The sequence below is a fragment of the Crassostrea angulata genome, chromosome 3 (genome assembly GCF_025612915.1).
Source record: "Crassostrea angulata isolate pt1a10 chromosome 3, ASM2561291v2, whole genome shotgun sequence".
Lineage (NCBI taxonomy): Eukaryota > Metazoa > Mollusca > Bivalvia > Ostreida > Ostreidae > Magallana > Magallana angulata.
In genome coordinates, this window is record NC_069113.1 from 34,828,894 (window position 1) to 34,879,869 (window position 50,976).

At 32.2% G+C, this 50,976-nt stretch overlaps 4 protein-coding genes across 5 annotated transcripts; 3 read left to right on the top strand and 1 right to left on the bottom strand.

Moving 5' to 3' along the window:
- The first annotated feature begins 312 nt into the window (after window positions 1-312).
- Window positions 313-5,178, top strand: LOC128177851 (lim and transglutaminase domain protein ltd-1-like). Its single transcript, XM_052844738.1, has 6 exons — window positions 313-479; window positions 633-836; window positions 1,044-1,279; window positions 1,598-2,798; window positions 3,202-3,394; window positions 3,775-5,178. Exons 1-6 carry the CDS (start codon window positions 351-353, stop codon window positions 3,927-3,929), a joined length of 2,118 nt encoding a protein of 705 aa, XP_052700698.1. The 5' UTR covers window positions 313-350; the 3' UTR covers window positions 3,930-5,178.
- A 251-nt stretch (window positions 5,179-5,429) lies between these two features.
- Window positions 5,430-14,070, top strand: LOC128175390 (plasminogen-like). The gene is made up of 5 exons (XM_052840961.1): window positions 5,430-5,810; window positions 6,015-6,114; window positions 10,454-10,660; window positions 11,679-11,806; window positions 12,783-14,070. Exons 1-5 carry the CDS (start codon window positions 5,535-5,537, stop codon window positions 12,882-12,884), a joined length of 813 nt encoding a protein of 270 aa, XP_052696921.1. The 5' UTR covers window positions 5,430-5,534; the 3' UTR covers window positions 12,885-14,070.
- Window positions 14,071-22,250: 8,180 nt separating this feature from the next.
- LOC128175389 (hepatocyte growth factor activator-like) lies at window positions 22,251-25,573 on the top strand. The gene is made up of 5 exons (XM_052840959.1): window positions 22,251-22,590; window positions 22,807-22,906; window positions 23,804-24,010; window positions 24,216-24,343; window positions 24,896-25,573. The coding sequence occupies exons 1-5, from the start codon at window positions 22,312-22,314 to the stop codon at window positions 24,995-24,997; spliced, it is 816 nt and encodes a 271-aa protein (XP_052696919.1). The 5' UTR covers window positions 22,251-22,311; the 3' UTR covers window positions 24,998-25,573.
- A 4,475-nt stretch (window positions 25,574-30,048) lies between these two features.
- LOC128178731 (hillarin-like) lies at window positions 30,049-40,532 on the bottom strand. 2 transcript variants are annotated; one of them, XM_052846037.1, is made up of 10 exons: window positions 40,409-40,532; window positions 39,412-39,631; window positions 37,108-37,347; window positions 36,575-36,810; window positions 35,226-36,429; window positions 34,644-34,839; window positions 33,969-34,246; window positions 33,543-33,746; window positions 33,097-33,124; window positions 30,049-31,575 (listed from the first exon to the last, which is right to left on the bottom strand). In XM_052846037.1, exons 2-10 carry the CDS (start codon window positions 39,607-39,609, stop codon window positions 31,568-31,570), a joined length of 2,592 nt encoding a protein of 863 aa, XP_052701997.1. In that variant the 5' UTR covers window positions 39,610-39,631; window positions 40,409-40,532; the 3' UTR covers window positions 30,049-31,567. The 2 variants fall into 2 exon arrangements, with proteins under 2 accessions (XP_052701997.1, XP_052701996.1); XM_052846036.1 differs by lacking the exon at window positions 40,409-40,532 and adding an exon at window positions 40,129-40,282.
- Window positions 40,533-50,976: the final 10,444 nt, after the last annotated feature.

Below are 50,976 nucleotides of genomic sequence, written 5' to 3' on the forward strand. Positions count from 1 at the left end.
CAGCTAACAGACAGGAAATATTTCAAAGAAAATATTAATATTTTGAATGAATCAATTCATCATACTATGTAAACTAATGTTAAAAATTTATGCAAATTATTGATTCTTGGATAAGAAGATCCTTATAAAAAATTTTCAAGGACAGTTTATTTTAACAAATAGTTTTGGGGAATTCCTTTTTTTGCATATATTGAAGACAACATGAGTTTTGGGAATTCCTTATTCCTTCTTTAACACCTGTATATACTGTCGACAACATGTATATGTGGATTTAAAATCAACTAGACTGACGATGCGCCACATTAAGGAAGTTTACCTTTCGGTACATACATGGTGAAAATAAGCGTAGAATGGGTTGCACAAGCAGCAATATACCAATGGTATTATCGCCATCTCCTTCACCATTTGTCAAAGAAGAACCCGAGAAGTACCTAGGTTTAGATTGCATTTTTATAGGAACAGATCAGGCAAACGAAACTGTAAGTAACAATAAAAATATGATGGAAAAACTCTTGGATAATATTAACATTAATTTGTTTTTTGAAAAAATTACATTGAATATGAATTTATAGTATTTTCATTAACATATATGATGCATTCGTCACTAATACATGTTCTAATTAAAACATTAGGTAAAAATTGAAGATGAATTGGAAGAATACAAAGACTTGGAACATGAAAATGCAATAAACGTCTGTAAAGATAGAAAGAAGTATGCACATTTTTTTGATAATTGGTCTCCAGAATTCGAGGATTTTGGTGAAAAAATTCCAGGACCTAGCAAACCTGTTTCACATAAACTTACCGTGAAAGACATAGATACAAGAGCAAAAGAGGTAAATACTCTTATTGGTTATAACAAAGGATGATAAATCATTTGGTTTTCTCGTTTACATCTAGCAAGAAGTCATATAATGTATGTAAACGTCTTATCAAATCAATTGAAAAAATTGTTCACCACGTCGTAAATTTAGTATTACAAATTAATGTCTGTCAAGAGGTCTGTTTTCTGCATGAAGTTTGAGTGTTATTTATTTATTCAGGCTTCTCAAGCGTGTGCTAGCAGTTTTGAAAAATTGAAAAGTTATCTTCTCAATGGTTTAGCAGAACATGAGAATAAACAGAAGTTGACCGTCCGGGCAATTGTTGTATGGCTAGGAGAACAAAACCCTGATGACTTTGCTGATCGAACTCCATCTCGAGACACTCCTGAGGGGTTCCTTTCTTTACTTTCAAAAAAACAATCACTCTTTGTCACTTTCTTTACTGTACTTTGCAGGTAAATTAGACGTAATTCAAATTAAAGTTAAAGACATTTAAAATTCTTAAAAAGAATTTCAAATTTAAAAAAATCTTTCGTTTTTATAAAATTGGTCCAATTGCATTCCATTCATTTTCTTTCTTATCAATCATTAGCTAGAAAAGGATATTGTCATTGATTCTTTTTAATTAATTGTCTTTTTGGAAGAGTATTTTTTCTTCATAGAGACCTTATGTCAACTTAATATGAATCATGTTGTTTAAAACATCAGAAAAGAATATGTGTTTTCAACTTGTTCTTAATTGGAGAACGTTACATCCAATACTCATTTTACAGAGCGTTTGGGCTAAAATGCGTGAGGGTATCTGGAATATCAAAAGCCGGAGAATACCAACCAGGGGATGGACTAAATTTGAATGATGATGCTGGAAAATATGACACAAAGTACAGGGACACTTGGGCATCCGTATTTGTAGACAAAAGGTGGGAAATCGTGCATCCATATTGGGTCTGCAAAAGTTTAGTAGGCTATAATGCAGGGGGATGGATGAAGCTTGAGGGGAGTGGTAAATCGGTCCTTGAAAAGGTTGAAGAATCAGTTGGAGTCTTAAAAAAGGCATTCAAAGAATACTATATTTTCCCAGATCCTGAAGAATTCATATACCTATGTCACCCAAATAATGACAAATGGCAATTCGGTAAGAAACCCATCAACAGAGAATCATTCCTTGAGATGCCCTACCTATTTCCGACATTTTTTGGATTAGGTTTGAAAATGGTTTCTGAAAAATCCTGCTTATTACAAAGTACGAATGGAGAAGTGATAATAGAAATTCAAGCACCGATAAAGAACGCCAACACAATCGACTTATGGTATGAATTATATCTAAAAGAAGGCAGTGAAAACACTGATGAGGACATCAAATTTTTGCTTAAAGATAAAACCCTTCCCAAACTGGTTGCAATGGTGCGATGTGGTGACTTGTGGCGTTTTAAGATAAGCCTACCAATGAAAGGAACATTCAAATTATGTTGCTACGGTGCACCCCATAACTCAACGCTATCTAGAATTGCAGAGTTCCGCATCGACAATCGATCTCCAAAGCAACATTTCCACATTCTACCATTTGACCCTGGACGTATCGGATTTGGTCCAGGTCCAGCAACTACAGAGGCCAACTTGTTTACACCGTCGCATCCTGATGGATTTGTTCCTGTTAAACCTAAAACTAAACTTGACATTTCATTCACTACAATTCAACGTGTTTTTGAGAAAAAATCAATTATAGCAATGTTGCATCACAATGACACCGATTCCAAGGATCTGGGAAGTCACGTTCGGGTTGAAATGATAAGTAGTACATGCATGGTCGTCATTCAAACTGAGGTCCCTTTGGAAGGAGAGTATGCTTTGACAATATTTTCCTGCAAAAAACAAGAAAGCACCAACACTTCATCTCTTTCTTCCATCGCTCATCATATGCATGGAGTTAATGTTTGTAACTACCTGCTGAGCACTTACTTAAAGAAACCTGAGGTATTTACATCTACATAAATGTCTACGTACAGTCTTCACGTCGTAATTAAAACGACATGAAATAAATACTATATTTATTTCATTTATGATTTAAGGTCATTCTTCTTTGCACTAAATTATTTATATTTATCAGAATTGTAAAGTTTTTTTTTATCGACTGGTGTTTCGAACACCAAAATTAATAAAGAATTTTTCAGTTCAAATATTTAGATGAAACCAGTTTAAAGACCAAGTGCGTGTATTTTTTTGATATTTGACTACCCGAAATATAATTGTATGGTAAAAAGTTAGTTGTTTAAAAAAAGAAATGTAGGTCTAATTATTTTGAAACGACAAAAAGACAAAAAATAGTACAATCATACCTGTACAATCAAGAGCTTTGTAAGTTTGTTATCTATTTCAGAAAACCAATCAGAGAATTGCCAGACAAAAACTACAAATCGCTTTATCGCACATTGAGGTTGGACAATTGTTTAGCAAGGCCGTGGACGAGTTTCATAAAGCCGTGGAAAGATGTATCAAGCAAAACATAAGCGAAAACGACAATGACATTGTCTCCGCTAAAGCTAAAGTGGAGGTTCTCACTTTGAAAAACGGTAATTTTTGTTTTCTAAATATTTCTTAATTTCATCACCTCCTTTAATTTCTTAAGTATCATATTGTATAACCAAATACCAACGATGATCATAAAATATTGATGACAAAATGATTTATACTGAAGATTTCTTTGGTCCTTTCTCTTTACCATCCTGCATGTAAAAAGCCCTAAATGTTATAATCCCTTTTATAGAAACAAAAAAGAAAACAGAAAAAAATGATATATATAATAAATGAACATTTCTTTTAGGAATAATAATACGATGACATCCTCCTTTCAAAACAGGAAATACACTTAATGAAAAGTTGAATTTTCTAAAGAAAAATTAATCCATGCTTCTTTGATATCGGTTTAAAGATATGTTTTACTACTTTACAGACGCACGTGATGCTAGACTTCGAAACAATTATGATGTGACAGAGAGAACTCTAAAGAAAATACAGTCGTCCATCTATTCCCCTATCCTTATGAGGGAAATAAATACACTTAAGAACCTCTTCCAAAGTTTGAAAAGGGACAAAGACGAATTATAGCATATTCATTCAATTGTGTCTGATACCTGTGTTTGAATTTTATCTTTTCAATACGGACCTTTCCCTTTGCAGATGCAAAAGTTACTACTTAGATGATTAAAATAAATACATGCATCAAGTCAAATAAAAGGAATTTAAAGAGAAAGAAACTGATTAATTGAACATTTTCTTTTGTACATTCAAAGACGTAGATTAGTGTTCTAATAAGTATTAATATTTTTGTTCATTATCCCCAAATTATAGTAAGGATGCATATTTTAATTCTATTTGTTTGGTTGAATATAAAAATATCCAAACTATAATTCATTCACGTCACCTTAGTCAAGGAAAAATGAAAATGGAGTACTGGGTATCTGATGACTTTATTTGTAGAATGAAAATATAGATGCATTGACCTACAAAATAATATATTATTTGAGAAAACTGACAAAATGAAAGAGAAGACAATAGCTCTAAATTACCACAAGTACATTATACGTTCTATAAAAAAATCAATAACAGCGCAAACTGTAAAAAAATAAACTTTGAACTTTACAGACACATTTCAAGTATTGTAACTGTAATTACAAAAATACACTTTAGTATTGACAATGCAATTAAATTAAAACCAGACCCTAGCATTTACACTGAGAAGTAAAACATAAGTTAATATGAAATTTACATATCATAAGATGCAACGAATATTGGCTGGATAATATATTCTAGAAACGGTGTACTGCTCTTACTTAATAAGAACAGAAGGTAACTTATAAATACATATAGCTTCAATATAATTGGTAAATATGAACCAATGAAATTACAGATAAAAAAGAACTCGATTAACTTGCAGAGTAAAACTTTGAATGATACGAATTTAAGATTCTATTGAACAAAACGAAAGATACAAAAAATAAAAAACAAATAACTGCACATAGACATAATACTCTTACTATCACATTATCACTTTAATCAAATATAGGTAAATCTAATAAAGGTAAAATTGATTTTGTAAGGGAAAAAATTCTTTTGTAGAATTTTTTGGGGGGTTTATGTACACATTTACGGATACCTCTCGGTTCAAATTTTCGTGTTATGTTTTATGCACTCTGTTGAGGTATTATCTAAATGATTTTAATGGTAATAAATCGTTCATACAATGATGATTTAGTTCGATAGTTATAACTTTACGTCTCTTTAATTATTCATGGGTTATTATATGATACCTAGTAATATTGATAAATCAAATATGCGAATTAATGACTATTATGAATGTTTTTTTAAGTAACTACGTAAATTATTAAGTTTGAATTTGCGTTTATACACAGGGTGACCGGGTATCAAGTGCTTAGTTATTTTACGTTTATGCATTTGGTCAATTTTATGCTCCATTAACTCAAAAGAAGTAATTAATGACTTAGCAGAATACAGAGTAGAACAATCAATTTCTATTTTTCAAATCCTTTTACTGGACTCGTCACTGTAGCATTCTGACATGCTTTATAAAGATAGAATGATATCGATTGTATCTTTGGAAGCATACATATATAGTTCATTTAAAATTTCATAGGATATAGAGTGACACGGATTGAGGAAATAAGATAGAAACAAAACTAAGGTTATTAGAAAATGGATTTCAAAAAATTAATTCTAATGATTTGGATTGCATCAGTTCGATCCGGTCGTCGACTCATTGGTTATGAGTTTAGAAGAGAGAGTCCAATTGGACAGAAACAGTGTTTAAAACTGTGTTCTGTTCATACTGATTGTCTCTCGATCAATTTTAGTAAAAATCAACTATTGTGTGAGTTGAATTCACAGTCAGAGACCGCTACAGTCAAAGTTATGGAAAATACCAGCGAAACGGACGATTTTATTTATATCTCCAGGAATTCTTTTTCACAGGCACGTTTTTTTTTATAATTTAACTTTATTGTATTGAAATGCATATGAATCTGTGTTTCTTAAATTCAATTGCTTTTTTGAAATTTTGTAATATGTTTCTAATGATATACACGTAGAAAGAAAACTGCAATTTGAAAATATAAAAACAGTTGCAATGCAAAGTTTTCTTTTAATCATCTACATCAAGATCGTCTTGCTTGTTAGGAAACCATTTCTTTGGCCGGAGCTTGTGGCAATACACCGTGTCCTTTGGGTCAGAGTTGTATTTCCTCAACCACGGGAGGACATTCTTGTACTGTATCAAGTAAGTACAAAATAAAAACCAATTCCTTTCTTCCTTACTTCATGATTAATCAAAGAGGATTTTTTTTAATCTGTAAAATGATTCTAATAAACGTATAACTTTTTTGCAAAATCTCGCTCTTTGAACACTGTGCCGGATTATTATGCCAGTGCCAAAGTGGCATTTTTGCACCCGTTTAAGATACAGTTTCGGAAAAATTCATACATATCAAATGATAGAACATTTTCTAGAGAGTATATACCCACTTTTGTTTTGGTGTGTTTCACCCGACAGGTGAGATATCTACCTTTAATAATTAGTATCCCATCAGAAAATAATAATTCACATATGAGAATTGATTCTCCTACAGGAAATATTGACAATCCAATAGGATTTTTAAAAAGTCCTATGGAAGTTATATTTCCTATACTATAGGAGAATGTTATTTTTTGTAGAAATTTGGTTCAGACATGTAGTTTTCCTAAAGGATATATATTAAGTTTTCCTATCGGAATTTAAATTCCTATTAGAAATTCTTGTATTCCGATAGGAAATTTGAAATTACCTAAAGGAATATTGTGTTCCTATAGGAAAAATTATTTTCCTTTAGGAATTTATTTTTGAAAGGTAAATATCTCACCTGACAATTGAGATACAATAATAACAAAAGTGGTTGTTAACTCTTTAAGCAATGGTCTATCATAGGGTATTTTGAATTTTTCGATACATGCAGCTTAAACAGGTGCGAAAATGCCACCTTGGCACTAGCAGAAATATCCAGCACAGTGTTTTGTCACTTTTCAAAGAAATCCTGTGTGTCGCCCCCTCCCCCACCTTCCCTCTTTTAATCTTTGAGGTGACAGTATTTAGTCCATTCGTACGAGCATTGTTTATTCGCACCATAATTTTACTAACTACGTACTTCATACACATGAAATAACATTCTAAAATTATGTTTTTCCCAATCCAGTGAAACTTAGGTTTTTTAATGAAAAGTTTTTGCAACAATTAAAAACAATTGACTAGAAAGTCATCCCAGTGTATTATTTAATCAAAGTACTGAAAAGCGCTAACCTAGCTTGGTTCTAAAGGAAAGTTACTTTGTTCAAGCTTAGTTGGAAATGAGACTTATTGGCATAATGTTAATTAATATCAATTGAAAGTATCCAAGCCCAGAAGAGTCAAAATGGCATTGAAGTTGTACTCATCCAAATGTATCATTATTCAATTTAAATTAATTTTGATTAAGAAAATTTGGTCGATTTTAGGTTTCCTTTAAATATACATGTATAGTATGATTTATTATATACACTTAGGTTTATTTAAATCGAATCTAAATACGACTTGTAAACAGACACTTGTCTGAATCATGTTATATAAAAGCCCTTAATTTGTTACACTTTATTTTACATCTGGACCTTGTGTGCGACGTGTTACATGTAATATTACTTATTAGGTTAGTTACTGACTCACTACGGAAATATATTGGGTTGATCAATCTCATAAATGGCGAGGCGAAGCCGAGCCATCTATGAGATTGATCAACCCAATATATTTTCGTAGTGAGTCAGTAACTACATGTAACCTAATAAGTGTTTTGTTTTCCCTCGGACTATCAAGCGACATATTCATTCACAAATAGCGGTGATCTACGCAAAGCCATGTACAAGATGTATTACATCTCGTCCAGTTAAACTCATTTAAACTATTAAAAATTATCAATACCACCTTTCAAATACACTTAAAAAATCTTCGCTTCACCCATATTACTAACAATGTTTTGTTGCTATTCAATTTTAAACCTCCGCAGAGATTTGAGCAAATTTCGACGCTGCCATTTTGCTCTGCTCCAGACATAATAATGTGACGTCAATATTCAAAGGGCAACTACTCTAATTTAAAAATAATTCCAAAGGGTAACTACTCTAAATATCTTAAGGACTTACTGAACACGACTTCTGTGTTAAATAATATGATATATCGAGATGAGTAGGTGAGGCGGCGGCCAATGACGGCCATATTGCCTAATATAAATCCTCAAAGAACTTACATAGAGATATATGAGGCAATCGCGTGTCATGTTTAATCCAATGAAAGTATGACATTTCAGTCCGAGGGAAAACAAATACGTTTGTTTGCCTAATGTTTGCACTTTTATATTGTTGTTATAAGTTTATTATCTTTAAATATATACATTTTTTATATACATTGACCATAATAATTAATGTTCTGAATCTTCTTGTACATATGTACTGCATTTAGCTGAATTTAGCTTTTCTATATTTCAGCTTCTGTTTACGCACTATATTTTCTCACAAGATTAGCTTTTTTAAAAGCTTAGAAAGTCAGCCAGTGTAATATAAATTTTAGGTTACAAGAAACCCCCACATAAACCAGAAACCCCTCTATAAAAAACAGGATATAAATAGTTTCAATAATAATATGCCGATATACATATATTTTTATAACTGGATGTGAGGAGACAAGTGTGTAGCAGTGTACATGTATACAATGCGACGATGGACACTTTGACCTAAAAAAAAACTAACCAGTTTCATAACTTCTTCGAATTTTTTTAACACTGACTGTCTAGTAATTCCTTCCCAGAATTCCAATTTACACAAGTGCATTTGAAATTTCATCACAATTTAATCAATCAGCACTCGGTGTGACTAATCACTGCGTAGCAGCCACTGCAATGATGTTAGTAAGCCCTGAACATTAGATTCACAAAACCCCTTGCAGTTATGCGTGTAAACCATTGAAACTGGTTCCCTAACTAGTTTAAATAATTTATATTTCTGCTAAAAGGGGCAGTTATTCGATGCACCGGAAGTAGAAGTCTAATAATAACGACAATAAAGCGCTGAGTGATGCTCAGCGCTTTCAAAGGGTTAACATTGGTGATATATACCTCATATTAAGGCTTTCATTGTTGATAAGATGCAAGTGTGAAAATCTTTCATGGAATTAGATGACTTTCAACTTTACCGATGTCCAAAAAGAAAACAATTGATTTGCTAAAATCCGCTTCAGTCTGGACGATACATAATTATTAAAACATTCTTTGAATAATTTGAAAAGTATAATTATCATGATTGTTTAATTTGCTTCAATGAAGATTACAGGTTAAATAACAAAGGAAAATTTAATTAATGATCTGATATTCGACAAGCACTTACAACTAAGTAAGATTTCATTTTGATATTATATTTTGCTACAAACTCAGCTTAAATCGATTTGTAGTAAAACCCGTCAGCTTTGCTATCCTTTAAATTTTGAAACAATTGTATGTTCTTGAATAACGATTATGGAAGAAAATATTTTAGAGATATGCTGTCGACGTCTATGTCCAGGCTTTGCAATGGGTTTTTTTTTCAAATGATATACCATTAGATGGAACTATAAATATCTATTGTATAGGATAATTTAATATTTATTAGTTTCTACCGAACTTCTGACGCCATATACTGCCAGCGAGAGCAAATGAATAAAAAAGTGTGTACAAAATATATCTTGCATAGTCATCAACTCTTCTAAAAAAAACTATCGAAAGTGCCAGAAACAATTTTAAAAATGTCGAAATATATATGGGGGCCAAATTTGACCCATATCATGTATATATTTCGTTTATGAATTGAAACTAAGCCAGAACAAACACGGAATAAATACGAAGCCCTACAATCAAGAATTGTGATCCTTGAAAGTCTCATTTGAATTATTGATTTTTGTTTGCAACATTTGAATGCTTATTTTATTGGATCCCTTGTAAATGCGTAGTTGAGGACAAAAACCATTTAGAGAATGTATAATTGTATGGAAAGACTCATTGTACATGTATTTTTGGTTTGTTTTTATTTTAACATCGGAATTCCGATACAAGAAACATGAGTATATAAAGATTGTACTAACAACACCCCCCCCCCCCCCGTCAAACATGTTCTTTACATATTAAGCACTTACCTCTTTTGCTGGGACAAAGTTACTAACTTAAGATCGTCCGCACAAAGAACAAAATAGCATGACTAAACGGACATCTAATGGCTAACCATGCTTTATTTGAAAATTTCCATAAAAAATACATCGGTATAATTGACACTACATTATATATATTAATAAAATGATATTTTTACTGTCTACTGCTTTTCTAGTTCTGACTCCTCTCTGACATAAAGTACTCCTCAACATATGCACGGTCTTCTTAATTTAAATACATATGTATCTAAACTACTATCGATTGTTAACTTGCTTTTAAAATTCAGTGACACAAACCAAGTTTCTACATTAAATCAGAACAAAGGTTTTAACTTTTTTTAACGTCGCCATCACCATTGTAAAATGTACTCATGTATCACTTAAGGATGTTTTGGAGAGCCCCAACCAGTGCGTTACGGTTATAGCGCTAGTCTGCCCGGTAATCTTCACAATGGTGGATTCTTTTCTCCAGAAAGCTACGTAGGAGAGAAAAGAAATTATACATGCGCAAATGGAACAGTTCCAGTCGGCGGAAATCAGGTCACGTGTTTAGCGAATGGCCAATGGGAGAAACCACAATTCATATGCCAAGGTTTGAGTAACTTTATTTGATATTGATTTTTTTATGCAAGAACAATAATTAAACCCAACCCATTTAACGAGGCCGGGTCTAATTTGTTCTGCCCTAGATTTTTGGATGAAACTTTTTACATGAATTTCTACTGATATAATTATTATTTTAAGATTAAAAAATAAGACATTTACCACACCGTTTGTTTAGGAGGTCATCTCAAAGTGTGTTAATCTTTAACATAGGACCCTATGGGATTTTGCTTGAAATGTATCAATTTTGCATATTTTTTACATTTTTTCAAAACTTCTGCCCTAGGGATTTCTTTTTCTGTTCTACATATTAAAGTTATTGCTAAAAGGCATCTAATAGTCAAATAAAAAAAACCTTTTACCTCCTGGTTTGTTCCAGGGGTCTTATCAAAGTTGATTTTTGTATGCCCAATTTCCCAGATTCGTCAGATAATGGCTATTTTTTATTTGACAAAAGCGGAAAAGGTGATATAAATAGTATTATTAAAACATTCAGACATATTTAAGTAATAAAAAATATATAACATCACATATTAAGGGTCATTGATATAAAATACATGGTTACTGTCTGAAATATATGAATTTAGCTATATTTAGGCGGGTTAAGAAAACGTGACAGAAGGCTAGGCTTGCTGAACCCTCTTAACGTTTTCGACCCGAGCCCAAATATAGCTTATACTTCGAGACATTTATGTTTATTCCTCAATATAACATTATTTTTAAGCATCAAACGAGATGTTTTCAACAATTTTCGCTGAATATCTGTGCAGTTGAAACTATCACGCCATGGCGTCAACCAAGCAAAAAGATGACGTCACAATACAAATGAAACGCTGCGCGAAAGCGTGCGTACTCGTTCTGTACTCGGCCTCGTTAAATAAAGATTGAAGTATGACCCCCCCCCCCCCCCTAAAAAAAACCCTCCCCACCAAAAAAAATCAGCAAAATTGACTAATTCCACAGCAAACATTTCTATAGATAGTTATTTTCGTGTACATGTATTTTAGTCTGCACCGAAACAAGTGACCCTAAGGGAGAGCAATACTGGGGGACGGTGAACGTGACAGTAACCGGTAAAACTTGTCAGCGATGGGAGACTACTACTCCGCATAGCCATAGTTTCCTTACTCTCGAGGTAATCTATCAGGTCCAAGTCACAAACAAAAATGATGTATAAAACTTTCTTCTTTCCACAGTATGTTAGACATGTATGTACATAAAATACTATTGTAAAATACATGACAAAGATTAATATCTGTATTCAAAATACTTGAAACTTGAATATGACTTTTTAAAACGCGTTATGAGTTCTATTTGTGTTTTCATTGTGTTTTGTGGATTTAAACGGAGCAAATATTGATTAACTAGGCGAGAAATCAATTTATTATACTTTTTAACTCCTAAGCAGATATTATAAAGTTTTATAATTGCCGACTGCCAAAAATATATCGGTTATGTAACCTCTGCGTGTTTCTTCGGTAATTTGAACGTCTAGTTCAATCAAAATGTTTGTCTTGGTACATTGTAGCTTTGCTCAAAGGAAACGTGTAGATGAACGAGAAAATAATGAAAAATATAACAACCCGTTTTGAGAGACAGGCGGGTGGAGAAACGAACAGAGAGACGGACGTAGAGACAGACATACAGATCGATAGATAGATAGATAGATAGATAGATAGATAGATAGATAGATAGATAGATAGATAGATAGATAGATAGATAGATAGATAGATAGATAGATAGATGTAGATAGATAGATAGATAGATAGATAGATAGATAGATAGATAGATAGATATCCTTACGTATTGGAGTTTACGTACTTAAAATGACTAGCATGCATAATACTTCGTGTATGCTTTTTAATCCTTGCCTAGCAATGAACTTTGATTGGTTATCGTGTGTCATATAATGGATATACTTTTCCAAGTATTTTTAACGTATGATTTTGTCTAGTGATTTTAAAGCTTGTAGTGTCGTTTTGTTGAGGGTACAACATACATTGTTTTGTAAGAAGTTTGTGTTATGATTCTTATCAAAAACGCAGTAATGAAAAGGATTGAAGTGTAACATGCTCTTTTAATTGTGCTAAAGGTGTTTCTTTTTATGACAGGAAAATTTTTGCCGCAACCCTGACCAAACCAGTCGACCTTGGTGTTACACAGTTGATCCGAGTGTTCGATGGGAATTGTGTGAAATACCTGTTTGTACATAGATAACAAAATTCATGGTTTTGAAACATCATTATCAAAAATCCAAATGTGATCTTGACCTTCAGCAATGTTACAACAGTGCTAGCAACATAACTTGAACTTTATTAATATACATGTATTAGACTGAGTACTATCCTTTGATGCCATCTACAATAAGAATAAGGTTTGAAAGAACAAAACGACTCCTGTGATTGTCTTAATGATAGGTAACCCAATTATCCACATACTGAATTATACTAGAAGTTAACTAAAGGAAAATCGAAAATTAAACTTTATAGAGAACACTGTGCGGGATAATTAAGCCACTGCAAGGTGACATTTTTGCACTTGCTTAAGATACAGTTTCCTAAAACTTCATACACATGTTTAGGTATTCCGAACGAGGGACCTTTGTCTAGAAATTATATAAGCACTTTTGTCTTTTGTGTATTTCACCTGATAGGTGAGATAAAGATATTTACTATTCAAAATAATTAACCATAGGAGAACAAATTTTCCTATAGGAAATATTCAAACTCGAATAGGATTTTTAAAAAATCTTGTAGGACATAAATTTTCTATAAGAAAAAGGTAATTTTTAGTGGGATTTTTATTCAGACAAGCAATTTTCTTATAGGAAATTAAGATTTCCTATTGGATTTAAAACCCTTTTAGAGTTTTGTTCAAATCATATCGGAATTTTAATTCTTATAGAAAATACTCTATATTTAAATGGTTTTCTCTCTTTGAAAAGGTGTTTTCCTGTATGAATTTTTTAAAGGTAAGTATTTCACCTAACAGGTGAGATAAAATGATAAAGGTGGATAAAATATCCTTAAGCAGTGGTTTTTCATATGGCATATATTCATTTTTGAATTTTTCGATATATTAAGCTTAGACAGGTGCAATTGCTACCTTGGCATTGGCATAATTATCCAGCACAGTGTTAAAGGCAAAAAGCAAATGGCGTATTCACAAATATTTTTAATTTGTTCTAATCATCACATTAGTAATCATCTCTAAGCTTTTAAAGATGGTCCTGGAGTGGATTTAAGATTATCTGATGTAAATTTTAAATTGCACGAAGGCATAATCTTAGCGTAGACTCCATATTTGTTGAAATGGAAATGGATGTCAAAATTCAGAGAACGTTATACATATATAAGCGCTTGATTAGTTAATCATTCGTCCTAAATATCATTCCAAACGAAGAATAAATATGCTGCACTTCCATTTCTTTTAGTAGTTTCCGTAGTTGCCTACGGAGGTTGTTGTTTTACATGTATTTACAAACAAATAATACATGTAAATGTTAGTAAATATATTATTTGAGAAAGTATTCTGATAATTCAGTGCAAGAATTATCCTGAAAATACAAAGTAAAACGTACATTTTTAGATATCCCTAAGTAATATGTTTCCAGCTTAGGAGAACTCTATGAATTTGACTTCAAAAAGATAAAAAAATTAATAGAGGAGTTACGGTGTTATGTTTAACAAAGACAAACCATGTTTTTCAAGACCTAATTTAAGGACAATTACATTTCGAAATTTACTTCAAAATTCCCTGGTGGTCATTTTTTATCAAGGTATCGATCAAAAAAGCATCTTTATAAAGTACCCTGTTTTTTTTTATTTTCCATTATATATTTTCAATCAAAAATGCATTCTACAAATAAAGAGAATAGCGTGTAAAGCTTTAATTATTTATATTTACCGAGAGCGCAATTTACGAGTCTTTTGGGCCTTTTGTCAGGTCATAACAACACTGTTTTGTTTTATAGGTAGTATTGATTGCAACATTATTCAAATCCTTAATTTTGACAAGAGGTCTGTGGGCCATATCGCTCACGTAAGCAACAATAGCCAAAGCTCTGATCAAATCAGCATTGCAATATCTAATTCAAAATATCTTGATAATTTAGTAGAGTTAATCTTGCACAAAAAGTGAAAACATCTTCCTATTTTTTTCCACATATTTCTATGTTAAAATTCAAACCACTTTTCTTTTGTTTCTTCAGTATTTTTAAGAAAAATTTTCTCTATTCTTATATAAAACTCGTCACTTTTGTGGCACCACCCTTCCTCAGAGACCCTCGATTTGACAAAACTATACAACCTTTGCTACACTACCTGAGAATTTTTCCAACAAGTTTCAGTTTCTCTTGCCAAATGGTAAAATTGTCCATTGTAACTTTCTCGGCCGGTATAATTATGTAACCCAGCGACAGAAGATGAGGGATTTAAACTGATCAAACGAGCAAATGCTTAAATGAATCCATGTCAGCATTAAGGAATCACGAGACGCTCCTCAATTTTATTTAATTTTCCTTGATATTTTATTTTTTATTTTTTTTTTATTTAACCTGTTAATTTCCAAAAATTCAGGGTAGATTACAACGCTCTTTTTGGAGCTAATGTATATCGAATTTTCCTTAAAATACAGCATGCAAAATGCATTTGAATGCTTATAAATAAAGCCATGCTATACATTTTCAATTGAGCACTTTATAGGAAGATAGGTCGCATCTGACCTTAAAAAGAAAAGATCATTACGAAAGAAGAATTTGATGAAATAAAGTCATTTCTTAAAATGGATCTAAGAAACCATGTAATGTTCATGATGTGGATTGCTTTTGTACGATCTGGTCGACGACTTGCACGTTACTCTTTTAAACGTGAAAAACTAATCGGATTAAAACAGTGTTTTTAAAAAATCATGTTACGTTCACACCGATTGTCTCTCGGTCAATTTTTAGCAGAAATCGACTGTTGTGTGAGCTGAATTGACAACAGGAAACCGATTATGTCCAAGTCACTGAAAATTCCGAAGAAACGGAGAATTTTATTTACGTCTTAGGAATTTCTTTTCCACAGGTCTGTTAAATTTCAATATGTTAAGAAAAAAAATAAGTCATTAAAGGGGCATGGTGACGCACAAATGCCATGTTTCAGCAAATTTCGAATTTTTACATGATTTCAACTTATTTTATATATCATATGAAAAGGTGAACTTTTGAAAAAATACGGTGTTCCAAAGTAGATAAATCAAATAAGAAAGAGAAATGTAGAATAACGTGTTGGGCAAACACAACAATATTGAGTTTTCCATCCGCTTCATAGCAACGCAAGCGCAGGGGAATGTACATGTAAATACTGCGGCGTGGCATACATTGTGAGCCAGAAACCTTGCATTGAAACACGATCTTCAAGAACTATAAACTTTTAAAGATGCATTCTCTATGAGTGCATATTTCTTACCACAGACATCGAATAGCTTTTAATTCAAATTCTTTTATCAGTGTGTCAATCTCATTGTAACTATTTTTAGAAAGAAATTGCACTCACGTGACACTAAACCAATGTCCAAGACAACTCGATGTGTTTACATGTGCAATTTCCGGATGACCTTTAAATTAATAGGTGATGACATATGATGCGTTAAACCTTTTTTACTGTTATATATTCCTCTTCTTTTGAAATAGATATAGTGTTTTCAAAAGAATTTCTAATTTTATTGTATTAAAATATATAGATATAATAGATATATAAAAGAATATATTTTTTAATGTCATTCAATTTGTTAGGATGTTTAGGAGAGCCCTTACCAGTGCGTTACGGTTATAGAGCTAGTCTTCCAGGTAATCTTCACAATGGTTGATTCTTTTCTCTAGAAAGCTACGTAGGAGAAAAAAGAAATTATACAAGCGCAAATGGAACTATTCGGGTCGGAAGACATCAGGTGTTTGGCGACCGGCCAATGGGAGAAACCACAGTTTAAATGTCAAGGTTGATTTTTTGTCCAGATGTTACTCGTTGAAGCGTTTGCTATTTTTAAGGATTATGTGTAGTGTTGAAATAAGGAACATATATGAGAAAGATAGAAAAATAAATGTTCCCTTTTTCTCTTTTTTGTTTCAGATTTTTAATTAAAGTGATAAAATGACGAACAAGTCTATCATCGATTTTAAAACCTTGTATTTTAGTGTGTACTGCAGCAAATTATACTATGGGTGAACAATACTGGGGGGGGGGGGCTGTGAATGTCAAAATAAATAATAGATCCTGTCAGCGGTGGGATACCACTAGTCCACATAGCAATAGTTTACTTGATCTTCAGGTAATTATGTCTCCTTCCATCTAACATTATTGATCTATTTAATATTAAATGTTGAGTGTACGTTTGGATATAATGAATTAATTCTAAATAAAGCTGACAATCTTTATTGATTTAATGCAATTTTCGTTTTGTAAGTATAATGCCCAGAACGAGTCATGTTTAGGAGCCTTCAGTAAAACTGAAAGAAACACCAAAATAAGTTTTGTAAACGCAAAAACAAATTGCGTATCGAAATACTATAGGTGCATTACGAAAAGCAGTCGTACAAACAATATAGAACCATTTTAACAAGAGCTTGGACTTTGAGCTGTTGTGTAAAACAGCAATGTGACGTACGCCTATCTTTATTTATTGCTGGCCACTCAGTCATTGCTCTTTGAAATCAACAAGATTTGTCTGGCTTCTAAGTAAAGACTTTGCGATCGATGCATATTTACCTTGAAACAAGCGTCATTTCTTAACTTGTTTCGACGCAAGAAATGGATAGTTACGTCCTACCGAAAGTCCAAGATTTTGTTAAAATGGTTCTAATTGTACCCGTAAAATTGAAAAGAATTAAATTATCTTTTTATTCCATCTAACATACACTTTAATTATGGTACAAACATTTAATGTGATTGTTTTCAAGGGTGTGATTTATAAAAAATAGAACCGGTTCATTTAAAAAAAAAGAAACTCTTCACCACAGTGGATGCCAAGAATCCGTGATAAATATAATTATAGCACTTAGAAGACGGAAATGCGAATCTTAAAGGGGCATGGTCACGAAACTGGTCAAATTCTATTTTTATGTTTTTATTATTTACAATGCTTTTGAAATGCATTTTAATGATCCCATAAAATTTGAGAGTCAACAGTATCTAACGTTTAACACATTCGTTTTAGTTAAACTGAAATTTTTGCTTCAACATCCAAAATGTAAACAAACGCTTTGTTTAAGAAGTGAAGAAATTCAAACTTTGTAACTCGCTTATAACAAATGACACTCAAACTTCAGTTGCCTATTTAAAATGCCTTTCTGAAGCATTGTAAATATTAAAATCAAAAAAAAACATTTTGACCAAAATCGCGACAATGCCCCTTTAAAGCTAAATTTAATGTATTTAATAGACAGATCTTATGCATTATACTACGAAATTTTTACATCAGTGGTAATGATTTCCGCACATAATCTCTCTCTAAAAAATGTCTAATAATTATAGCTTAATTGTTGTTGTTAAGTCTGTCACCTTAAAACTATCCATTTTGTAATATGTGTAAAAGTAACAAAAGGACCGTTTTATTTTTATTATTCTAGGAAAACTATATTGCCGAAATATGGTCCAGGAACCTTGACCTTGGTGTTACACTACTTAGTGTTCCAGACAGCAAGTTTGAACTGTCTGATGTACCCGTGTGTAACTAAGCAATTGAAGAACTGGTGCATAAGGAGAAAAAAAATAATCCAGAGTCATTAAGCTCATACGTCACGTCATAAACAATTATCAGGTCGCTAATTAATTATGGATTTAAACATTTCCTCGCGTCACGGTTCGGAGTCTTCATCTGCTGTCTCTTGAAAGAAGCAGAAATTGATCATACAATATTAAAATCATGTTGGATGCAGTTGAACATTGAAAAGAAAACTCATGAGACTATAAGATATCCTGATTAGCAATTTCGCAATGAAAAGTATTGTTGATAAGATCATTTAGTTTAATAATTTACACACGACGAATAACAGTTCAAAGGTTTATTGAGATTTGCATTTCAAAATATCAAAATAACTGCGCAAATTTGTGGTCACTCGTCCTTCAATTTTTAACTCTTTATTTAATCGTTAAAGGGGAAATAATCGATATATGCCGCTTAAAAGTTTATAAAAAAGATCGTGGCAAATTATATCAAATACAATTCTTTCATAATAAATCTACTACATCTGGTTTTATTTGTAATTTTATTTGGGATAAAAATACATTCACAACAGTGGCAGAGTGCAATATACATCTTTTTGTTTTTAGTTTACTTAATACAGATGGAGGATTCAGGTTGTTCATATTAATGATCGTGATTTAATAATCGTTAATTTGGAACATCTTCAATTATGGATAAATAAGTTTATGTAATGAATGTGATGTTTGGGAAAGAATATGCATTCGTCAAGTTATCAATGTTAATAATTTATTGGAAAATTATAATTTTTGTTGTTCCTCCCTGTTCTCCATGATGCTAGACCATATTAAACCATAAACAGTGTTCACAAATTTTAAGAAATATGAATATAAACACTAACATAAGGTTTCCCAATTCTCAGCCTCGAAGTATTTTTTTTATCATAAAGATCTTAGATTATCCTTTAAACTGTATAAAGGAAATAAAATAAAAAAAGGATTACTGTAATTTAGCCCACGGTGGATATAATGGAATAAGTAAACAAGTTAAGATAAAATCTTAAAAAAAAATTTCTACTGGTGTATCGCAGGGTTGAACCCCTTTCCCAGTTCAAGCTAAGCAGTTTGTTGAATCATGATGGTAATATTAATGAGACAGTAAGGCGCATCTAATAAAAAAAAACGACTTAAGGTATACGTTTACTCAGAATGAAAAAAAAAATTCCACTGATGATAATGAAAAACCATCTATTGTGTGTTAAAGACCTATCATGGTAGTGCTATCTATCACTTTCAAAACTGTAGGTCAATGACCTACTTTTTGAGATAATGACCATTAAATATTTTTTGAAAATTTAAGAAAAGCCCCTAAAGATTTTATACATTGATTAAAATTTTCCTAGAAAATGATACAAATAGCTAAACTCTTTTAAAAATGAAATACAGTTTATGAATGGCTGTGACACTAAACAGACACAAAGCATTACGTTTTCATTCACAATTTTTATGAATATTCCAGTCCGAATTTCCTATATCCGTTTTCAAATTCCTACCCTTTTTTTATTCAATTTTACAACAACCTAAATGATGATAATACCAAATTATAATAGCATTAAACTAGGTATTTTGACCTTACTCTGCAGGCATAAATTTATATGAGGTCAATGATCAATTTTTTGAGATATGGTCTCTTTTATAGTTCTTAAGCATTTTTCAATATTGTTGTAGTGTGTGCCATTCGAATTTCTAAACGCAAAATTGAGATAAAACAACAGAAAATATGCAAAATTATGTTGACTAACAAATAAAATCTTAACTTTAAATATTACAGACTACCAAAATTATTTCATTGAAAAACAAAATCTGAAAATTTTAGTCCGAATTTCCTCTGTTTTGCTAAAAGCCCACTTTTGATTGAGCCTAATTCCATAATAGAGTAAAAATATCGAATGGTTTGTCAATAATAAATCATTTCATGAATACTTTAAGTGTTTAAAACAAATTTTACTCATGACATTGGACTTTATAACAATCCGAATTTGAGAACTCAAACCCTGAGTATACAACGTCCTTATAATAAATTTCCGATCTGCTTCGGTATTTTTGTACTACTCATGAATGTATAAACTTTCAGAAAATTACAAACTTTTCCATGAAATAAATCTAATTTTTTCATGAAAAATAATTACGTATAACCCATACATATATTTACATCGCAACGTGTTACGGGGTTCAGAATTCTATACTATTACGCATGCGTATTTACTGTAAACAAAAGACATGCAGGACTTGAAAAGATTTTCCTAAACATATTTGTTGATAGAAATATTTCTTTTCTTCCTATCCCAGGTAAAAATTGTTCGAAGGTTTTAAAATAACCACAATTATTATTTTGTAAGCATGTATTTTGCGTGTTTATCACTGGAGTTGCTACCACCTAAATTCATTTTTGTAAGCGAGACCGCCTGAGGGGTTATTTGACATAATTTGTTCATTTTAAAATGAACCGAAATTGGTAATGATGCCCTATGTTTAAAGAGTTCCTATTTACCTCGTATACCTGGTGATCGTAGTCGGATGAAGATCTTGTAGTTTTCAGCAAGTGTCAATTACTGTCAATCAAAATCCACGTGGTACCAATAAACAATATAAAATTTTTCCGGTTTGTACGACCCTTAAATTTTCGGAGGCTCATAATTACGTTAATTAAGTATGTGAAAGGGATTTTTATGTATTTCAACTTTTACAATCAACGTTATTTCTTATTTCCTAACGAGACAATGGGTAAACCTGTTATTCACACGTGTTTTGAGTTGTACTGTTTCTTTAATGCTACAAAACTAATTAAATGTGTCTATATAAAAGACATATTTAAGGTACAAATAAAATTTCAATATTTCTAAATCTTTCCCCTTTCAAGAGGACATTTCCATTTAAACAAACTTAAATCACCTTCATCCAATGATACTCTATACCAAGTTATGTTGATTTGCTAAGTAGTTCTGGAGAAGACAAAATGTGAAAAGTTGAAGACAACAACGCCGACAACGATGAAAGACAAAGAACAAATTTTGATCGGAAAAGCTCACTTGAGCCTTCGGTTCAGTTGCGCTAAAAACGGAGCCAGGTAATGTGTTTAGAGCTGATATGAAATCAAAATGCGCGTTATTTTCCTTTTATCTCTGACAACCGCCAAATTAATTTCGATTCCTATTGTTACGCTTATCGCTAAAGACCCCCTATGTAAGACCGACATCACTATTCATGCTTCGCCGCATTCAGGTACTTCATTCACCCAAACACATTACTTTGGACGGGAAGATATGTAGAAACACGTTTTGAATGACATATAATTATGATATATATCAGGCACACATATATCAAAAACCCTCTATCACTGTAGAACATTTTTCTGTGTCGTACTGCTGTAACATCGCACATGTACAAACCACGCATTTAAGTAGATCGTGCAGTGGCATGATGGACCTTAGAAAACTGGATGTTTTTGTAGAAACATATGAAAACGATGTTACGTTTCAACTTTCTTGAATTTACAATTGCTTATCTACTATATATAAATATATTGCGACCGGGGTCTACAATAAGACGCAGACTTTATGCATTCTGTATGAACGACACACGTGTTCAATTTGCACGTAAGTAAGGTAGCGCTATCTGTGCAAGATAATGCTGATACCTTGGACATTCTTTCGAAGAATACCATATTTTATATTTTAATTATTTTAGTTTTTTTTATTTACAAAGTATGCATGAACATGTTACTACAATGTGTAGTTTATGCATTTAGAAATCTGTGCAACCTGAATGTCTCGATTGCAAAGCAAGCAACCGTAACTTTCTCGGCCGGTGTATATACCCCAGTGGCAGTTGATGAGCGATCGAAACTGATAAAGCGACCAAATGCTTTACTGAATTCATGTCAACGTGACTTTTTTTTAAAATGGATCTAAAAAAACATGTAATTTTCATGATGTGGATTGCTTTTGTTCGATCTGGTCGACGCCTTACAGGTTACACTTTTAAACGTGAAGAACTAATCGAATTTAAACAGTGTTTCAAATCATGTTACGTTCACACCGATTGTCTCTCGGTCAATTTTAGCGTAAATCGATTGTTGTGTGAGCTGAATTCACAACAGGAGACCGATATTGTTCAAGTCAAGGAAAATTCGGACGAAACGGGGGATTTTATATACGTCTCTAGAAACTCTTTTTCACAGGTTTGTTCAATTTTTTAAACATGTTTTTTCTGATTGTTCTGGTTAGATATCTCAATATTCTAAGAAAAAAATAAGTCAATACCAGTAATATTTTTAGAAATCAATATATATCATTTAAAAGAAGTTTGTTTGCAGAGAAACACATAGTTGAACTTCAAAACTGAATCATATTAATTTAAAAAGTTGTTTTTTATTTAAATCTTGTTCTTTTTTAAGGAAATACAGTCCTTGGCTGGACGTTGTAGCAATACTAGTTGTCATTCGGGTAAAAGATGCATTCCCTTATCTTTAGGAGGATTTGCTTGCGTTATAACAAGTATGTGAGTGACTACATGTACTTTGAATTTCAAAGTTTCCTTACCTGATTGTCCCTTTATATAATCTATATTTCAACGTATATCTTGTTCATTTTGTAAGTGAAAAAATGACAATAACAAACCGTCAACCATCACAAAAATCCATAAAACTAAATACAAAATGAAAGCAGCAACACGGACCTCCAAAAAATAGAGGTAGGATCAGGTGCCTAGAAGTAGTGAGCATCCTCTGCTGACCGATCACACACGTCGTGTGCTCTTTGCTGTAATCAGGAAAAAACCGGAAAAGTCCGTAGACAATTAGGTGATTAATTATGGTCTAACAATTAGTATGAAAAACATCAGTCAACATGCGACCCAGTGGAAGATTGTATTTGCTGACAAGGTCGTTGTATCGACCATAGAACTTACGAAAAGATGACTTCAAACGAGACTGTTGACAGTCCTGTTTTATCAACTTGTTTGTCAGTAGCTTGCTCAAGGACAAGGGCGTGCTCTTCGTATGAACAGTTTCTAAGACGAAAACTGTTCATACGAAGAAACATGCCCTTGCGTATCGAATTAACTGAAAGACAAGAACACCATATGCAGGTGATGAAGGTATATTGCTACATAAGTAAGGAAAGTTGTCTTGACCATAGAAAAATTGAAGATATGGCGTTTAACATAACGTTTTGTTTTTAGGTTACCATCAATGTCCATCAAGAAATTTAATAGTCAGAGTACACTATACTGCCTTTGTGATAATTTAGATTTCTCCTTTTTACGGTTATATGTTCTATTTTTGAAATAGATATAGTGTTTTCAAAAGAGTTTCTAATTTTATTGTATTAGAATATAAAAATATAATAGATATATAGCAGAATGTATTTTTAAATGTCATTCAATTTTTTTAGGATGCTTAGGAGAACCCCTACCAGTGCATTACGGTTATAGCGCCAGTCTTCATGCTAGCCTTTACAATGGTGGATTTTTTTCTTCGGAAAGCTACGTAGGAGAGAAAAGAAAGTATACATGCGCAAATGGAACTGTTCCAGTCGGTGGAAATCAAGTCACGTGTTTGGCAAACGGCCAATGGGAGAAACCAATGTTTAAATGTCAAGGTTCGTGTTTTGTTTAGATGTTACATTTAGTCACTGTAACGTTTTCTATTATCAAGGGTTATATGAGTTGATGAAACAAAATAGAAACATCAATGAAAAAAATGAAAACATAAATATTCCCTTTTCTCTTGTTTTGTTTCAGATCTTTTAAGTGAAGATTAATTACAAAGAATTCTTAAATTGATTTTAAAATCTTGAATTTTAGTGTGTACTGCAGCAAATGATACAATGGGTGAAAGATACTGGGGGACTGTGAATGTGACAATAAACAATAGATCCTGTCAGCGGTGGGACACCACTAGTCCACATAACCATAGTTTCATTGATCTTGAGGTATCTTATGTCTCCTTTCAGTTTACATTATTGATCTATTTAATATTAAATGTTAAGTGTACGTTTGGGTATAATGAACCAATTCTAATAAAACTGACAATCTTTATTGATTTAATGCAATTTTCGTTTTGTAAAATATAAGACCCAGACAAAAACGAGTCATTTTTAGGAGCCTTATGTAAAACTGAAAGAAAAATCGTAAAATATGAGAAAAATAAGTTTAACGAAATAAGCCGTCGCTTAATAGAAATACTTTCAGTGGATGCCAAGAATCCATGATAAATATAATAATCTCAGTTAGAAGACAGAAACGCGTCTCTTAAAGCCAAATTTAATGCATTTATAGACAGATTTCTTGCATTATACAACGAAATTTTTAAATTCATTTCTAATGAGTTTCCGCACATAATCGTTCTCTTCAAAATGTCTAATAATTATAGCATGATTATTGTTGTTAAGTTTGTTACCTCAAAATTAACTATTTTGTAATATGTGTAATTGGTTTAGCAAAAAAAAAAAAAAAAATGATCATTTTACTTTTAATTTTTCTAGGAAAACTATTGCCGAAATCCGGACCAGGAACCTCGGCCTTGGTGTTACACAACAGATCCAAGCAGAAGGTGGGAACTGTGTGATGTACCCGTGTGTAACTAAGCAAAAGAAGAACTGGTGCTCAAGGAGAAAAGAAAAAATCCATAATGATTATGCTCTTATGTCATCAAAAATTATTAGGTCGCTAAATATGGCGTCATGATTCGGAGTCTGCATCTGCTGTCTCTTGGAAAAGCAGAAATAGATAATATGATATTAAATATATAACATCATGTTGGATGCAGCTGAACATTAAAAAAAACTATGAGATTTTTAGCTATCCTGATTAGGAATTTCGAAATTTAAAGTATGATCATAATCATTTAGTTAAATAATTTACACATGACGAACAACAAATCAGTAGGTTGTTCGTTTTGATAATGGTGATTTTATAATCGTTAATTTAGAACATTTTTGATTATGGATAAATAAGTTTAAGTAATAAATGTGATGTATGGGAAGAAAAGATGCAGATGCGTTCTTCAAGTTATCAATGTGAATAATTCATTGGAAATTGTACTGTAGTTTTGGTTGCTCCTCCATGTTTCCCATGATGCTAGACCATATTCAACCTTATTTAACAGTGTTTACAATAAGAAATATAAATATTAACACTAACCTCAGATTTTCCAATCCTCAACTTTGACGTATTTTTTTTTCACCATAAAAATGTTATATTATCCTTAAAACGTCATAAATGAAATTGAATAAAAAAAAAATATACTGCAATTTAGCCCACGGTTGATATAATAAGTATACAAGTTAAAATCAAATTGGAAAAAATCTACCGGTGCCTCGGAGGGTCGAACCCTTTTCCCAGTATTGACTAGTTCTCCGTCGTGATATATATATATATATATATATATATATATATATATATATATATATATATATATATATATATATATATATCCACGGATGAGGAGCTCCAATAAAAGTGAATTTCCCTGTGCTTTATATATATCTATATCATTCACAATGGGCAGGTATATGTCAATTTGAGAGTTATTGCAATGTTTGTGCTGATTATATATTATGTGTATATATATGCAATGTGTATCGTTCCGATCCTCTAAAATTGTCGTTTAACTGTATTCAACCTGTATCTCAAGCGACTGTGTAGTGCGCGGCCAGCGCGCTAGGTTCTGTTCGTCATCAAAAGTAAGATTTTTGTCTTGCCTAGATGGCCGAGTGGGTAGCGCGGTGGCCGCTCACTGCTAGGAGAATGGGTTCCAGAGGTCGTGAGTTCAAGCCTCGGGCGAAGGTGGAGCCCCAACAAAAGTGAATTTCCCTGTGCTCTTTATATATATATATATATATATATATATATATATATATATATATATATATTTATATACGTGCGTGCGTGCGTGTGTGTGTGTTAAAAGAATGTTGATGTACATCGGTATGTTTTTTGGAGAAAACATTTAAAGGAGCTTTGATTTCCAAATTAAACACACTTTGAAAATTTGTTTGAAAGTGAAGAATGTTGATGTACATCGGTATGTTTTTTGGATAAAACATTTAAAGGAGCTTTGATTTCCAAATTAAACACACTTTGAAAATTTGTTTGAAAGTGCTAATTGTGTCCCAAATGTTTAACGCACTAGGAATTTGTTTTTTTTAATCATATCAGAATAGTATTATATTAGCCTTATCAATTCAATATTCATAAGAAATAAAAATCAAATCATTGTTTTTAAGATTTCCTTAATTATTCAACCTTATTATAACCACAACAGATTATCTGCATATTCTATTTCATTTTTGTCTCATGTGTCATACAGTACCGATCAGACCCAACCTAACAGAAAGTAAACCCCAACTTAACCCTGGGTTTACTTTCTGGGTTTACTCTGGGTTTTCTAGAGTGGACCCGGAGTAAACCCAGAGTAAACCCCAAGTAAACCCAGAGTGGATACAGAGAGTAAACCCTGATCAGAAGAAAGCAAACCCTGAAAGCAGACGCTACACGTGTATTCGGAATATACAAGGGGCAGGAATTACAGGCAGTAGGATGATGAGATAAAATACAGGTCTGCTTCACAATTCAGTGCGTATAGTTGACTCCAAAAGCAATTCTCGAGTAAACCCAAAGTAAACCCCAACTAAACCCAAAGTAAACCCCGAGTGGACCCAAATTTTCAAAAAGTACACCCAAAGTAAACCCAGAAAGTAAACCCGGGGTTTAGTTGGGGTTCACTCTGGTGTTAGGTTGGGTCTGATCGGTACTGTATATGTTTGCTTTTTTAGAGTAGAGCCAGTGTACTGTGATGTCATACCTTTTTGTAAAACCTTTTATTCCTTAAAACCTCTGAAAGATAGTTTTATATATTTTATGTGAATATAATCACACGGAGGTAATTAGAATAATTGTTAAGTTCAAGATATTTTTACAGCCCAATTTTCTCCTTAATTTCCATTTTTTAAAATACAGTTTATCTATGTTACATTGTACTTAAAGGGAAATTACTCTTTATCTGACTTTTCTCACAGTTGAATGCCTAAATGCTATTATTTATTAAAATATTTAATAGTTTTGTTGTTTTAGTTTCCTGACACGGTATTGACAATAAAATTAACAAGATAAAACTGTTTCTGCCTACAAAAATTTTACTTTTAACAAAAAGAATGTTTTCTGATGCTAAAATATCCTTTACTTTATGTTTATCTAAAATCTTAAAAAGTGTGATAAAATATTTTTTTTTTCTTTTTAGTGTTGAAATTTAAGTCTATTAAGTTGAAATAATTTTTTTTTTCAACTTTCATCAGAACATTTTACGAGGATTGGGTTACCTTTATTAAAATCTGCCTATTATCATGAACCAATAACAAAATATTTATTTTAACTTCATGGGTCTTAACCTTCATTCCTTTGCTAACTGATTCTTATTTAAACGTATATGTACAGAAGTTATATATTTAACTCTACATTATCTAACTTGGATCTTACAGGAAGATGGAAACCCACTAAGGCATCAGTATCTGAGGAATCCACAAAAACAAACTTAAACCACATTATCCACATCTATAAAAAAATGTATGCATTACTTTTTCTACACAGTACCTATGAAATATAATTATATTCATTACGAAATTCAGTTGTAATATAAATAAAAATTGCGAGCTTCTCACAATAATTATTATATAAAAACTGTCCAAAATATGATACCAGATGATTCTTCAAATTCTGACGTATTAATTGATTTGTGATTACTTTGATTATTTTTTTTCTATTCATTGCCATTAGGTTCTTAAAGGTACATGATCACGATTTTCGTCAAAACTGTTTTCCCCATTTTGATGTTTATAATGCCTAAGTAAGACATTTTTAATACATCGCCAAAGTTTGAGTGTTATTCGTTGAGTTATAAGCATGTTACAGAGCTTACTGTTCTTTACTATGTAAACAAAGATTTTGATTACATTTTGAATGCTAACGTGAATATTTCAGTTTAAAACCTAAAAAGAATATATGAAACGTAAATACTGCTTTTTATGCTTAATCTATACTACTATATTAAAATAATAGACTCGATTTTTTTTAGCTTTAATACCGAGAAATCGGATGAGTACTGTCTTTTGTTTTATATATTTTACCAATCATTGGTACTTGAAGATAACCAATTTGTTTTTATTTTATCTCAATCAAGCTTCGCTAATTAGTAATCAAAGAAAATTCCTTTAAAAAATCCGGAAATCATCTGATTTTTTTGGATTTTACAATCTTGCGCATGCGCATTACATTCACGCTTAATCACGGGAGGCTCTTTAGTTTATGTTTCCAAAATATGACATTTGTATGGATAAACTCAGAAACGATATTACAATTAGTGTAAATTTTCATTAAAAATTTGTCATATATTCATCGAAGGAAATACAGGTGATAACTCTCACTCAGTGCATTTAATATGAAAAATCCCGAGAGTTCCTATTGTCAACATGGTCTGTAAATTCAAAGCGAGGAAATAAGTTGGAGAAAAGTGTTGAATTCTTCATTAGTAAGAATTAAATTTTTAGATGAAAGATATTTACAGCCTCAAAATGGGTTTTTGTGAATAATTTGACTGTTATTTACAATTCAGCTTCATTAATTTTCTCCAAAATCGTTCCGGAGCGATTCTGCAATTTTTTGCTACATTAATACAGGTGTATATATCGGAGGCGTTTTAACTGTGGTGAAGGCCCGTCCCGAGATTTTTCAGTTAGATTTTTCTAACTAAGCAGAGTGTAGTGAAATTAATAGTATTATTGTAGGCTTAAAGCTTAATTATGTAAATGTCAACAATACGGCGTGTCGATGTATCTATTTCGTAAATGTTATATGCCAACCCATGCACGCACGGGTCAAAGTCTAGTATTAAATAAGAAGATAAACAGATGAGCTCTAAACGGATTTTTTACTGGTATATTGAACCTTTGTAAACAAAAACAGGGCTCGAGTCTTGTTTACATGAGAAAGAATTGTGAGCCCTGTGTCTTGCATATGATTCTACGTCTGCCTCTTAAATTTCATTTTAACATTAGAAATGCATTCCTAGAGCATTTTAAATAATAAAAACAGAAATATAGATTTTGACCAAAATCCTGACCATGGCCCTTTTAAACATTAACCATGGTCATGATTTTATTCATTTTACTGACCAGTATTCAAGAGACTCAAATTAGAGCAAAGCTTATCAGTTTTGGATATGTTAATATATAAAAAATGAATAAAGATTACGAATAATACGTTTAGTTGACTGAGAATGAACAAGACATTTAAGACCAATAAACATTTAAATGTAAACAGTTTTCGTCTGGTCTTTGGGTAGCTTCGATGTCTATACGTCCCGGTATAGTTAGGACTAGTTAATTTTTTTCGAACATATTCTGTGCTAAATTTCGATTCCAAATAAAAAATACCGGACAAAAGATACCACCACTTTACTTGCCTCTACGGTCATCAACAGCACTATAAAGTGTAAAAACTGTCCAAATCAATCCAAAACTTGCTCAGGTTTTTGTTCGCCGTAATTTGCACCTTTTCAAATTTAAAGAAACAGAAGGTAGTGCTAAGGTCTTCTATCCGAATTTTTTTTTTCAGACTGGGAGCTAGTCTATTAGTGTATCATTTGCGGAATAAACATTTTCATACTTAGTTGATATTTTAACTTTTCATCATAGGGTACCTGCTAATGAAAAATATATCTCAAATTAAACTTCACCAATTTGCATCACAACGTTGTGATTTTAAAAATATATATTAAGCACACATGTACCAATCACTAAGGAAAATTTTTAAATCAACAACAGAATAACAGTTTTTTTTAACATGTTTTAATGTGTGGCCGTGTTGAAATCTTAAAGGAAATTAAATATTACTAGGGCTTTGTTCGGAACTTTTGAAATATCTTATCAATGCCAATGCTATGCAGAATCCCAATAAACTATTAATCTTACGTCGATTCACCTTAAACCTTAAACTTCATGTGTACCATATAAAGCGGTATGACAATGAAGAAAAATCTAACTTTTCTGATTTTATTCAATGTATACAGATCGCTCAATTATGTTTGATAATTGATTGAACTCTTTATAATTTTTTTTATAAATGTGGTTAAAACATGGTGTTTTATAATTATTCAACAATAAAGTTGATTGTACAGTGAATTGTTTTAAGCAAATGTCAAGTGTTATTTTTCTTTTCATGACTCATCTCAACAGTAAGAAATAATCAGTTTAAACCGGTTCTAGACAATAACGCCTTTGCTGTTACTTATTTGTTACCTTTTATTATTCATTATTTGATAGAGCAATTTACATCGAATATTTTAATAGAATTATTGAGTTTATCAATTATGGAATGTAAATATTAGCATTAAAACTTATTTTTGACGCCGTCATGTCAATAACTGCCAATAACTGCCATCAGTTGAGTAGAAAAATGATCATAACGCGCTAACGAGCGTTCTTCAGTTTGTTTACTCACCTGACACCTGACTGCAGGTTTTGACAATACCTGTCATCAGTTGGGTAGACAACTTCTTATTATGCGCTAACGCGCGTTATTCAATTTCTCTGCTCACTTAAAGGCAGTTGTTGACACGACGACCTCAAAAATTAATCTTTCGATGCAATAATGAATGCACTAAATTCATGCCAATATTATGTTTCGAATATTCGAATCCACTTTGAAGGATACGGTTATATACAGTACAATGCAGTTTATATAGCTAACAACATAGCTCAGATCCATGTCACAGTTGTACTACACCTAGCTGAAAGCACATGTACAATGAATTGTTTTGTTATGCTTCAAAAACAGTTCTAAGAGTTATGTTCTGTTATTCCATAAATTAAGTATCTATAAATTCTTTTTTACATTTAAAATGAACTTAACAAGTTCACACCTTAACAATGGGTTTTTCGTAAAATATATTGAGAGTTTTCCAGGCAATCGCATTTATAGACAGAAATGCAGGCAGACATAATAGAAAACAAAAAAAAAATGCATTTTTGTAAATATAGTCAAATATAAATTTAAATCACTAAGATTGTGTGTATATACATGTTAATACAAAGAGTACATAAAATAGAAATAGATAATGTGTCACTGCCAGGTCTTCAGCTATCTCATGCTTTAAGCTCACATCATTTGTCTGAAAAAAGATACACATTTTGAAACAGTTTATCCTAATAAAAATATAAATTTTATATAAATTTGTTTAAAATTAGGATTGACAGTCCAAATGAACCGAGCAATTTGAAATTACAAGTACATGTACAATACAAACTACTGAAGAACAATATGTCACGAAAAACAACTGATAAGTAGTACATGTTCTCTTCTTGCAATTGAGATGGATTTTTTAAAGTTACATGAAAACATGTTGAGACCATTTTGCCGCCTGATGTTGTAATTGATAAGATTATCTAGTACATGTAATTAAAAATCGTCAATTTATCGGAAATAAGTGTATTAAATTGTCTAATCAGATATCAGATATCTGAATAATTGCGATGTTTCTATACTATTTTTACAAAAGAAATTAGTATGGCTTAATTTAGTCACATGTTCATTGTCGTATCGTGAATGTGTGTAAAATCAACTTTCAATAGAGCATTTCAGTGACGTATAGATATATCATTTAAAGTATTACTTTACATTAGAAACAAATTCAAAAGGCAAAAACGAGGACCAACAATGATATAAAATAAAAAGCATGGGAAAAAAAACCAAGGAAAATGTAACAAAATACATGTATCGATTGCCTAAAACTAACTCAGCATTAAAGAAAATTAAAGATAGATAGATAGATAGATAGATAGATAGATAGATAGATAGATAGATAGATAGATAGATAGATAGATAGATAGATAGATAGATAGATATGTAAGAAATTATTATAATAGATATTAAACTACCTTCGAAAAGTAGTTTTGGATATAATGGATTCGGTCATCCTTAGTCTCAAAAACGCTAACATAACAATCGTTACTTGAGATCAAGTGTGTATATTCAAAAATCAAGGGGTCAGAGTATCTCTTTATTCGAAGAGCAAAATGTTTTAAGTCGAGTTTTTTTTTCTTCAAGGTAAAAGTACTGAGACAAAAAAGTACTAATGGGCCGGAATGTCAAAACTTAAGTCATAACATAGAAGGGTTATCATTGCTAAATAAATTACATGCATAATTTATGATTCAGAAATCCCCTATAATGCTCACAGTGACAACAATGACAAAACTCACTAACAATTTTCACGATTTATCTGGGCGGTCTGGCACCGCTGTCACCACCAATTTCATACCACTCCAATCAGTCCTGACTTTATATCGTTAATAGGAAAGTGCATATATTTGGGGTCAAAAGTTTTCAATAAATGACACTTCCCATTGTTCAATATTACTCCTTAAATTTTTAAGTGTTCATCCTAAGAATAAACTTCAGTTATAATATGTTTTATGTATGGTTAGCAACATGTATCCTAAATTCAATCTAACGATAATACGTCGGTACCACGTGATCAATATAGTATTCATTTTGCGTTAATAACCTGGCAGCAGATCAAACAATAATTATGTTTAATAAAAGATGGGTTTCCGTTGTATTTCTGGTGAAAATACACACAAACACAAAAATACAAAGCATTTAAAAAAGTTATTCCTCAAAAATCAAGTACCTGTTTTTTGACCTGAATTCTTTAAGACCTGGTGAAAAGAAGTGTTACATTTGTAAGAACACAAGAAATGATTATTCAAACACAAATATAATTATAAAACTACAGAATAATGATGTAATTATTTTTTTGTGTACAATTCGATGCATTAATTATATATATAGAGGACAGTGTTTTTGTAAACATCAATGGATCCTATATAATATTAACGAAAATGAACAGAGAGAACCATAATTCACTATAAGCTATATTATTTTTAGTGCACTTTTTTCTAATGACAGATTAAAAATATGATTGATAAATTCAGATCACATACTGTCAATTTCATTACACTGTAGACTACATTTTACGTCATTTCGAATCGTTTTCAACTTTTATATATTGCGTTAAAGATAGTTCTAAAAAATCATCTTTCATTATATTCAATACAATGAATAGACATTGCTTACCCATTCATACATCACAGCGGCTCCAACGTTAATATTCCTAACCTGGTCTATGCTATACGTCTTCAGACACTTGGTAACATTTTCCAAATCAACTCCCTCCTTAGGTGCGCCTGACGTTTCCAATTCCTTGATACGGGCTGTAATACTCAACATCGGAGGCATATCAGCAGGTGGGCGCAAGACATTGAGCATGTCGTTCCATGTCTGATTATAAAACAAAAAAAATCACACATTTACAATTCATTTGTTTTGTTGCAATATTACAAGACAATTTTCATCATTTATATGTACAGTTGTATTTTTACATAAATGCAACGAAAAACCTAAAATAAATTAACTGGTATAATATATGATTGATAAATAATATTTTAATTATGTTTCAATGAATACCAAATCTTATTAATTAAAGAAGTCAATAAATAATACCTTTAAAGACTCAGGTGGTTCTCCAAGAAGCGTGAGGAATGCTTTGACGGTGTTGTTTATTTCATCCCATAAAGTATGGGAGTTTGCAAGTTCTCCGATCGCCCAGTGTAAAGAAGGTGGTTCTTGGGGAAATTTTTGAAGCTGTTCTAATTCCATTTTAAATTCTTCGAGTTCTTGTATTTCTTTATCGCATATTCTACTTAGAGAAGAGTTCTTTATCATGTGAATTGTTCCCATCGTCACGTACAAATTTCTACGTAGCTTTGCATTTCGAACCTCTAAAAAATGTTATGTTATAAATGTTATAAGTGTTAAAGAAAATCAGTGTTATAGATTATTTTGTACATCAACGCTGAAGTAAAACTATGTAAGACTATAAGGAATACATATTTTTGGAGAAACCGAGAGTTTTGGGTTATACAAATGTAAACATGTTGCATCACTTTCACAATTTACAATCATCATCGATAACAACATTTTCTTCAATTTTGAGTCGTATAATATGTATAACCAATAAGCAATAATGTTATTATATTTCAAAAAGGTTAAAAATCATTTCAGTTAAAGCATTTATATTTTGCTCGCTCTATGTTGTCTGATATTTTTTGTAAAAATCTCTCTCTCTCTCTCTCTCTCTCTCTCTCTCTCTCTCTCTCTCTCTCTCTCTTTTCTTACCGTTTTTAATTCTGAGATGTTCTAACTTTGATTTTGCTACGACAATTTGGTTATCAGATGACATAATTTTTTGCTTCAGACATTTTTTGATTCCGTTTTCAATATTCTTGATGCCTTTTGTAAGACCCTCTCCGTGCTTTGGGGCTGATTCTAGTGAACTTTGCAATTCACTTCGAGCAAGTTTTTGGTTAAGTTTCTGCAATTGTATACAAAATCAAATCAAAAGCAGTTGGGAAAAAAGGTTCTTTAAATATTTGATTTTGCCCTTTTAATGAAAGCCAAGATTATTCAGTATATATGACAATTATATCCGTGCTACATTGAATGACGTCAAACGGAATCAATTATTCATGCAGGTAAATACATAATTGCATTCTCGAAAATATTTTTAAATTAGTTATAGGAGTTTTATGATTTGTTGAAAAACATCTTCTATATCGTGTTCCGATTTTGATGAGCTAAAATGAAATAACAATCTCGACTTCCAAGAAAATATCAGCAGCAACAGATCCTTGTATTACATATGCCATTTTAAAAAAGTATATGAGAGAGAGTCTGCTATTTGTTTTGTGACATACTTACCTCTTTTGATTTTGCGAAAGTAGAGAGTAAGTAATTGCAAACATTCGACGTTTCCTCGCGAACATGAGCATGTTGTTGGGATTTGCCATTAGAAACGGCTGTGCTTGTTTGCGTCGTTTGCGTCGTCTGTGATTGCCTCACCGTGTTTATAGACAAGGCATATTCCCCTTCATCTGGCACTTCAGCATCAAAATATACGGTGCTGGTTTCTACACTGGTTCGAACACTGACGTTTTCTTGGAGTACTGTTTGATCTTTGTTAGTCGTGTATAATGTGGCACGTATTGTAGTTCGTTCAATGACTATTTTTTCGACGGTGAAAGAAATTTCTATGGTAGATTTAGCGTTAACAGGTACCAATCCCCCAGCATGAGATGGAAGAAAAAATCCAGCAGACGCAGCAGCTGGTCCGGGCCCAAACCCAACTCGACCGGGGTCAAAGGGCAATATTCTACAGTCTTTTTTTCGTTCCTTGCAGTCTACTCTAAATTCAGCTATTCGGGCCATAGTGGACTTATAGGGACCACCATAGCAACAAATTTTAAAAGTTCCTTCGATTGGAAGGGATAATTTAAACTGCCAAAGATCTCCACATCTTATCATTGCTACTAATTTGGGAATGTTTTCTTTTTGGAGCATACGTTTCTCATCATCAGTCTTCCCTGTTCCTTCTTTTAAATAAAGTTCATACCACAAACCAATCTGGTTGGCATTTTTTAATGGAGCTTGCATTTCAATCATACATTCTCCTTTTATAGTATTTAACAGACATGTTTCATCTGATATTAATTTTAGTCCCATTCCAAAGAAAGTTGGCAATAAATACGGCATTTTCTCAAATCTTTTAAGAGAAATTGGATTCTTTGTCAGCTGCCATTTTGAGTCAGTAGGATAGCAGGTATGAATAAATTCCTTTGGATTAGGAAAAATATAATATTCTTTAAATGCATTTCTCAGGACCCCTGCTACTCCTTTTTCCGATTTGCCAATAGCCTTTCCACCTGCTTCTAATTTTATCCATCCTGCTGGTCTGTGTCCAAACAGACCTCTACAAACCCAATATGGATGAACGATGTTCCATGAGTTTTCAAAGTATACAGCGGTCCAGATGTCCGAACTGTTTTCTTTAGTTATTGCATCACCTGGCTGATAGTCCCCAGCTTTGGAAAGTCCTTTTATTTTCACACAAGTAAGACCAAATTCTCTGCAAGGAAAATCATTTCTTTTTTATTTCTAACCGAACTATCTGATCTGACCCTTACCAAGTGATCTAAAAAAAAATCCTATAAAATACGCTTATCAAGTGATCTAAAAATCTTTCTTATAAAATGTTTTCACGCATGATTTACCTGCAGAGAACTGTGAAAAATGTGGAAAACATTGTTTGTTTTTTGGCCAAAAGTGACAGAAATCCTTCGGGAGAATCTTTGTTTGCAGCTTTGGAGCCAAAATCGCCCTCCTCTTGAATACTAAGCCAAACAAGGATTGCTCTTACAGCTAACCGATCCTTATCGGTTTGTTTCTCGAGATCTTTAAGCAAGTAGTTTCGAAGGGCCTTGAAGCTTGATGCTTTGTCTTGTGGGGTCTGGACAAAATTCAAGAAGAAAAAAACCGTTAGTCCTTTGCAACCGTTATTAATAATAATCAACATTTTCACTAACTAATATATTTAAAAAAACAATTACTGGTTAATGATGTTGTTACAAATTGAAAAAAAAGTGCATTATTGTGTTAGAAACTTTTTACTTGGAATTTCATTGTAAATATACAGTTCCATTTTTTTATGATATATGTATCAAAGGATCCGGTACAAAAAGTCTCAAAATAAGAGAGAGAAAGTCAAAATTAATAAAGAAACCAAGATGACGGCATTGTGATTTACCTCTCTTGCCCTTTTGTCGATGTCGGCAATAGTGAGTTGTTTTTCCGAGCCATGTACTTTTATGTCAATGTGGTTCACTGTTCTTGGTCTCGACTCGGAATCAGCGTCCGTATCTTGAGAATACTCCGGGAACCAATCCTCAAAGAATTTGACGTTAGTTGCCTTTTTAATGTGATTTTCTTGTGCTTCTTCAGACGGTTTGATGTGATTATACTCTTCCAAACTGTCGTCTACCTCCAGCTGACAAAAATATGTACGATCACCTTCATTAATTTAAAAGTTGTTTTGGAATAATTATTAATATCTGGATAGGCTAAATATCCTAAGATAAGGATCTTTCTGGTGTGTTGAACACGGAATTTTAATTTATATGACAAAACATTTCCTATAGAAGACTTTTAATCATATCATTTTAATTTTTATAAGGATTTTAAAAGAAAAATGCCGTCAAATATGCAAATAGTTATTTGCAATTGCAATGCCAAATTTTGCTCATCTGTAAAAATGTTTTAAAAATATGAAAAAGTTATAATTCATTTCATTTATTTTGTAAAAATAGTTAATGCTTTTGAAAGAATCACTATAAAGAATTGATTTATGCATGCACGTCTGTGGACGGATACAGAAAAAAAAAAGAAGCTGTAAAATTAAATAGCACCTGTAAATAAGAGAAGTACATGTATTAATGGATGAAGCGAATGTACAGTGTTAAAAAAAAATTTCCGTGAAAAATGAGACCCATCTACTCATTATTTTAGGATTTTATAACAACTTAGTGTAAATAGGCCTTGGGTAAACATGCTTCACATTTATAATAGGAGATTTATCATAAATTCAACATTACTAAACGAAGGAGGGACAACACTTTTACTATCTACATAAACATTTTATAAAATTTCAACCAGTAATGTTTCTGAAGGGTGCATAACTTATAAATGGAATATAAGGCATTAAAAAAATTATTATCAAATTAACACGACGTATCTTTCGATAAAATAAACACGAGAAGATTTATTCGAAAAATAGGCTTTACAATGTGTTATGTCTTTCGCTAGTGTACCCTTTTATTTTACTACCTAGCAATTTGAGGTACTTTTTATATAATCGCTTTTTAAACCGAATCCGATAGTAAGAGTCTAAAATCATAACACAAGCTTCTACCATCAATTCATTATTATCAGCAAATATAATCCAATAAAGTTAATTTTGTCCATAGCTCAATATTATTATGAAAAAGTTCTTGTATAAACAAAATTGATTTTTATTATTTTTTTTTTAAACAACTAACATACAAAGATTTTGCTGTTCATTGTTTTTATCATGCTTTAAGCAAACAATAAAATTTGAACATGAAATTTAACGCCTACATTTTATATTCATATCAGTATGAAATGGTTGGTTCTCGGTACAAGACTATACTCGTGCTTACATTATTTATTTTTAAAAGCGCTGACGTTAATGTTTCAAATTTTCATCTTTTGATTTTACCAGAAGCGCTTTACTTCCTGCATTGCAAGTCTTAATGTTAAAGAAAAATACAATGTTTAAGTTGGGTAACTGTATAAAGATTGTCAAATAATTTCATTTCAATTCTTTTAGTTTCGAGTCCATACTCCTCTCATAGTGGTGTGGACATATCTTCAAGAGATTATTGCCGTGTAATAATCGGGGTGACATCTTTACGGCAGTTCATTATAAGGAGAAGATCTTTAACTTTATTGATGTGACGTGGATCTTTAAATCACAGTAAGGAGTTTTTCAGTATACTTAGAGATAAGCATTAACATTCTTTATTATCTCGGATTCCGAAAACTTTGAGGCCTTTAATCAACGCTTTCAAAAAGTATGAATATTTCAGAATGTAACTTGCTCATTCTATGTGCATACGCTGCACTTCTCTTTAACTTCCTTGTTAATATCAGCCAGCGAACACAAGTCATGTTTTCTGACTTCGTGTTATTTTTCTTGTTTTAAGCCTGTTTTACACGCATTTCAATCTCAAATTTAATTTTTATCAATCACATATACATATTTTTGCGTGATTTTATATTCAATGTTTGTGCTATTTCATTAAAGATCTTTTTGGAATTTTTTTATAAAAAAATGTTTGTATTACTTTAATCAATGGGCTATTTCATTGTCATGATAATACAAATCACATGTATCTTTAAATTAGTCATGTTTCTGTATAAGTGCTTTTAGAAAAAAAAATTAAAAACAATACATGCAAAAGCTTGCTTGCGTGATGCATTTCCTCATTAATTTCTTAACGAACGAAAGATTAATTTACATCGAATTAATTACCGTTTCTTCCCCCGGATCGGTAGATATGTATAAACAGTCCGATCCGGTTTCTTCTTCCTCTTCTTCTTGTTCATCTTTGACTTCCTGATTGGGAGTTGTACCATTCGAAACTGGTTTTGGGGGTTCTGAGACTGGCTTTATGTTGTTCTCAATGGGTTGCACAGCTGCAACATCTTGCTTACTTCCCCCGCAGCCCATCCTTTAGCATCGTTTGTTCTTTCTGAAAATAATGATTCATATCAGTTTATGGGGCTGTACTAGTAAGAGAATATAAAGCAACCGTTACATTATAATCTCGATATGTTTTCTGTGAAATTATAGTTAGTATTTATGTTCATAAACTGTAAAACTTATGTGACTATATGAACAGCGTGTTGAGAATACAATGTCATGCATGTGTTGGATTTACGTGCATTTGAGAAACTTCCTTTTACCTTAACCATAATACACCAAAATTAAGATGTTTATCATCTCAGTAAGATTTTTGAACATATAAAAATATATACAATGTATGAAATAAGATATAATCCATAAACCTCTCCAAAGTCGCCAAATGCAACAACCCAGCACATCGTTTAACCCTCCGCACCTCTCAAAATGAGAAAAAAGTACACATCTCATGTCAAATAGTTTCACTTTGTATTCTTCAGTTAGTATACTTGTATACTTTCAGATTAGGTATGAAGTCAACATTTGGCAAACTATTCAATTACATACCTTTTTCTACATGCCTAGTACTACGTACTTCCGACAGATTCCAAAATACTCTTGACTTTGATTGAACAATGAAATTAATACCTGTCAATACGGTTACCTCAAATTGTCTAAAACAACAATGGATATTTAGATCCACTGATCCGTTTGAAATGATCAGTAAGGTTTAAAAAATAATTTAAAAGCATCGATACGAATCGCCACAACCTGATGCTTAACATCTGATGACAGATACCCCTAAAACAAATAAACAAAGAAGATGTAAATCACAATATGTACCCACCTTATCAATGTAGATACAAGTATGAGTCTACAACGCCGGGAGGCACATAAATGAGATATCAATACAGAGGTTCATTATGCCCCAGCCATCGTTGTGTGTTCAATGCACATTCCTTTTAAACGGCAGTGCATGAATAAAGGAGAAAAATTACTTGGTAAAGCGTTTTAAAATCGTTTGTAAAATTGAATCGAATATTTTCTGGTTTGTCAACTTGAGTAAGAATTGATTTCAAAAGTGCATTGTTGAGCATTTGATTTTTTGAAAATCTTTATTAGAAAATAAGAATCCCATGAAATGTTATTCATCGAACTCTCTGCTTTCATGGACCTTCATTATTTGATTACATCAATACACTATTTCGCGTGCAGTCAATATGGTTGTTTTCCGTTCTTATCTTTAGATCTTAATTACAATTTTCTTCATATTCAATCAATGAATGCGGTGCTATTATGAACCAGAGTTTAAATCTCTTGATAATAGGGTGACACCGTCGTAAAAAAAAGAACAGTGGAAAAATGCATAATTTACTACAGATACCGAACCTCGGTTGTGATTTAGTCTGAAAAACAGAGAGAGAGAGAGAGAGAGAGAGAGAGAGAGAGAGAGAGAGAGAGAGAGAGAGAGAGAGAGCCGAAACTGGCTTTTTAAGCTTGAGAGCAACCTGACAGTAACGTTCAAACAAGACAGCCCCCCCCCCCCCCCGTCACACACACACCCCTTCCCTGAAAATTTATCTTCAAAATTTCTTATTCAAACCATGGTGGATATTTTTATATCCAGAAAAAGTGGAGTGAGCTCCCCTCCCCTTCCCACACCCTCCATAATGCTACCTTCGTAGAAAGAGACAAAAAAATCTGGAGAGAGCTGTGGTGTACGTGGTAATAAACAATTTATAAAAACATCGTAATTTAAACTAAAGAGAAAGACACATTGACCAAAAGAATTTGACGTTTATGACATTAAACTCACCTGTTCTTCCACTTTATACAATTTTCACCAAGAACTTAAATCGATCAAATTATCAGGCCTTGTATTTTCGCTTGCTTTTAAATTGATGAAGGAAAAAATCATTCGACAGAGTGACAAGTTAATAACTTCTTCCACAATTGGTGGGGGATTTTTTTTTCTTGAGTGAATTTATTGACCCAACAAGAAGTCCTATTCTCTCATATGCATATCAGGATGTCGCAGATCGTCTATGAAAGCAATTATAGCTCTCCTTTGTAAGTTACGTTGTTAGGAGCACCAAACGATAATATTGCAGCAGTTGAGATATTGTCAATATTCAAGGTAAAAAAAAAACTAGCAGCATCATATAATAATAAAAACAAGTTGTACCAGAGTTTTTTTTCTGTGGTTTAAAGGGAGGAAGAGAAACAAGGTAGATTTCTGTGAACTTACGAGATACATGTTTGTGTTTGTCAACAAAATTTTGCCTTAATCAAATTCTCCCTTAGTTTGTAATAAATAGTGATATTACAAATCATTAATTTGTATCTTGTAATGGCATGTATTGATACAGTCCCCGCCACCCTTTTTGATAGACGTAATTTTGCTGGAATAACATTCCGTCGGCGGCAATGTTGAGGGTAGCCAATCTTTGCGCAACCAACTTTAAATGGGATATGCAGAAATATACAGGGGAAAATCTAGATAATATCTCAAAGACAAATTTAAGTAGGTTTAAAAAGATTAATCTAAAATAAAATGAAAAAAACGGCGCTATCCACTACCAGTATAATAAGTTCAAATTGGTTGAATGTTGCCGGACCGAAATGTACAACATGGCCGCCGACGGGAGGTGACTCCTGCAAAATCGTGCGTTACTCGAAAACCATCTAGTCTATACATTGTATTTGGAAATTGTGATATTTTATAGCATGCACAGATATTATGAAAACAAACAATTTCAAATATGTTCATTAGTCTCCACTGAGAAGTCAATGTTTATATAATTAGGTAAACTGTTGCTTACCCGTATATCTCTTGTTTGTGCAGTTCTGTCCTTTAACTATTAACATATCTGTACATTGGGGAGGGGGGGGGGCTGACATAATGCCACCTTGTATTCGAGATTAAATAATAATTTGGATACGATGAAATTTAAAAACAATACAGTTGAGACATACATGTACCGTATTAAATTTTAAGTCCTACAAATATTGTCAAAATAGCATGCAATACGGGACTTACGGCCAATTCTACTACAGTTATTGCCGAGATCAAAGAGATGCCGCGGACATTATTCTCCAATATACCACGAACGTCATCAGTAAATTATCAGATCAGAAATACCTATTTGTCTCGCACTGATCATGAAAGTACAAATTCAAACCGTAATTTTTTTTAAAACCATGTCAATTTCACGTGTTAGTTCCAGTCAGAAGGATGTGTATTGCCTCAAATGTTTATTTTTAAGAGATCAATGCGGCTGTTCCTAGGACCTCCCTAACACATTTTCACTGCATGTTTTTACATAAAATATATCACGTGTAGTAGTAATAATCGAATTAAATTGCCCTTAAAATATTAGGAACATGATTCAAAGATATTTTATAAATAAGTGAAGAGTATTAAAAATCCAAAGAAAACGTCTGTCGTCTGCATGTGATTCCTTTGATCGATACACATGTAAACATTACTAACAAAACCGTTGGGGTTACACGGAACAGCCGTCAAAATGACCTAGATCGTCTATCTATAGAAGAAACGATCTGTAGAAATACTGGGCTGTTAGTAGAATAGAAATAAAGTTCTTGTTATCGTGAATGTTGCAGGATAACCTCCTCGGTCTAGAAATGTTGTTTGAAATATAAAAGCCTCGGCTAACGCCTCGGCTTTTATATTTCAAAACAACATTTCTCGACCTCGGAGGTTATTCTGCAACATTCACGAAAACTCGTACTTTATTTCTTAAATAAACTTTATTCATATAAATATAATATTTCGACTCCGTACCAGTAAAGATATTGCCGAAGATGAAAAAGTGTGGAAACTTATTAATAAGTAACGGTTTTATCAGCTTTATGTAAATAATTAAAAATCCCGGCTTTGTCGTTTGATTTTTTGTAAAATGATTTTGAATGGTCAGTGAAGGGTTCGGAAAACATTTTTTTTTCTTTCTCATATCAAAGCTTTAACAGTGACTTGGTGATACCAAATCAGAAGAAAGGGTTTAAATTTAATATAAAGATTTTAAAGATATGATTTAACCAGAATCAGATCGGAGCCGGTGTAATGAAGAATAATGACCCCCGTAGAATAATGACCCCTTTGCCTGAAGAATAAGTGTCATTTTCATAAAAATGAGCACACTCCACATGAAGAAAAGTGACCCCTGTAGAATAATGACCCCCTTGTATATTAAAGTTTTTCAGTATATTTTTTTATTATTTGTGAAATAGTCTTTACACTATTGTGATTTTTACTGCTGCAGTTTACAGAAAGTAACAGAAATTATAATTCATATTCAAATAAACTAAAAGTGAAAGAAGGGGTATATCTTAGAAAATAAAAATCCTTCCGTTATAACAAGATATTGACGTATTGCATCGGGGTATGGTTGTCATCTTAACAATTACATTTACATATATCTATGGTGTTCCGATAGGGCCACTTCGACCTAAGTTGCAAGGGCGATAGTGCGAAGGCGAAGTAGCAAAAGTGCGAAGATTCGACGACGCTTTGTCGTCGCATCTTCGCGCTTTCGCCTTCGCCTTTTTTTTATTGCATTCAGCAAGTCTAGGTCGATTACACAGAATTTAATACAGGCACCGTACTCGCCAAGGTTTTCCGATTAATCCATGCTATTATTGGTACGCATGCGCTAGGCCATCGCGCTTACTATGAATGTTTATAAATATTTTAATGTGTACATGTAACATATATGTTTACCAGTGCTGACTTTGCCTAATCATTATCTACTCCACACAAAATTTAATGTCTGCCATAATGTGTACATATGCACTTCTAGACTCCTGTCACTTACCAGCCGTCTGTTTACCGTGGACCAAATACAGTAACATTCTAATTTCATGATGCGACACTCCTTGCTCATGCATGGATCTAGAGGGGGAGAGGGGGTCCGCCCCCGGAAAATTCAATATTAATAATTTTACGCAGTAAAACGGGAGAGGGAGTCCGGACCCTATCCCCCTGGATAAATTAATTTTATAAAAAAAAATTCGAAAATATGCCTCGGAATTCTTTAAATGGAGAGTTCCGCAATTATAAAACATAGGTAATCACAGATTACAAAGCTCACCGAGACGAGGCATCACCTTTATGAGGCATCACCTTTATGAGACCACCTTTATCATATTATATGAAAACCATTCTTTATGATCTTGGATATTCATGGATTCTGTTTTGACACAATATCGTATATCATGTGTTAAAAAATTGTATGATAATCATATGTTCATATGTTAATCAATACAATAATATAAAATTAAAATTGCATCCTATCATACTTACAATATATATCATATAATACCATAAAATACCATAAAAAATTGTGAGAAATGATATTGTAACGTATGATATGACACTGTATTGTGTTATACATTATAATTGTATTTGATCAAATAATAGAATACCATAAAACATAATATAATATAGTATTATATGAAACAATATCATATTGCAATAATACATAATGACATTGAAACATATGATATTATATTGTATAATATAGTATGATATTGTATTGTATGATACTGTATCATATTTGATACATAATATGATATTGTATTATATAATTATACAAAATAATTTGAAACAACATTGTATCATATCAAATGATACAATATCATGGGATAAAGTAAAATATTATATAATACAATCATATTATACACATTGTATCATATGATACAATAATATATATTGAAATATCATAAAATACAATTTCATGTGATATGATAATATATAATATAAACCAATATCATATTATACAATATCGTATGATATGAAATGAACATTGCACACAATTGAATTCGGTGAGCTGAGAAAATTACGGCGATTTGTTTTCAATTACTTTATTAAATTTTGGTTTGTTTCTTTATATAACAAAACAAATGGTGACTGTAATTTCGGGCAACATTGATTATTCTAGCCTACTTGAGACGAAAATATTCTTTATTATATTATATTATATATAATATTTCGTCACTCGGGGGCTAATATAAACAATGTTGCCCTCAACCCCAGTCAATATTTGTATAATATTGTATCATAAAAATCAATACTATACATAACAATATCACGATACAATATCATATCATAAAATATAAAACAAATTGATACAATATTTTATCGTATCATATAACGTTTTACAATATGACATATGGTATTATATTGTATCCTATTAAACAATAGTGTTTCAAATCATACAATACTATATCATAGAAATCTTGTTACATCATTTTAGAACAACCACATCTATCTATCAAGCAGGTTTGAGTGAGGTAGGAGATTTCTCTAGCATCCTTCATAATGGAGATCAGGCTCTGTATCTAAAGCAACCTCTGCGTTTCATTTATAATATAGTTAAATCAACTATGCAAGCTATCATCTATAAAACGTGACCTGTTCCAAAAAACTAAACCTTATCAAGAATCATAAACCTATGGCTCTGATTCAGCATTCAAGCCTGTCAGGTGCATCAGTATCATAAGACGCACCATCCATACAAGTTTAATGAAGTTAGGACCAGTAGTAACTAAGATATAATCATAAGAGGGCACCTGCAACAAAATCTTAAACCAGCTCCAAAAACCTTAACCTCCTCCATGATCCGAAACCTATAGCTCAGATTCAGCACTCAAGCCTGTCTGGTGCATTAGTATCATAAAACAAACTATCCATACAAGTTTGGTGAAGTACGGACCAGCAGTAACTTAGATTTTGCTATTAAAGGGCACCTGCAACAATAACTTTAACCTACTCCAAAAACCTTAACCTCCTCCAGCATCTGAAAGTTAGGAACCAGATTTAGCAGGTCCAGATGCATCATTCATGTAATTTTGGTGAAGAGAGGACAAGTAATACCTTAGATACAGGAGCTGCAACTAAAACTTTAACCAGCTCAGAACGCCGACGCCAGGGGTATAGCATATGCTCCCATTGACTTCGTCTCTGTGAGCTAAAAAGGCGAAAGCGCAAAGATTCGAAGGCGAGAGTGTGAAGTTGCAAAGACGAAGAAGCGATAGTAGTATCACTTCTTCGCCTTCGCAACTTAGCACTTTCGTCTTCGCATCTTCGCGCTTCGCCGTCGCATCTTCTATATTTTTTATATTGTTCATGAATTATACTTGCATTGAGGATTTCCACAATACAAATTGCTGGGTATACAAGTTCATCGCCCAGAATTAATGAGGAAACCAAAATTATGAAAAGTTTATTCCACTGTTAGGCATTATAACCAAGCTGAATTTAGTAGGCTATGACAGCAGCCATTATGCCAGTAGAGGTTGACGGCCAATAAGGAAAATCGTCAAAGTACTGAGAGTACTCGTACAGAAAATATATTTTACTTTATCCTCGGCACTTTAGTTTAGTTAATATTAAGATGATTAATGCTTCAATTGTTTGTATAAGCATTGGTAACTTTGGATACAATAAAGATCGTGTGATCAAAATCAAGCGGGAAATAAACCCCTAACATGGGCCCTAACCTCTTATCAACGCTTTTAGAAACAATCTTTTCTTATTATAATCGATCAGTGTTTATCATCTATTAAGATTTACTATAGTCAGGATAAAGTTTATTCATGATCACAAAACAACATTACAACAAATGTTTAGAATATTGATGGTCTTGTATTACGTAGAAGAAAACAAATCTAACGCAGAATGATTTTTTAAAAAATCACTTTCCCCAAGAAATGTAAATAAGAAGTATTCATATTCGTACGTTACCTGCCCCTTAGTCTTTTTTCATAAAGATATATACATGTATCATTCTTCGATTGACAATTCATTCACCAATGAATATTGCTTATATCATTACAACAATTATTCTTTCATGATTATTGTTCGTTAATTATTACACAATATCCTCATTGTGTATGAATTTTTTCTTTATTTGCGTCAATTCCCACCGTATGTCGACGAGAGAAGTGACTTTACTGTTTACAATCAATTTGTGGAAATGTCAGAGTGTTTTGTGTGTGCTTGCTACGGATATGAAAAACTATATACAGCGATTTATTTACAAGTTCGGTGTTTATAACTTCAAAATCAGTTGAACAGAGTGAAAAATTAAGTAATTTCAAAGTCATTTCTTGGATACGGGGTAACCAATTTCTATTCATGTTTACGGGGAGGGGGTCATTTTTTATGGGGGTCATTTTTCTTCATGTTTAACATGAAGAAATATAACCCCTGGGTCTTTTTTCTTCAGAAAAATCCAATTATTCTTCAGCTAGGGGGGTCATTATTCTACATAGAAAAATGACCCCCGGTCATTATTCTACGGGGGTCATAATTCTTCATTACACCGGTTTGACTGAAAATAGAATATTTGTGGCGTTTCATAAAGAATATACCCGATTATTCGGGTGCGTCTTTTAACCACAATGAACCACAATGAACTGCAATGAACCACAATGAACCACAATGAAACCACAATGAACCACAATGAAACCACAATGAACCTAAATTAACTTAACTATGTTGACAATTTGTCTTTAAAAGGTAAATTAATACTTTCAGTTTTAATTCTACCTATTTGACGGCAGATTATATGTCAAAGAATTTTAAAATGCTGATAAAAATTGTCTTCTTTAATTGGCACCTGCACAAACCTTATACCTCAATATTTAATTTGTCTCATTCAATTCAACTTTTACACACATGTAGATAGATATTTCAAAGAAAAGCAGCAATGGAAAAAAAGTAAAATATACAGGGTAAATTTTGATATTTAATGTAATCAATACCTTATTGTTATTACAAGCGTATATGATTAGCTCGGTTCTCGTAATGTTTTATCTGTTTAGTTCTAAAGCTATCAGTTGTTTCACGTTAAACTCTATATTTGATCACCTAATGAAAAAATTAATATTTACAATTAAGGTAATTTTTTTACAGCATATATAAAATGTGGAAAATTTAGCTTCAATTTATACCCCCCCCCCTCTCTCTCTCTCTCTCAGAATAGGGTATTTCGAATCACATGTGAATACAACGACCGCTTCTGTATAAATATGCGTTTAATATTTTGTTGTTGTTGTTAAATTGTATTTGTTAATACAATGCAATGGTATCACAATGCAAGGGCTATTAAATTTGCATTTTGTTAGTGTTGGTTGATTATTAATTACTTGTTAATGAACGTTCCCCTCCGTGTTTCTACATATCGTACGCAGGCATTACATAGGGTGGATATATATCATGGATTCAAATAATGATTAACTTTTACTTTCTTAAGACTATAGAGATATATTATGAACTAACTAATCAGTTAATAATATCACTTTTTCGCAGTGCCTGTTTTGTCACTTTTAAAAAAGTTACTGCTTCGATATACCCGGAAGAGGATCGCAATATACTATAAAGTTGTGGTGTCATAAGATGTACGCATGGTACAGTCCCTTTAAAGATAGACTATTTTATCACATAGAATTGTTTCCTGGCATACTCTTTTCATACAATATACTACAATGAACTCCATATACCCGTGCGTGGACTGCAAATTTATAAATCATCATTAGTTCCAACTGTGGTCAACGAATGGAATTCCTTACCTTTGGATATCAGAGATTCGAGTTCGTTATCTTTATTTCAATTTTTTTTTCCAAATCTCTAGCAGTAGCCCCACCTTATTTCAGTTATGGGAAAAGACGTACTAATATTTTACACACAAGACTCCGTCAAAATTGTGCGCTAAACATAGATCTATATAGATGCAATATTATATCAAGCCCTCTTTGTTCATGTGGGAAGATTGAAGACGTCCATCACTTCTTTTTCTCTTGTCCTAAGTATGCTACTGCTAGGGAAGAATTTTTAAATAAATTTCTTTGATTTGGCAAAATTCATATTCTTGACTCTCGTTCCTTACTTTGGGGAGACGACTCACTAAGCGTGGAAGAAAATAAATACCTTTTTTCAATTGTTCAAATTTATATTTAAGGTACTGGCAGATTTGAATAATCACAAATCTGAGTATTTTTGTTTTGCTTATTTTATTTATTTATCTCGTTCATCCTTGCATAAATGTAACATTAATAGTTGATAACATTAACTTTCTCACTACATTTATCAAATATCTACGTACTGATGTAATTTATTACTGTATAAGTACAAACTGAGACGTACAATTATGTTATGTAATTGCAATAATATTGTATTTGTCGTTTAACATGTAGGGAGAGGGCGAATTAAATTTTTTTAACTTGTGCCCAATCCCATCGCAATATATAATGCAATAAAATATATATGTTCAAATCAATCAAGCAACTCTTTTCATCATAAAAAATATCTTCACAAGATATTGATAGGTCTAGAGTTATGTTGGATTTTGTATGTCCAAGTAAATATACAATGAAATCAGATACATGTATTCCTTTCGTCGACATATTAAGGACATATGTTTGCATTGCACAGATTACGATTTTTTGTCGAACGGGGGGGGGGGGGGGGGGGGGGGGGCTCTAGGATAAATTTTTGTGTGTGTGAATTTAATATGTTTGTTTTACTTTTCTATTTGCATGGGATCCATCTTGATCCCCACATGTTGAGCATGATTAATCAATTTTAATCAAATTTAATGTAAGAATTCTTTAACAATAATCACGACATCTGTTTGAGGTCTGTGTTTATTATACACACGTCAATGTAGCTTTCGTGTATTCATGGCCAGGTAAAAACAACAGGTGTGAAAAAACTTTTACTTCCAAGAAGTATTGTACACTACTAAAGGTATCTAATACCTGAGGATAAACAATATATATAATCAAGATCTTGTAAAGTTTACACAATACCTTACGATTGATGAAATAAATGTTAAATTTCCTGTGACGTAATGAACATCAGATAAAGTAAAGAAAATTGGGAAATAAATCGTGTAAAACGCTTATATAAGAAAGGAAAAAATATTAAAAGATAAAGATACTAACAAATATGATAAATCTTTCCAAAAAGGTTCCAAGCAATGCATATTAAACATTAAACTTATGACCATACTTAAGTCAAAATCTTAGCATGCTTTATGTTACGAGCCGCTGGTACGACAACTGAGTAGAGAGAAGGGACGATTTCAGGGGGAACCTGTACCTGAGCGTACCTGCAAATTTTGTAACTTGGACAATATAGAGGACGAACTCAACTTTCTTCTAAAATATATAATATGATTTATATAATATTCTCAGAAGGGAACTTTATGAAAGTGTAATGTTTCAAAACACTTCCTTTTTAACCCAAGATGATTTATTTCAAACATTCATTTGTAATTTTTTTAGGAAAGCTGCTATTCTTTAATATTCTGCATTTAAATTGTGCATTAAAATTATGATAATAATTAAGTGTAAAGAGAGACTTGTAGGTCCAATAGGCTGAGTGTTTGA

Excerpts from the sequence above, each read along its gene's own strand:
- LOC128175389 (XM_052840959.1), top strand. The coding sequence starts at position 22,312 with ATGGATCTAAAAAAACATGTAATTTTCATGATGTGGATTGCTTTTGTT. Across the intron at positions 24,011-24,215 it reads ACCAATGTTTAAATGTCAAG|TGTGTACTGCAGCAAATGAT; the intron begins GTTCGTGTTTTG and ends CTTGAATTTTAG. Across the intron at positions 24,344-24,895 it reads ATAGTTTCATTGATCTTGAG|GAAAACTATTGCCGAAATCC; the intron begins GTATCTTATGTC and ends TAATTTTTCTAG.
- LOC128175390 (XM_052840961.1), top strand. The coding sequence starts at position 5,535 with ATGGATTTCAAAAAATTAATTCTAATGATTTGGATTGCATCAGTTCGA. Across the intron at positions 6,115-10,453 it reads ACATTCTTGTACTGTATCAA|GATGTTTTGGAGAGCCCCAA; the intron begins GTAAGTACAAAA and ends GTATCACTTAAG. Across the intron at positions 11,807-12,782 it reads ATAGTTTCCTTACTCTCGAG|GAAAATTTTTGCCGCAACCC; the intron begins GTAATCTATCAG and ends TTTTTATGACAG.
- LOC128178731 (XM_052846037.1), bottom strand. The coding sequence starts at position 39,609 with ATGGGCTGCGGGGGAAGTAAGCAAGATGTTGCAGCTGTGCAACCCATT. Across the intron at positions 36,811-37,107 it reads TCGACAAAAGGGCAAGAGAG|ACCCCACAAGACAAAGCATC; the intron begins GTAAATCACAAT and ends AATTTTGTCCAG. Across the intron at positions 34,247-34,643 it reads ACATCTCAGAATTAAAAACG|AGGTTCGAAATGCAAAGCTA; the intron begins GTAAGAAAAGAG and ends AACATTTTTTAG.
- LOC128177851 (XM_052844738.1), top strand. The coding sequence starts at position 351 with ATGGGTTGCACAAGCAGCAATATACCAATGGTATTATCGCCATCTCCT. Across the intron at positions 1,280-1,597 it reads TTCTTTACTGTACTTTGCAG|AGCGTTTGGGCTAAAATGCG; the intron begins GTAAATTAGACG and ends CTCATTTTACAG. Across the intron at positions 2,799-3,201 it reads CTTACTTAAAGAAACCTGAG|AAAACCAATCAGAGAATTGC; the intron begins GTATTTACATCT and ends TATCTATTTCAG.